This window comes from Brachypodium distachyon, chromosome 1, assembly GCF_000005505.3.
Source record: "Brachypodium distachyon strain Bd21 chromosome 1, Brachypodium_distachyon_v3.0, whole genome shotgun sequence".
Taxonomy (NCBI): Eukaryota; Viridiplantae; Streptophyta; class Magnoliopsida; order Poales; family Poaceae; genus Brachypodium; species Brachypodium distachyon.
The window spans coordinates 18,212,659-18,264,271 of record NC_016131.3 but is presented as its reverse complement, the minus strand read 5'-3'; the positions used below and the strand labels follow the sequence as shown (position 1 = coordinate 18,264,271).

Below are 51,613 nucleotides of genomic sequence, written 5' to 3'. Positions count from 1 at the left end.
CCGTGCCGTCAGTTAATTCGGAGACGGAGTGGATAGAATTTTTTGTCGAGGTTAGCCTGTATAGTCCCGCCCGTGTCATTTAATCTCTTTAGTCTTTAGTGCCATACAAAACGCTGTAGCCTACTCAAACAGAGTGACATGCTGAACTTCAGTCTCAGACATGCGAAAATTAAGCATCAGCGTACACCATACTCTGACAAGCTGTTAACTACTTCGATTAAAGAACTAATTACGCTGATATGATCATATATTGTCGACGAGATTCCATCAGCATAGTTTAATGCGAGCTACATGTATGCACTGCCACATCGATCTAGCCTTGACCCCGGAGATCTGACGCCTGTACTACTAAACTGAACTGGAGCTAATGCCTTTCTTGGGTTGGTGTTCGCGCTTGTCCTTTGCTGTTGTTGCCCTCCTTGCAGCCACTGGCAACCCCTGTCTGTCCATGGGCTAAGATCTAGCATAACTACAAGCAGATTGCAAATGAGTGAACGATATCTACGTTCAAAGCGGGGCTGATGGTGTCCTTAATATATAAAGAAAATCAGAGTGTCATGTGCACGTATTATGTTTTCTTAAAATTAAGAGAGCTCTCATGTGCTCTGCAAGTGTGGCGACCTCTTAAAAAAAAGAGCATTTTAGATAGGGAGGCGCCATTTGTCTGAAGAATGGGTTTGAACTTGCAAAAAGTGCGAAATGTCAAAAGTTCAGTTAATGGAATCATCATAAGTGAAGGGGCAAAACCAATAACCAACTTTGTAAAAGCTGTGGTCACATAACGGAATTATGGATCGCCTCATTTCGAGTACTCATTTTGCCTGCCCCTTTAGACAGGACTGAATTGGTTTCATCATGAGTCCATTTTCTTTTGAAGGGTGAGCCCATTCGCTTAATGAGTAGTTGGACCTTATACTGCATTGCACCAAGGAATTCATGTAGGGTACAGCTTTTGCTCGAAGCCACACTATTGTAAAGGACCACAGTTTAGCAAATTGGAATTATCTAGATCCATGTGGCATCTATTAATAATATCAACCTACCCATTTCAATCATTTGCGAGGAGGAAGAAATGCGAAGTAGGAAGTGCTTCACACTCGCCCCAAACGCCCCGAATACTAGGTTAAACGACCGAAGCAAAAGACCACCACACCCACATGCACTTAACTCCTTGTATGTGTTCCTTACTGGAACCCAGGTATCTTTACATGTCTTTAGGGATTGGCATCTGGCAAGCTGGGATAAGATACCAGATACCCCTTGCGACCCAGGGATAAAGAAAGTTGCCCTCTGACTTCTTGTGGTGAGCAAGATCTTTGGTTCGCTTAGATGATGAGGGAGGGGTGCCACTTGAGCATTTCGATGGAGTTGGGAGCGTGATTTACTCAAAAATAGATATATTTATTCATAAAAAATGTTCAGTGAGGTTCGGCGAGATGACGCATGGGACAGGGGTGGCCGTGGCGTTGTACAAGACAAAGGAGTCACGGTCACCTGCTCGTTTCACCTAATTCAGTTGTCCCCTTGTGGCTTGTCAGTGGAGGAGACGAGCGTAGGGCCGGCCATAGACCCATCCTGACAACGCTGTTAATAATCTCTCGGGGAGTTCACCGACGATTCCACATGATGCTACACTGCTTTGCACGGTCGAGTAACCTGCTTTGCACGGTAAACGCTTAATCTGGTGGCCGCAGCTGCGTATTTCGTTCTGCTTTGGTAAATGTTTGTCAGCACTCTTTCCAAGATATACACAACAATTAGTCCAGCAAAAACGTCAGCACCTCCATCGGGGCAGACAAAGCAACCATAAAAACCTATCACGGAAAATATGATACATCAGTTTTGCCACCTCTGTAATAGCCTAGCTCTTACACATTGCTACTCTGCATTTTCTCTTCTTTTCTCTGCTCTTGCTTTCTGACCAGGAAACAATTATTCCATTAATGGTACCCGGCGACAAATGTTTGCGGTCATATGGGGGTAAAAGATGATACATCAGCTACCAAAAATATACTACTGCACTATAAGTGCATCTACATCTCGTATTTAGTCTGCCAGGTATACATTCTTTGCTCCCGGATTGTTTCCCCACTGATTCCCTATTCCTATTCCTATTCCTATTCCTATTTGTACAATTTCGAACCTTCCTGTCCGGCTGTTTTTCAAGCCATGGCTGTACTTGCAACCGGTGTTAGAAAGACCTAGCAACATAGAACAGTAAGAAAAAGAATGAAGTTAGCTTCGCCATCAGCTCTTTACATCAGTCAAATGTTGGCACTGGACCCTTGTTGACCGAAGGGAAAAAAATAGTCGGCCATCGCCAGTGAGACCTGCGGTGTTAGAAATTACTTAGACAAACAGTCAAGCATCAATATGTTGTTTTAAAGCAGAGTTTTTTGTGCAATACCGTTGAGAGAACTGTACAGTTGCATCAATGCAGTCATACTATTTTATTTCCATTGATGACTGCATCCATTCCCACATCTTTGCCTGCCCAAAGACACAATGCAAAACCTCGGCCCCTCCCATGCATCAAGCAGGGTATATATTTGCCCGGCAAGCAGATCAAAAACACAACTGCGGAGTTTATCATCTGAGATCATCCAACATCTTTTCCTCTTCTACTTGTAGCTTTTGTTTTCTCTAACATCTGTTTTGCTTGTCGGCTTGGATTAGACGGTTTTGATTCCTATGAGCAGATTTAAAAACATAAATCAAATGAACTCTTTTAAGTCAAGTAAAACTGTGAAACAAAAAGAATCAATGATCAATACATTTTTACTTGCCAACTGCGCATTTTTAGTCTTCTCTGCTTCTGCCTCTTTCTGAGCCTTTTTCTTCTCAATCTCAGCTTGCTTGACGTTCTCCTCATGTGCTTTACGGAACATTGTTACAAATGTCAACAGGGTAGACATAACTGCAAGAGGATGATTACCATAGAGTAAAGGTGAGCTATTGTAACAACCAAACACAAATAGATGCGTTAATGCTTATATGCACGGATCAGATATGCTTCAACCAGCTGCTGCATCATCAGAAAATAATTCATATCCTCATATGTGTTGGCATGCCCAAGCACTATATACAAATGAGAGTAGAAATTAAGGAAGAGATGTATATTGAGAGGTATTCCAAAAAATATAACGAGCACAAAATCTCATTGATAAGTCACCTTGCCCATTAAAAATAATCAACAAAACTGATCTCCTTACCTTGTTCAAATGGGCAACGGACAGGGTCCTCACCAAAATATTTAATCAGTTGATCAGCCTTTTTTCCCTGCCAAAAGAAAAGGACAAAAAAATCAAACACAAGGTAACATATACATGTCCCTTCACGGAACCAAAAGCCAGAAACATACCACTTCAGAAAACAATGAAGACAATGACTGCACGTCTGCTCCAGCATTGTCAGTGAACTCTTTTAGTTTCTACACAATCCAGTAAAACCAGATTAGGACAAATGAGATTCATACGCCCTTCACAATTTTACATGATACAAAAGCAACTTTATGTTATTTAAATAAAGCGCTAGTTCAGCATATAAAGATGGATTAAATGAACAGGTATACAAAACAGAAATGAATGTGCACATTTGGTTAGTGAATTAATATTACTGAACCTTCTGGATAACTTGACATAAGCACCCTGTTATGGCATGGGGTTCACATGCCCCACTCGGTTTATCTCGAAAATACAAAACAGAAGTACTTACAGAGTCACATGTATTCTTTCTAATTTGGCTTTGGACTTGTCCATTAAAATCAATGCAAGCTATCTGAATGCCTGAGCACTCCATCTAGAGGGCCAGCAGTGAACAAGCAGATGAAAAGAAGATTGAAGTGATTCATAAAAAAAAACCGTTCTACCATATTTTTTCCAGACAACTATGAAAAGTCCTTCGTTGCATAACCATATAATTTCCTCAAGAGGGTTCCCAGTTCAGTAATTCAGTCCAAATGTCAGGTTGTAATTACTACTAAAAGGTACAGGAAAAATAATTTGTACACAACTTATAAAACTGAAAATAGAATGACACAGTGCTTTCACCTCACGAAAAACTTCTGACACTGGACCATCACTTTCTGAAGCTTTAAACTCATGCTCAACTTTTTCCAGCCCTTTACTAACTGCTTGCATTTCTTCTGCTAGCATTTTCAGTTGTATCTGCTCCAAAGCATAAATTAGAAGAAAGAAAGCATATAGATATTTGGGCAAAATAAATACTACATACTGATAGAATGTCATAAGAAAACCCAAACCTTTGATGTAGCTTCTAAACTAACAAGATCCACATAAAAGTTCAACAGCTGTGGTGACTTTGCAGCAAGCACCTGATATAAAGATTTTTTTTCTGTTAGCTCATATATGAAAGATACCAATGTAGCAAAGTGCAAATCATTTAACCCGACAATAGTTAATTAGACACAGGACTAAAATTAACTAGTTACTCCCTCCTTTCCATAATTCTTGTCGAAATATTACATGTATCTAGACACTTTTTAGGAATAGATACATCCATTTTTGGGCAAATTTGAGACAAGAATTATGGAACGGAGGGAGTAGAATACATAGCTAACACATGTGTGCAAAATAAATGCAGTTTGGATTACAGTTTACAATTACAGAAATAACCTAATGGTGAAAGGGTACTAACATACTCATGAAAACTCAACAATAATGAACAGTAATCTACCTTGCAGAGGTAGTGCATTAATGTCATCTTATTATTTGTTGCCCGGGTATCTGTAAGTTTTAGCAGACTATCCAACCGGAAACCAACTGCAGCACCTGAAAGTAAGCACAAATATGTTAACCTGCCAAGAACACTACTACTGCTAATATAGCCATTGAAAATTGTAAGTGTGCTGTGTTCTGTGTCAAAATACTGAAATACTCCCTCCGATCCATATTAATTGCCTCAAATTTGCCCAAATATGGATGTATCCATGCCTAGAAAGCATCTAGATACATGTAATATTTCGACAATTAATATGGATCGGAGGGAGTAGTAAAATGCAACTGATGGAATTAGGAACAAAAATGTGAAACTATTGCAAGAAAAACTTTAGCAACATATGCTATGCTAATCTTTTCGTTTCTGAAAAAAGAATAACCCACTTATTCTAGACCGGGCAAAATAAATGCGAATGACGCTCACAGGACTGTGAATAAAGCTTATGGGATAAACAATCTAGGGTGCAATCACTCAATCTTCAATCCTGCTTGAATAAGCACTATATAGAACTATCTGGATTGACAACACCCACATGAAAGCTATGTTATTGGATTTGTCATTGGATACACTTGGGTAATATTATAAATTTACTTGCATAAATAAAGAGTTGGAAATTAATGGTCAAAATTCTAACTGGAGATTACAAAGGTCAATAACATCGCAAAAGATAGAAGGAAACGGTGCTGTTGGACTGTTGGTCACCAGCCAAACACAAGCTATGGATAGGCAGATGGCCAAAATTTGCCATGTACTCCCACCTTTTCATAATATAATGTGGTTTATATGACATGAAATTGGTATCACTAGATTCCTCTTCAAAGTACTTACTGATAACTGTGGTTTCGTATCATACAAATGACATATCAATGGAGTAATGTTTGGTCAAAGTCTTGCCTTAACAAACCCTAATGTGCCCTATATTATCAAAAGGAGGGAGTACTTCAGGAGAAAAACAGCACATTCAGTTTTAGCTGTAAAATCAAGCCTGCTCTAATTTGCCATATATTCCCACTTTAGGTGAAAGCACTACTATAGTACTACGGCAATTTCGATTAAAAACCTGAGATGAAAATTTTCCTCCACAAGCATTTCTATCTCCTATGAATAACTAAAGTAGTGATGTCAGAGATCACCGCTAGTCATTTCAGAGGTCTCATAAAATTTCATGTGTAATCCTTCTGTAATCTAAAATTCTCATTTGGAGGAATGTATCAAGTTAGAAAAAAAATTAACACAACGATTCTTGATGACGAACAACAAATGAACTTTATGGTTTGGCATTGCATTTACTGGCTGAGGTGATATGTAAACATTTTTTGTGTGGTGCAATTCTCTTCTCATAATCTTTGCAGTTATGCTAATTTCTACTCTCAAGGGAGTTGAATAAAAAATAGAAACTTCATAGGATATAGTTCTATCAAACAAGCTAATATAGAATAGGCTTATAAAAAATCATATATTCATATATCATTCATACGATGAATAGTTATTATTACCTCTAGCAGTCCCCTGGTTCAGCGTATTTCCAAGGAGCAGGATTTTCTTCATTATTTCCTTCAACTTGAGAGAAGTTCGGATCTGATACAGTACATTTGACTTAATACACAACAAGCAAAGACTAATTGCAAATCACATTGCCAAAAATTTCACTCTCAGAGTACCTCATTACATGAAGAGTCTATGGTTTTCAAACTTTTTCCGAGATCTGCAACTTGTGAACCAAACTGGATCTTGAAGGAGAACACTCGTAATTTTGACTCCATTCTTGGGACTTTCATCAATTCAAGGAAGAACTGCGACAAGCGTGTAATTGCTTAATCGATACTGATTTACTCGACAGGAAGGCATGAAATATGAATGCTGTGTATAACTCGTAAAACATTTTTTCTTTAAATTGGGAATGGCACTCATTTCTAACTGCTCACATACATATCAAACCTAGCCACATTAAAGGCCATGTAATGCTGATCAAACAAAGGAATGGATAGGTCATCTTGTGGGTGTCTGGACTTGACTAATGTTGTTGTGCTTGTGCTTTGATGTAAGATTGTCTTAATCTTCAATTAAGATGAACCAAATATGAACCAAATATGAGGTTGCTGTGTTTTCATTTATCAAGAAATTTAGGGAACCAAAATTAAGAAAATGCAACACCAGTGAACATTCTGATACTGGTATTATAGTACTGCAAAGAGAAGAGACAGCCAAAGGTCATGGATAGTCATTACCAGTTCACATTTTCCCAGATTTTCCTTGTCTCCAGTGTAGTTCTGACAAGAAAAACAGATGGGAATGATGCTTTAAAATGAAAACAAATGCAGGCAAAGTAACATTGTTTTAATATGCACCTTAAGAGTTTCCATTTCCTCTTTCGTAGGGCAGAACTTTATAAGATTCTCCACTTGATCCACATCCAAGGTGGACTGATCCAGTGCCAGAGCCGCCCTCTGTTAAATATATTAGTGACCATATAAAAAATCTTATCATGTCATGATTAACATTATCTTTGATTTCATTGCTCAAATTCTTACCACCAACTCTGGCAGTGGCATCTTTACTTTTGTCAACATGATCTCGGTGTTGTTTGCCCTCCTCAACTCAATCTATTTCATGTAAAAAAAGGATATTAGATGAAACATGTCTTGCAAAGAGATAAAAGATGGTGGAAACTAGTACTTCTTCAAAACTATGCAATATACGGAGTAATATCTAATTATTCTACAGGGCTAAAATTGCAATGTATACCGAAGTAAAAAACACCAAACTAGCAATCATGTGAGATTAACGAAAACAAGCGAAACAGCTGGTATTTCATCAAAACCTTGCACTAGAATATCTACTTACTCTAAAGAGTTTAACATTACAATGCATCAAACTCAGTGGAAGTTTCTCAAAAAAAAAAAGTGGCAACAATCATTCCATTATGCATATTCACTTAGCCAACTAATATTGATAATAAACACACTAGTGTTAGCACTTAGCAATAGAAAATACAGTAGACCGCTGGCCTTGTCAATGCTAAAATGAATCAATTTTGGTGCAACAAACTTTATTCCAAGATGTTAGCCTGTTACTTACTAGGTGAACTTTTTCTGGCTTTGATCCAAGAGATTTTCTTCGATCAGTTTTGGAGGTGTTATCCAACTTCGGAACAGCTGCTGGAAAAAGGCTCTCCAGTTCTGATAAATCAAACTCTGAAACACTGCAGATGATAGCTTCACAACATTAAGGTACAAAATATCAAAAGGCACCAGCAATGTTGACGCTATCAGGCACAGTGTTGTACAAGGTTTTTAATAACTGCTCAGTCTAAAACTGATGCAATCTCTGTGAGTCATCATTAAAAGTTTAACACAAAAAACACTGGATTCAACCTTGTAATAATGAACAATTTTAATCAAAAGAAAAAAATTACCTCTGTGAGTCATCATTTCGCTGTAATTCTTCCCACAGACTACCTTGCATAGCCCTTGTCACTTTGACCCAATGCAGTGGCTTTAATGTTGATTTCCGTGCAGCTGCAGCCCCAAAACCTGATGCTGGAGAACGTACAACCCCACGCTCTCTACCTAAGGAGCTAGGATTGCCTCCTGGTGGTGGTGGTACGCCTGGTGCTCTAGGTGGAGCTGGTGCGCGGCCACCTGGAGGAGGAGGTGGAGGAGGCCCACCAACTCTTCCTCCAGGTGCAGGTGGTGGTGGAGGTGCTCGCCCGCCACCTCCAGGTGGAGGCGGAGGAGGTGGAGCTCCTGGTCGACCTGGAGGAGGTGGGGGGCCTGGCCGTGCACCTGGAGGGGGTGGGGGAGCTGGAGGGCCAGGACGTGCACCGGGAGGGGGTGGGGGAGGTGGAGGCCCAGGACGTGCACCAGGAGGAGGTGGGGGCGGTGGAGGTCCAGGACGTGCACCAGGAGGAGGTGGGGATGGTGGAGGTCCAGGACGTCCACCTGGAGGAGGGGGCGGGGGAGGTGGTGCTCCTGAACGGGTCATTGGTGGTGGCGGCGGAGGAGGAGGAGTAGAACATGTTCTGGGAGGTGGTGGTGGAGGTGGAGCACCAGAGCGTGTTGCTGGAAGCGGGGGAGGTGGTGGTGGAGGAGCAACAGAGCGTGCCGTTGGTGGTGGAGGTGGAGGTGGCGGTGGAAGAGGAGCACTTGGATGTCTTATGAAGGATGGGGCTGGAGGAGGTTGGGGTGGGGGTGGGGGTGGAGCACTTGAACTTGGTTTCGGAGGTGGCGGTGGAGGCGCAGGTGGAGCGATAGCACTGCCATTTAACCTTGGAGGAGGTGGTGGTGGCGGTGGAACGTTTCCACGAACACCTAACCCTAGGAACGGAGGTGGAGGAGGGGGAGGTATGTTTGACAGGCCTGCTGAAGCCGGAGGTGGTGGTGGTGGTGGTGGAGGAGGAGGAGGAGGTGGTGGCAGGTGCTTGGTACCTGAACTTGAAGAAGAGTAGAATGGAGGCGGCGGTGGTGGAGGTGGTGGAGCAGGATTTGTAGCTTGAGTTCTTGATGCAGCTTGTGCACCTGTCACTGAGAGCCGTGGAGGGAATGTAGAAGACAGTGCTGCATCTTGCGAAATGTGCTTGCCATACGGTACTCCGGGTAGTACTAGAGATGCACCTTTCACAACATTGATTTTGTTGTCTGTGGACATGGAACGGATAGCTAGTGCAGCTGGAGAGCTGTCATATCTGGATGGAGGGTGAGATGGCCTACGCACAGAGGCAGTTTCAGATTCCTTCTTGGGTGAGACCCATCTACGTATTGTTTTAGCTTTGGCTGGCTTTGATTGTTGTTCCAGTTGTTCGATGTGCCCAACGATAGCTTCCAATAACACTGGCTCAGGCGCAGTACCATCTACTGGTATTTTCTTTGGTACGGACGATGCAGCTTCAGGTGTTTGCCTTTGGACATCGCTTATCCTTGGGCTATTAGCTCTAGCTTCTATTTTACTCTGAGGAAGAGCTAGGCCGAAATCCCGTCTGCCACCACGCTCCTCTCGCTTAGTTTTTATTTCTGCTGCTATTTCATTAGCTGGTAATACGACAATACTATCCTGCAAACTGGTTTTCTTTGCAAGTATGGGATCTCCATGACCTGATTTCAATTTGCTTTCCTCCAATCTTGTGTCAGCTGTCTCAGCAATCTTGGCCATTTCTACCTTGTGATTACTGTTATCTCGTGAGTGCATATTCTCAAGACGAGTTCTATCCATTTTGGAAATAACGCTCTCTTCCTTGACAACCTTTTTCACCTCTTGCATTAGGTTTCCATTATCGACTACAGTTTTCTCTTCATAGATCAGTAGCTCATTGTCCACAGTTATTGTGTTTTCAGTAATAATCTTGATGTCACCATTTGGTTGTCCTTCATTTGGCCTGGTCCTCAAGTGTGTATCCTCATCCATACCAGATGATGTTCTAGGAGCGCCGAAAGCAGTGTAGTCCAAATCAGTGTACCTTGATATTTTTGTGCATCCATCTGGATGGCACTGAACTTCATCACTGCAACTTGGATCTGTTGCGGTTACTAACGTTTGTGCAATTACACCTTTTGTATCCTCCTGGCAGATGGATCCAAACTTGCGTCCTTCTGAATCTACAGAACAAGCAACCACCTGTATGTCGTGCACAGCATTGTCCTCTTGGTCACTTCTGTTGCCTAATTTAGACTTCTCAAGAACTTTACATGCCTGCTGTAAACCTCCTAGATTTTCCAAAATAGGGGCAGTTGCACTTGGGCCATTGTCATTCATGCTACCTGAATTTTGAGAGACAATAAGCTTCACATCCTCATCAGTCAGATGCTTCTCTAGGCTGATGTTTGCTTCACTTGCCACCCCACCATCCAATTCTGTGTTGCCAACTTCTAATGAAGTTCTACCGTCAGTTGACTGGGTTTCTGGATCTCTTCTAGCATCATGCCAATCCTCCTCTGCTTCATAAAACTCATCTCCCGTATCTACTGAAGCGACATCAGTCTCATCTCCATCATCACCTACCTCTTCTAACACAGCAGCAGGCTTGAAAGAGTCAGGGTCCGAAAAGAGTACCTGGTTCAGAAAAGGGACTCTAGTTTTAGATTTCACAATGCACAAGAGACAGATAGACAAGGGAGCAGAAGAAAGGCATGGCCGCATGGGGGTAGTTAAATTTAGCACCTCAGCTCGGAAGTCCCTTGGGAACTGATTGTTCACGTTCCACGCAGTGTCAATATCATCACGATTCAATCCAAGCACATTTGATTGAATGAAGGCAGTGTTGAACATGACCCGAAACATCGTTTCCTCATGATCTATGTTACGGCCAATGTGAATACATTCAAGAACAACATCTCCCTGAACACGGCAAAAGGCACTAATTTTTACTGGAACTTCTACCTGCATTGCAACCATCTGTTAGAGTATAATTTGAACAGTGATAAATATCACTACAACTTAGGATGAAAATCATTACCTGCCCATAACGCTGGAGGTGTTTCTTGGTCTTCGGAATCTCAAAAAGAACTTTTGCACTCTTGTTACCAGGACTCGAGTCTTGCCCATGTATACGCAAGTACGGCCTACAGCCCCCTTCAGAATCAAATCTAGGAACAGTGTGGAGAACTACTGAATCCAAGATGAGAGGACGGCTAATGGGAGGCCATTCTGAACCACTTCCATGTCTTGTTACATAGTGCAAATATCTGAGGTGCGAAGGCTGAGGATTCAACCGAAAGAATTGCTGTATAAAATCCCTGCGAGCCTGCTTGTAGACCATCTCTAGTGTCTTTTGCTCACCAGTGTATGTTTTCCGATATAGGAGCAGTCCAGCCAACATGAATGCAAGCACTGGCCATCCCCCTCTCTCACAGTGCATCAGAAGCATGTTCTGCTGACCTTCCACTGACAACCAGTTTTCACATGATTTCAAGAAATGATGGATCATCTCAAGCTGAAGGAGCGGGCATCCTTCGTACTGTTGTGGGTAATCCATGACTGTCATGTCGTACTCAGACAATATATCTGAAATCCGACTCCTCTTGTCCCCCGACCAGAAATTGGAGACCATGAATGACGCATCCGGAAAGTAGTCCTGCAATTGTGCAACGATGCCACTCAAGTAATCCCTGTACTCATCCTCACCCATGGCATCCGCGGAGAAGCAGCAGTCGAACACTGAAAACACATGCCCATTGAAATTAGTGATATCAGATGCTAACATTTGCATCATTCAACTAGCATTAGAAAAATGGCTAAGGCATCTAGTGCTGGCCGGCTAGCAGGATCCTAATTTCCCCACCGCATATGTACTTAAATTCTCATTTCCACACACAACCAAGAATTTGACTCCGGTGGTTTCAATGGATAACTAGCCATTATGACTAACTAAGTTTGGAGTAAGAAACAATTGAAAATATGGACATAATACAGGCCCTATTTGTTCCTTGCCTGTTTAAGCCAAATGCAATTAAACCCAAAGCTTGCCCAAGTGCAAGCATCCAACACTAGCAACACAGAATTCGAAAAATAGAAACAAATCAAGCGGATTTAAGTCAAATGCGGCTAAATCTAAGTCGTCCGTACATACTCCGAAGTCCAAAACCTAAAACTGGACTAAATTCAAGAGCTAACTTCGAACTTCCAAATTTACCAAATCTAGCTTACTGTGCTTCCGAAAGCACTGAAATCCAGCTCAGATAAAACCATCGAGAGCGAAACTTTATCGAAATCGGAACCCCCAAACCGCACCAAATCCCAAATTCCTCCTCGGAACAAGCAACTCCCCCGCAGATCCCACACTCCGCGGGTCCAACTCCACCCAGAGACGAGGGCATTATACCATAGACACGCTCGGAGATCTCGAGCAGCCGATCCGGCGTCTTCTTCAGGAAGAACTTGCGGAACAGCGCCATCCTTCTCCTCTGCCTCCTCTTCTCCCTCTCCCTTCCCCGCCTCCGCCTCTCCGGCTCCCGCCGCGGCCGCCGAGCTGCTCTGACGCCTCCCGCGCCCACCGATCGGCTCCGATCGAGGCGCCAAAGGCATGGGGGGCGCCGCCCCCCGCCGCCGGCGAGCTGAGGGCAGTGCGCACACCGCCGCTAGAGCCCCCCGGAGATCTCGGGATCCACGCCGCGGCCTAGGGTTCCGCCGCGCGGGGAGCGGTGGTGGGCGTAGGGTAGTACGGGGTGAGGGAGGCGGTCGAGGCACCGTGGGATTGGGACTCCTCTTCCTCTCCTACTACTGCCGGCTGGCTCTTCTCCTCTCGCTGTTTAAACTCTACTTTAATTTTTCCCCTTCCCTTTCTCCTGCTGCTCCTATAGCTTTCCCCTCTTTGCCACAGCTGCTATACTTGCTTCCGGAGTTTTTACTGCTAGGACTAGTCTTTCCTCCGTTTTATTTTTGGCTGCTCCTGCTGCGGTGAATGCCTCCGGAGAGCCGTGATGAGCCCGTGACAGCGGTGAAGGCTGCTTGGCGACGGCGGTTGCGTGGTGTTTCTCTCACCGGTCAGTGGGGTCCGCCTACCGCGGGACTAGAGTGTCAGCGAGTGGAGGTGGACTGTTCCCGCTTGGAGAAGACTAGGCCTCGTGGGCTGTGCCCAAGTACGGACGTCTCCGAATCTTCCGTCTCTTTCTATTGCAGGCGACGGGACTTTGGCCGATTCTTTACTGCGATTCTCCTAAATTTGCGGCGAGAGAAGGTGTGGCGTCGATGGAATGTTTTTGGTACCATTTGAAGCAAATTACTATTTTACGACTGAATAACATTTGGATTGTAGAGGAATTTAAGCTCTGACAGTGGGCGGCAGCCCGTATGTGGCTCTGACGAGGTCGCGTTATTTATAGGATAATTTAATTTCAAATGTATGTAATCCGGTTTGAGATGATACTTGTACTGTGAATTTGTATAGCACGGCCAACGGTTATATTTTTCAATATTGGGCATGCAGTAGTGACAACTGTCTCCAGGAGTAGTCCAGGGTCAGTCCGGCTGCTTCTGCTCTTGCCTCTTTTGAATAGCTGTGCATTAGTTAGTGGGCTGATGGGAATAACTTTTTTAATTGCGGTGCAATACCATTCTTTCTCTCACAGACGTGTATAGTATAGAAGGAATGTTGTTTCTTAAAAATAGTACTCCATCAGCGAAGGACCATCTCCAACGTGCAGTTAATACTGTGGAGACAAGGCGGCGAGGTGCATGCACTTCTTATGCTGAAAAGGATATATGCGATGCACTGATGCTTGAAAAGCGTTGGCTCATAAGACCAGCAGACCACTGTGCAAGTAGAATGTGGCCACCAACAACCAACACCACACTAGTACAAGACCCCAGCAGCAGCTGCTAGGTCCGCTAAAAAAATGCATTATTGTCGCCTCAACGCATGTTAATTATCGGTTAACTGTTTAGATAACAGCGAAATTTGACGTCTTGATGGCACCTAATCCGTTCAGGAAACAGTAACATACTCCTACCTACTGTTATCGTCGCCTCAGTCTGTTTTTCACACCGGATTATTATTTTTTCCTTTTCTCTCTCGCGAGTACTCCGTATCACACTTCCCGATAAAAAAAGACACCTGCAGTAAAACTGAATTACTTTTTTTTGCGATGGACAAGTAAACCTGAATTACTGAAGCGGCTCGCGACAAAACTTGATCCAGAAGCAAGTACCAGGGCAGCAAGGGAAATCTGCCGTGAGCCCGTGACCAATCCAACGGCCTGGATCGCCCACGACGCCAAGACACGAACGGCTCTCCCCGCACAGAGTCAGAGCGTGCCGCAAAGGGACAAGGGGGCAGTGGATACTGGATAGCCGGAAGAGAGAACACGTGCAGGCAAAGTGGAAAGGGATCGCGCGCCGAACGCGGGGAAAACCCCCGCCGTAGCGCGTCCGAGGTCAAAACGGTTCACCGAGCCCTGACGGCTGACGGGGGTGGGTGGCAGCTAGCGGCGGCAAAGCGTTGGACGGGAGCTCGTTGGATGCATCCTGGATGTTGACGCCGGCGTTCCGCAGATAGCGCCTGTGTTTTTTCCGAGACGGCGACGTGGATGGGCGAACGGAACGTGTGCTGCCGAGCGGCAAGGCATGGGATGTTATCCCCTCTTTTGCCGTCTTGCAAAGATGAATAGTCCTCCAAGATCGGATTTCCTGTGTCTCTGTTGAAAAAAAAAGTGATGAGAGCTCCACGTCGCGGGCGAGCTTCGTCGCGTGGCGCTGCGGCTGCATGCATGCAGCACAGCAGCAGCGGCCCATGCATCGCCATGGTGGCTGACTGGGAAGAGGTGTCTGGGGCCCACGTCTTGATGGCAGGAGCATGGAAACATCGATCTCACACGCGCGGGCCATCGCATCTGTAGGGCATGTGCATGCCCCATTAAACGGACAACGCAGGCCGGGTACACGTCACCGGCCGTGCCATGAATACGAGCCCAGTGCTCCAAATCGACCGCGAATTAATCACCAGAAGACGAAATATTCCGGCTGCACCTTCTTGATTTAAAGGTGTGGTTAGTTATTTGCTCATTAGCATCCGGGGCACTGGATCAGGCAATAATCACGCCATTATCGAGCATCATCAGTGCCCATTAACAATTGCTCGTGACTTGTGATAAAAAAAAAGGTGAACAGTGAGCATGTACGGTTCGATGCACGGCCCTCGAAGGCCGAAACGCCTTTTTCCTCTCTTCCCGGGGTGTTTCGGGTTCCCGAACGTAGGAGCGCACACCGTTTAGTAACGCACGAGAGTCGCGCTGAAATGTCCAACCGTACATCCGTGAGCGAGCCCGGCCGTGTGGCACGATCGAGCCTACCCATGCAACGGCTCTCGACGTACGTTGGAGTGTTGTGTACATACTGATCGAAGTAATGAATTCTGTACGAGAAAAAAGGCTAGCATGTGTAATGGAGCATGTACTCTGGATGGCAACTGGGACGAAACCCGCCGGGTAGTGCCCGTCCAAACCCGTCCTCGTGACCCTGATCGCAGCCCCGTTCCCAAATCCGTCTCCATCAACGGGTTTCATTTTTTTTCCGTCCCCGTCCTCATCGGGTTTTTCAGCCCCGTCGGGGAACCCGAACCCGTGAGAATACACAACTCATTCATGAAAAAAAAACAGCAGAATAATGACACAAAAAATGTTTTTTTTAACATCACAATGATAGTAAAACACTATAATGATAACGCGGCGGCGGGGAGGGAGTGGGCGTGCGGCGCTGTGGAGGGAGCGACTGAGTGAGAGCGAGTAGGCGCGGAGGGAGTGGGAGTATCGGGATGTTGATAGAATGGGGATAGGGGTTTGGGGGAGTGAATTAGTGTTAGAAACATGTTATATATCCAAGTTTTCTTCTAGGATGGGCTAAAATGCGCCATGTATATGAGCTATATCATAACTTTTGTGAAACCCATCGGGTTTTGGGTTCGGGGCATGTTGGACCGGGTTTGAACCTATGAAACCCGTTGTGTTTCACTTTTGACAACATGAACAAACCTGCAAGGATTAGATTTGACTCAAACCCGTCCCATAATGGGGTAAAAATCCGCGGGATAAGGGTTTCGGGGCCCATTTGTCATCGTCTTGAATACGTACGCACGTACGTACGACCTGTCCACAAAACGAACGTGCATGCGGACGGACGGACGGACGCTTGGTGTACAAACAACGGCGACAGGCTACCAGCGATCATCGAAACGACCTGACGGTGTGGGAGCCTCGCTCTGCCTTTTCTGGAGTGTGTCGGGGACAGTGACCACTGCCGTCGGACCCCATCTGCTAGCCACTGTCCGGCCGCAAACTGGATCGATCGATACACACGGCCACGGGATCGGGCCACCTCTTGATCTCGACGAGAAAGAGCCAAGACCGGCCGGGGAAAAGGATCCAAAGGATTAAGGATTAGCGTGCAGTATGCAATGCACGCACGCGCGCCGTGCCGGATCGATACCGGGCGCTTGCAGGCTCCTGCGTGGGTGCAATCATAGGAGAGGGCGCGCGGCGTCCAGCTTTTCAGGGTCGCTACTTGCTACTGCTGCCCACTGCCCAGTGAAGTGCCCACTGGTAGGTGGTGTTGGTTGCGAAGAGGGGCGCACGCAGGCACGCGGAGGGAGGAGCCAGATCACGTCGCTCGAGCCGGGCACATGCCGGTGTCCTCCGCTTTTTCGCAGTGATGCTACTGCTAGGCGGCAAGCGGAATATTGGCCAGCACACCGTAGACCGTAGAGCACATAGAGTGATAGAGCTCTCGCTCTCCGTCCGGATCTTGCCGCTGAACTGGACCAGACCGGCCGGGAGAACACATGCGTCTCCCTCTCTGCCTCTCCCTGTACTAAAATTAACGCCAGTGGGCGCAAAGTTTTTTTCTTTTTTTGTTGTAACCTTCGGGTGTGGGATTGATGTGTCGCTCCTTTTCTTCTACTCTTGCTCACTGCGATGAACGGATCAAGGACGGGTTTTGTTTCTGGTACGAGGAGGTGAATGATCTCGCTACGGTGAAGGACGGGCTTGTCACTCTCAGAAATCAGGTCATGCAGTACGACTCATCCAGGATCCGCCTCTTTTGCTATTAATCACTCGTGGTCGCGAGTGGTTACGTTCGAGAAAAATAACCATATCAAGTCCTTCGTGGATCGTCTTGTGTGTCGGTAAAGTAAAGCACATCCGGTGTTTGTTAGAGGGTCCGATCTCTCTGATGGGGAGATCGTTTCTATTTTCATCTGAAGTCGCGACATATATATCTCGCTCTCTGTTTCTCCTCGGGCTTCGCCACCTAAAAGCGACACACGTATAAAATCTCGCTTTCTGTCACTTCACGGCGGCCGGCACCCGGTCGGTAGGCACGCACGCACGCATCGTCCGTCCCCGCATTCGTACGCCACGCGAGTTGCCGGCACACGCTTCGCTCACCGGAACTGCAAATCCAACCTAGGCGTCCTGGGCTGCCGGTTCCGGCCCAGACTTGAGCCGCAGCAAATAGCCCGGCTCAGCAAACGTGGCCCTAGACCAAGATTGAACTTCCACACTTCCACCTGGGCCTGGACAAAATGACCGAAATTCCACACTCTTAATGAATGCTAGCTAACTCATTTCGTTAAGGTTTCGGTTGGTCTAAAAAAGAAAGTTAAGGGCATATCGTTAACCTTAACAATCTTAACGAGCGGGCTCGGCGAGCGCTCGTTAGCCAGCTCGTATCGTACACCACTTGTGAGTGGTTACTGAAACTGTGTTGTTATTTTCCTTTTGCTGTGTTATTTTCAATCTTTATAACCTTGTTCATCTTCTGATATATTTTGTTTGCTGCAAAATTTATCCCAAACAAACAGATCGTACCAATCTTTTTAGATCAGCATGCCATCTATTTATCTTGACGAGTTTTTAACGAGCAATCGCGAGCTCTTATCGAACCGAGCCAAACAATGGTCTCGAATCATTCACGATAATGATCCAACCTCTTGACGAATCGAGCATGCTCGTTAGCCAGCCCTAGTTCCACCCCCTCCCCCCCCCCCACACCACCACCACCCCCCCAAAAAAAAGATCAAGAAAGAAGGCTTTGTATCCTACTGGCATGTCTGCTTACCTCCACATTTCAGTGCCAGCATTTAATTTGGCGCCGAGAAGAGGTCACCGCCGTCGGCCGCGTCGGCGACCGCAAGGGGGTGCGGCACCTATTAATCTGCAGCGAGAGCAGGCGCGCTGGTGTCGCACCATTCCCAAATCGCCCCATCTCGTCCCAAAATCTAGGTCGCTCATCCCTCAATCCCCAAATAAAAAACACTTCGTTCTTCAATCCCAAACCAAAATCGTTCCGCCCTTCGATCCCCAAATCAAAATCGGCAGTACCGCGTGAGCCCTTAGTATTTTTGGGCTGCCTGAGTTCAGCTTGTCCATATTCACCCCGAGGATGGCGCCGGGCGGCCCGGGGCGGCAAGCGGCAGTGCGGCCTGTGGAGGTCGGTCATGGCTCGACCACAAACGGGCTCGGGAGAGCTCGCCGGAGCAGAGTAGAGGGGAGGCGCGAAGGAAGAAAATGAAGAAGGGGAAGAGAGTCTCGGGCAAAGGTGGAAAAGAAGAATGAGACAGGTAGGAAGAAGGCAGTGCAGGTGAGTTGCAGGAGAAAAAGAAAAATGAGAGAGGTGGAAGACGACCCTGACAGACGATGACAGACGAGCCCCAGCTGTAAGAGAGAGAAGAGAGAGCAGATCTACAACGTGACGGTTCACATTAGAAGATGCTCCTTCGCGCACCCAATCAATATGAAAGGATCATATATTAGCCGCTTAAGGTACATTAGTTCCTGAACACGCCCAAATCTAAGTTCGAGAACCAAATTGCACATGCTCTTCAAGTTAAGGCATCATGCGTGCATTTTACTCCACTAGAACACTAGCATGATGCCACCAAGAGTAGCACCTGAGGTATCAGGTTAAGTTAAAAAAAAACTTGCGGTATCTATCTGTTATAGCAGATATAACAGAGATTTGTAAATTGTAATGCCACCAAGAGTAGCACCTGTGCTATCAGGTTAAGTTAAAAAAAAACTGGGGTTATCTATCTGTTATAGCAGCTGTTCTGGATATTTGTTGCTATCTTGTCTTGTATCAAGAGGTGGTGTTTCTTTCAGGTTATTTCATTGGTTAGGAAGCACGGAGTACTACGTAAAGATGATTGAATTGGTATACTTACTCCGTCCAACAAAGAATGTCTCAACTTTAATTAAATTTGAATGTATTTATAGACTAAGTTATGTCTAGATATATCAAAATTTTGACTTTGAGGGAGTATGAAATTTTGACGGAACATAGTACTCTATGTGTAATATGTGTAACTTGTGGTATTGTTTAATCGGGACGACCTTGATGCTCAAATTAAGCTTCGACGGAGCACCAAAAGACAGCTCCTGGTAAACTATAAAATTCATTCATACATAGGAGGACATAGATCCTCAAATCTCAATATATCCTTAGTTGAGCTTGTACTAATTGAAATATAAATTGATGTGGTGATGGTTCGCTCCACAAACCTTTTCAAACTTCACTCAGCAGGCTTGCTGCAACCTACGATTAACAGAATCCTCGTATAGCAGTTCCTCTCCAGAAGCTTGGATGGTAAGCAGAAAAGGGCACGTAATGAAACCACCTCAGCGACAGCGAGCAAATTAAAAAGACACAGATGAACTCATAGACAGCTACAATTTTATTTAGTTGATTAGTTCTAGTAATGTTCGAGAAAACAAGTCAGGATCGATTAACACGACTGACGGGCAAATGCGGAGGTTTCGGAAGCATATAAACTTACTTCCGACCCGGATCGATCAGTTGGCCACCGGCTCGAAGGAGGTGAGTTCGCGGGTGTTGGTCCAGGACTGCTCGTAGACGACGGCGACGTAGGGCGCGCTCCTCCCTGCGGCGTCCTGCGCGTCGACGAAGAGGCAGTAGTTCATCCCGGCCACCACCTGCTCCTCGCCGCGGGTCACCCGGAGGAACCGCAGCCGGTCCGTCGCCAGCCTCGCGTGCTGCGCCACCGCCCAGCTGCCCAGCTCCTGGATGTGCGGCTCGCTCACGTCCCGGATCGGCTCCCACCCGCCGACAATCAGGCGGTCGAGATCGTCGTCGATGCCCGCCGCGCTGCCGCTCGCCGCGGCTATCGCGGCCAGGACGGCTAGAAGGAGGAGGGTTCTCGCCATGGTCGGATCGGGGGGTTGCAGGTGAGTCGGTGGAGGCGGAGACCGGAAGCAGAAATAAGGGATCGTTGATTTGGGAGCGTGAAGGCGGTTTTGGGGCACACGGGAATCGGGGGTTCGGGATTGAGATGTTGGTGGTTTTAAACGGTAGTTCTGGTGGAGACGCGAGGGAGAGAGAAAATCATCACACATGTCCTGTTCCGAGTCCGACCGAACTATCTTTTATCCGTATTCGTATCCGACCGGATAGACAAAATCAACACCCATATCCTATTCGACCAGATTTGGAATCGGATTCAGTCAGAAATTATCCGATCCGGTTTCACCCCTAGTAGTGTAATCCCGTGTGTCATGGGAAACGACGAACTGGTGACGGTAGGATTTAGAAAATTGATCCGATTCGGTGGCATGTGCAGATGTGCTATGTCCCGATCGAATCATGGGATCTATAAACCTTGTGCTTATAGAGCTCGTCGAAATCGAACATCCACCTCTAAATCATTGAAATTGGCACTCTAATCTTATTATGCAACAGAAGATCTCATAACTAGGAATCTGGAATGGGTCAAGAACAGCTGAAGTAAGCTCTCTTATCCTTGCCGCATTTATGCATCTATTATAAGGCAAGGCAGTGAGTTTATGCAATACAATTGGAGATAGTGGCCATAGGGACAAAAAAGCATTTCCAGAACTTCACATTGTATGCATTTCTTTAGTGATCAAATCTAATATCTAATTAAACTAGCAGAAATTCTACGGTCTAAATTCTATAAAAATTATCGTACGGTCTATATTAGTTACAAACTAATCAACCTGACAAGAGATATATGAAACCAATCAGGAAACCATTCAGCGTGGAGATACTAATCCAAAAAAACATGATACGGACTCCACGTTGGTACGCCAGATAGCAAATCAATACTTTTCCAATTTTATCTCTATAGGACCTTAATTAGTTTCGGATTAAATCCTCCTCTCGAGTCCTCCTTGCATGTGCACTAGAGATACTCCCCGACGCCGCCGGCGAGCGAGCGAGACGACGTCGGAGTCGACGATGCCGGCCGCCCCGCCGCCCGGGAACTGCTCCATGACCAACATCCTCGCCCCACGGTACTCAAACAAGAACAGCATCACGTATACCAGATTATACACTGGAGAACCACGATCTGCACCATGAGAATCCCCGCCACTGAAAAAAGCTTCAGTTCAGAGAAGAGCTTCACTTCAGAAAACTAGCAGCCCGGGCACTGAAAACTTCAGTTCAGAATTCCTTTCGGGAGCAGCCCGGCCACTCCTCGACATCTCGAGCGCGCGACAGGCCTGCCGGCTCCCCTTGGTGGCTAGTGACCCTTACTCTGGTTCTGCCATTAACTAAGCATAGACATGCCAAGGCCATGCGTACAAACGTGGCTAAACAATCAGGGGCTCAATTCTACTTCTGCTGACATTTTGTACTGCTGACACATGTTGCGCATTTAATTGCTCTTTCTACCTGATTATATTGAGATTATATCTCATTCACAATATCGATAATGGATCAACGACAGATGCCTAAAATTTATTCCCAATCTATGCAAAGAGGAAATTTTGATTTGACTAGAATGTCAACAGTATTTGCCTACATGCATGTACTTTTCTATAGTAAATTATTTGTATTTTTATGTACTTCTCTATAGTAAATTAATTGTATTTTTATGTACTTTTCTATAGTAAATTATTTGTATGTTTTTAAAATTTAAACAAAATATGTGTGGTGCAATAGCCAAAAAATGCAAAAAAAAAACATTTTCGAACACATTAGTTATCCTTTTGGGCGACGCCATTGCCATTCGGGATGAGGGCGGACACATGTGCACTTGCCTTTCAAACGGACAAAAAAAGGACATTTGGGGGCAAATTTTGAAGGATCCCATTGGACACGCTCTAACAGCCGGAGCAACAAATCATGCATGTCCGGAATAAGAGATTTTATTTGAAATAAATTAAGACATAATCAATATGTATCATGAGCATGATAAAAAAGAACAATCTATGCCAAGGAAAAAGAGAAACTATTTTTTACCAAATTCTTATTTCAAGATTAAGAAGCCATCACATTCCTCGCATAAGTTAAAATATACCTACCGTTGATTTTAGATTTTAATAGTTACGATCAGACACTAAGAATTCAATACAGATCACCTACGTAGCAGCCAGACCGATTGAATTTCATGTACGTGGTCGTACTCCACAGCGAATCGTTCATAAGCCGGACGCCATGAGGGTGCACGGATTAGCTTTAATTGCTAATTAAAATTAGTACCGGTGCCCTATATTTTTTTTGTATAAAGAAAGCAATCCCGTATGTCTCCACTGGGAGGGAAGCCATTGAAACCGGCGATCCGACAACATAAACTTGATTGAGTTGTTTCAAGACACACGACGACCCAAAAGATAAAGACACCATGGACAAGCGACTTGGAAGAATTTATTCACGACAGCTTTAGCACGCGTCATGGGAATTTAATCCACATCAGCTAGCCAGACTAACCAATACATGTATGACTCAAAACTTGAGGACACCACTGCCAAGCAACTCGCCAAAGTTTAATCCGCGTCAACTTCACACACGTCGCCATACTTCAATCCACATCAACTTCCACACACAAGCACCTGTAGCCAACAACGAGGGAGGACGGGAGGCGGGAACTAATGGGTGACGGCGAAAGCACCGGCGAGCAACAGCACGCGGTGGCACCGAAATCACGTAGGCGGAGGCGGTCGCTGGCACCACAACGCTAGGTGAGGAATGAACGAAATAACTAAATCAATCGAGCAATGTAGACGATTATTTTTGGTTTTCAAAATGGGAAGCTTGGTGGATACGACCAAAATACGTATTAGCCATAGCTAGACGTACCGTGGTATTCGGACCAACCGTATCAGACACTGATGTGCGGCTTTCGAGCTGTAGCCGCGAAACCAAATGCAAACTAAACAAACCATATATCTCATCTATGAACCAATTTTAAAAAAGCCATACATGCCAATGGATGATGGGCGTACAAAAAATAACTCAGGATAAAAAATCTAAACGAAGATAATCGATGTCTGAAATGAAACTTTTCAAATATCTAAAATACGATTTTTGCCCGCAAATTGAAACAAAACAGAGAACACATATGTTACCCATAGAAACTCAACACTTTTGTATTGCACACAATGTTAATAAAATAAAATTCTCCTGCAAAAACATGTAATGACTACCTAATCTACGATATATTATGTGATAAACATTGGTTCATCCACATAAGTTAAAATATACCTACAGTTGGATTTTAGATTTTTAATGTTTACGATTAGATACTACTCCCTCCAATCCATACTAATTGTCGAAATATTACATGCATCTAGACGCTTTTTTAGGCATAGGTACATCCATATTTGAACAAATTTGAGACAATTAATATGAATCGGAAGGAGTAGAAACTTTCGGTACAGATCATCTATACCTAGATCGATTGATTTTGAACCCATCTACACAACTATATATTTTGGTAGGTAAAAAATATAGCAAATCAAATATTTCAAAAATCATTGAACAATTCCAAATATAAGCATCTAAATTGCATACAAAATGAATATATTAGATAACATAACATAAAAATATCATTTTGTTATAAAAATCGCGCGGGTTACCCGCTAGTTCCTGAAAACATATCCAATCATCTCATCATTAACATAACTAGGGTAGAGTTGTGATTGGTACGGAGTATATCATTATAGCGAGGCATGGTGTTTCTTTCAGGTTAGTCCAGGTTACTACAGAAAGATAAATGAGTCTGTATGTGAAAATTCTCATAGAACACACTACTGATGAGTAACTTGTGGTATTATTCATATCAGTACTCGGGACGATCATGATGCCCAAATTAAGCTTCGATTGAGCCCCAAAAGACAGCTCCGGCCCGGTAAACTAGAAAATTGATACAGAGTACATACAAGTACAGTACAGGAGGACATCAAATCTGAATATATCCTTAGGTGAGCTTGTACCAATTGAAATATAATTTGATAAACTAATCTTTTGCAGGCTTGCTGCCACAATGTACACAAACCTCTAAAAGCAGCTCCTCCAGGTCCAGGGGAATCCAAATTACCTACAGTATTCTGTTCCAGAAACGAGAAGTGCACATAATAAAACCACCTCAGCCAGCAAATCAACAAGACGCGGAAGAACCCATCCACATTCTACAATTTTATTTAGTTCTAGTAACGTTCGAGACAACAAGTCAGGATCGATTAACACGACTGATGGGCAAAAGCGGACGTTTCAGAAGCATATATGGAGTAGTCTACTGCATGGGACGAGCAGATGCCGCAGCAGATCCATGGGAACATACGTTACATCCGAGACCCGGATCAGTTGGCGGCCGGGTCGAAGGAGGTGAGCTTGCGGGTGTTGGTCCAGGACTGCTCGTAGACGACGGCGACGTAGGGCGCGCTCCTCCCGGCGGCGTCCTGCGCGTCGACGAAGAGGCGGTAGTTCATCCCGGCCACCACCTGCTGCTCGCCGCGGGTGACCCGGAGGAACCGTAGCCGGTCCGTCGCCAGCCTCGCGTGCTGCGCCACCGCCCAGCCGCCCAGCTCCTGGATGCGCGGCTCGCTCACGTCCGGGATGGGCCTCCACCCGCCGAACAACGTCCCGTGTCCGCGGCGGCCGCCGCCGCCGCCGCCGATGCCCGCCGCGCTGGCGCCCGCCGCGACTGCCGCGGCAAGGACGGCTAGAAGGAGGAAGGCTCTCGCCATGGTCGGATCGGGGGCTTGGAGGTGAGTCGGTGGGGAGAGGAAACGGGAAGCACAAGGAAGGGATATCGGTGATTTTGGGAGCGTGAAGGCGGTTTTGGGGGCACACGGGATTGCGATGTTTGGTGGGGTTTTAAATGCTAGTGTAAGACCGTGGGTCGTGGGAATCGGCGAACAGGCCACGGCGGGGGGAATAAAATTGACCCGATTCGGCGACATGTGCCGTGATGGGATTTTATCGGACCGATTTTTGGTACCCCGAACTCCACGCCAAGACGTGGCGCTGTCACGTCTTTGTAGTTTCCGCCGAGAGGTCGACCGATGATGATGGGTGATGAGCGTAGCGTGGGTGCGGCTTGCACTGCAGTGCTCGCGCGTGGCGGGACCAGATCACGCCCTGGCTCCAGCCGGGCACATGGCCTCCGCATTTCGGGCATACTACTATCTCTGGTATCGGGAAAATTCTGTCTAGTGGAACGGTCAGGGATTTATGAATGACGAACCTTTTGGAAAACCTTGATACTCCCTTTGAAACGGAAGATCTCTCCTTGGACGTGTTTCAGGGGTGGAATACAGTCTGCAGTCCAGCGAAAAAAAAAACAGTCTGCAAAAGAACTGAAGAAGGAAAGACTGGCCTGGGGAAAATTGGCTGCAGTTTGTGTGGAGTCCCAAAATCGGCACCCCATTCGATGGTTCTATAAAGCATCTTTGCTTTACAGAACTTACTTTGCTCCGTAAAACTGCTACCTTTATCTGTGATCATCTTTGTTTTCTGTAAAGCAGGGCTCTAAGCCTTTTCTCAAAAGAAAAAAAGTCAGGCTTACAGTACCAGAGGAAGATAAACATTATGATGAGATATATATCCCGTCATTTTGACTGATCAGAGCGGTTCGATCGTCACCAGGTCGTGAGAGCACTGAGAGGTACATTAAATCAGTAGTCATCGATTTGAATTGCTATTTTCTTTACAGAGGCTAGCTATACAGGAATCATGGCACCATGGCCTGTGCTTGTTATTGATTCAGCTAACTACACGGACGGCTGACTGGTTCGAGTCATCGTTTCCTCCGGATTAACTACACTCGTCAGCTGTTATTCCTATTTCCTAGGTATAACGAAGGTGGAGAACTGATGAGACGACAAGATACTATGACATAGCACACGCTGGAGTTTAAGCATCTGAGACGAACATGACAGTTCCTGGTTCAGACTTCCGACAGCACGCCGGCACTCGTTGCTATGTACCTGGCGCGCCTGCTCCTCCAATGATGGAAAAATAGTCAGGCTTTTCATCTCACTTGTCTTGCTTCCTTCCTGTTACCATATGATTAGGCAGACATTAATTGCAGTTCATACAGGATTGTCACAGCAAGAAGCAGATACAATTGTAAAAACTCAGAAATAGTCAGGCTTTTCATCTCACTTGTCTTCACTGGGTTTATTTATCTATAATAAGGCTGTGAGTTTACGCGATAGAATTACATAAAAGTTCTTGCATGCATCTCTGTAGCGATCAATTTTCTGAAAACATATCACATCATTGACACAATTAGGGTAGTCCATCCATAACAGCTAGTGATTTGCATGCCACCGAGACTAAAACCTGAGGTATCAGGTTAAGAGAAAAACCCTCAAGGCATCTGTTACAGACAGCAGCCGTTCAGGATATTTCTTGCTATCTCGTACATCAATAGGTGGTATTTCTTCCAGGTTAATTCAGTGGCTATAGGAAGACTGCTACAGTGAGATAAATTAATTGGTATATGAAATTTTGATAGAACGGGCTACTTGTGTAACTAGTGTCATATAATCTATTGACAATTTCAATAAATATCAGATCCACAAGATCTCCACTATGAGCATAAATAAAAAAGAAAGGAAATGTAGTGCATGTTAGGTTCCGACAAAATCATGCAAAGCAAATAAGTCTGTATTTAATTTTGAAACAAAATTACCTCTCCTGAACCATGATTTTCGGACTACTTGCCGGATGTGACGCTCATGTTTCTCTAACAATTGATCAACCTTGTGGGACTGAGACAATAAAGGGCCTGAATATTCAACCCTCTCCCCATGATTGTGGTCATCCTGAAGTTTCAAACACAATATTTACAGCTTTCTTAATACGAAAGAAACATAAATTATCAAATAAATAAAGCAATGCCTCACCTTCATGCTATTTTTTGACGAGAGGGCATCCCCAAGATATATTGCATTCGAAAAGTTCTGAGAGTGGTAAGTGTCACAAGAATCAAATGAATCTGGACGCTCTAACTGTGACCACTTCTTCAGAACTGCACGCTTTGCTACCTCGTGAGGCTCTCGGGATTTGGAGTTCGCACGTGCTATTTGTGTATCTCTGTTGTGTTGTTCCTTGAAGCCAATGCTCTCTTTAGCTTGTAGCTTCTTGTCCTGGTCTAACTCAACCGTAAATTGCTCTCTTGAACTCGATCTGTTCCTTGAACCACCAAAAGAATGCCCCTCTTGTTTTTTGGCCCATGCAAAGCCACTGGATGAAGAAACAATCAAGGGCCCGGAGAAAGGGATGTCTTCCTGTGAATCGTTCTTAAGATGACGAGCTCTTTCTTTAACTTGGGCCGTTGACACTGGTTGTATGTCTGTGAGTATCTTAGAATCACCATTTACGTTCACACGATCCAGTGTTGCACCATCCTTGGTAACATTTGCTTTAGTTTTGGATTCCTGAAGGAAGAAAGAAGAACATGAGTTATTTTATGCATAGTTTTATCATCAACTTAGAAATCTCAATACAGTTTGCCGAATTAATCTGCTGTTGACATTTAGTGTCCTGTAATAATAAACAATGGAATACCTCCGTCTTATCAGATTGCTTATTGACTGCACTTTGTTCTCTTGCTGCCCTGCTTAGCCTTGATGACTTCCTTGATGCTTCTGGCCCATGCCCTCTGCTACTGGCCTTTCTTCTGAAAAGAAACAAAAAGGAAATAAGGTTGTTATAGGCTGGCAATGTTCGAACATACACCGTATTTTTGTTGAACTAAAAGAAACTAAGTTTCCAACTTCATTTTGTAGCAACAAAACAGTTTCTGACTTCTTTTCTATTAAATAAAGAAATAAGTCCATTTTACCCCACTGAACTTATCGCGAAGTCCAAAAAACACCCTGAACTCTAAAACCGGGCATTTTAGCCCCCTGAACTTCCAAAACCGGTCACCCAAGCCCCCTCTGCCATGTATCTGGCTGTTTTGCTGTGTTGAAGGTGGGTTTGACCCGTCGACTGCCACGCTGTCAAGTCGTCCATGTATCCCCTCCCCGAGCCTGACTCCTCTCTTGCTCTTAGCACGCGGGCGGCGCCGGCACCGGCGGCCAGCGGAGATGCCGTCGTCCAAGCTGACCATGTGCTCCCTTCCTCTGGCGGCTGCTTCCAGGACTTCCCCTCCCTTTTCGCAGACCGGACCTCGCTCCTCCTCCACCACACGCCTGCCTCCTCCTCCCACGGCGCCGTCTTCTCCTCCTCGCTCTACATCCCTGCAGCTCCGCGCAGGCGGAGGAGCAGGTGCCAACCCTGCTCGCGTCCGCGGCCATCAGGGCCTGCGCGGGCGCCACGGCGAGGGCCTTCACCTACACGGGCTGTTCCTGATTGATGTCGTCAAGACCCGCCTCCAGGCCGGTGCCGCCTCCAGCGGCTCGTGGCAGATCTTCCTCGAGAGGGCGAGCGAGAGGGAGGAGCAGAGGGGGCTGCGCGAAAGGCAGTAGCTATGGCGGCGCCAGAGGAGGAGCAGAGCGGCACGCGAGAGGGAGGCGCAGAGGGGGGCGCGCGTGAGAGAAGGGGAGGGTGGCTCAGGAGAGATAAGAGGAAGGAGAGGAAGAAGATGCTGGGTCAAATGGATCAAAACCACCTTCAACACAGCAAAACAGTCTCAAACAGGCAGAGGAGGGTCGGGTGCATGGTTTTGAAAGTTCAGGGGGGTTAAATACCCGGTTTCAGAGTTCAGAGTGTTTTTTGGACTTTGCGATAATTTCAGGGGGGTAAAATGGACTTATTTCTTAAATAAATGATTCCACATTAAACCAGCCCACCTGTGTGACTCTTCTCGCAATTTTGCATCCATCTCCTTGTTGGGTGCATACTGAGGCAAGCTTGAAGGTTCGCATGCATAAGGTCTCGTCTTGAAAAACTGTTCGGGTAAAAGAAAAATAAATAAATAAATAAGATATTTTGTAGTAGTTTGATTCAATGAGCCAGTCTTACAATTTTAGAATAGAGATAAATAAGATTAACTTGCAACAAGGACGCTAGAAAGTAAGTGCTTCATCATTCACAAGTTATCTGGAAGAAAATGCCTTGTCAATAAAAGATTGGCAGCATGACAGAATGGAAGGAAGTTAACTGGAACAGGATGGCAATGGACAAATATCCACCCCCTTCCAGCATTGGGTATCTGCAGTCAGCAAACCCTGGGTGCATGGACACCAGCGCTACATAAGGGTAATATAAATGATGACAAAGAATACTACTATGCTCACACTAAAACTAAGGACTTCCTGGCCATATGATAACGCCATGCACACCAATGGAAGATGCAAGCTAAATTTTAGTGACACTAATAACAGTAGTCAGCATTGTTGCATGAAAGTTCGGCATCTGAGATAACAGTTTGGCATTCACATTAATCTAATAATACTGTAATAGCTTGAACATCTGTAAAACACTAGCGCTACTATTTGTTAACTGTAGGAGTACATGAACAATACTCCATACTGATGCATAGTAAAAGGAAGGAACCAAGGTAGGATAGAATTAGTCTAAACTTCAACAAGAGTTGCAATCTATACCAGTTTTCTTTTCAATCTTTTGTCATTATACATACAATATGATAGGATTATAGGATATTACATGATGCAATCTTACCTCAGATGTAAGAGCACACGATGCAGTACCACGCTTGTATGGCTCCACCGACAAAAGAGTTTCTAGTAAACTCAGTGCATTCTCCGGTACCTCTTTAAAAACATCTCGAAGAGTACTTAGATAAGGACAGTGCGGTTTAAATATTGTTGCATGAGGCAATTTTGACTTCTTCCAGTACTCATCAGCAGGGGAGCCACATAACTTAAAAATCTTATGCAATTGCTCCACCTGAAACATGAGAGAGATTGTTACGCCACATTGACATATAGTATGCAATCTGAGCGTTTAGAACTCTCGGCAAGCTAAAAAAGACAGTTCATCAAAAAGGTGCAAAATATACAATGTATGGTATCTCAGTATTTACTAGTATTCAGTACTGGGATTTGACAGAGCCCCAAAAGACATCAGACGGTTACATACAAAGGAATAAGTAAGCTCTGCCTCACAAGGATATGTGGCATTTTCAAGTTACAAACTAAGGAATAAATACCAAGCTCTGCCAGTTAGCTCTCAGTTAATTACCTCAGTTCTTCCCTGCAAGATCGGTTTCCCACGGAGAATCTCAGCAAATACACATCCAACGCTCCACAAATCAACGGCCGAATCATAGTGAGTTGAACCTAGTAACAGTTCAGGTGGTCGGTACCATAGTGTAACAACCCGGCTGGTCAGAGGATGGTTTTTACTTGGATCGAAGTAATTAGCAAGACCAAAATCAGCTATTTTTAGAACTCCTTCATTATTCACAAGGAGATTAGCACCCTTGATGTCACGGTGAACAACGCGACGAGAATGGCAATGCTCCAGTCCTGACAGTAACTGGTTCATGTAACACTTAACCTACAGTAGATGAGGATCAAGAAAATGCCAGGTCAACACAATGTAATGTCAAAGTTGTATGGAAGGAAATAAACACACTTTATTCAAAATGAACATACTTGTGCTTCACTGAACTTGATGTCAGGGGAGGAAGAAAGTCCAGCAAGATCATGCTCCATGTATTCAAATACTAGATAAAGGCTACAAGATAACCGTGAAGTAATCAAGCCTTCCAGTTTCATGACATTTGGATGGTCAAGCCTTCTCAATATTTGTATCTCCCTTGCCATGAATCTAACACTCTCAGGCTCAAAATTGTCGAACCTCACCTTCTTCAGTGCAACAATCTTTCCAGTATCAAGATCACGTGCCCTAAATACACTGCTGTATGTGCCTTGCCCAACCTGAAAACACAGTGCAATAAGGAAACACTGTCAGACCCATAAGAGGCACCACAAAAACATACAAGTTCACAAAGTGGGCATGACAAAAGATCACACCACAAAAGTTGAATATGTATGCCACATTTCCATTGCACTATTTATCTTTTGACGATAGTGATTGCATAGAAGAAATGGTGGAAAGAGGTAAGCATTTACTATCGGCAAAGTATAAAAATAGAGACAGGTAAACAAGTGATACATCAGAGAAGGACTAACCAAATCCCCATGCTGTATTCCTTTTTTCTCCTTCTCATATCACCAGCCTAGTACTAGTTCATTCTTTATGTCTAATCCATCACCCAACAAAGTACTGGAGTACTAACTAACACATAATATAAGATGTTATAAAGATGCCTATCAATCCGGACAAATAGCAAATCCAACAACTACCTTCATCCTAAAAATTCGAAGCCATGCAAAAGAAATCTCAATGGAAAATGACCCACGAGCTATTAAATTGCCTAAATTGAATCAGCCAGCAGACCTGAAGAGAAAGCACCGCAATACCTTCTCAAGCTTCTCGAAGGCGTCGGCTTTGAGGGGGATCCACCCCTGGATGGCCTCCCCGGCAACGGCGCTGAGCCATGACGGCCACCCAGCCGCCACCTGCTCCCCCTCCAGGCTCTTACGGAGGCTCCGCAGCCGGAAGCTTCGGGACGCGGCCGCCACGGCGACGACAGCCTTGCCCTGCTCCTCCGCGTCGTCCTTCTTCTCCAACAACCCCGCCGCCGCCGCCGAGCCGCGCAGGGAGGAGGCGGAGACGGAGACCGCCGCCGCAGCTGGCTCCGGCTCCGGCGCGCGCGGCAGCCTCCTGTCCCGGAGCGCGCCGGATGAGTCGACCGCCGGCGTGACCGAGACGGTGTTCTTGGACGCAACGCAGCCCATGCCGGCGGCGCAGCGCAGCACTAGCACTAAACACCACCTTTTACCATACGCCGAGCTCACCGGGCGGATCAAGTTAAGCTCCCCACTCCCGCATTGGAGGAACGAACAGAGGGGGAACAAAAAGAATCGACAGAAAATCGACTGAGCCCTTCACCTAAAAACCTAAAGGCGCCGTCTCGTCGCTCACGGGCCGAGCACGGCACAGGTCAAGATCAACTCGGGATTGACCTGAAGACCATTAAATGGCACGATTTAGACGCGAGCCATGACACCCAAAAGACACAGACACATAAAAGAAGGAAGGAGAGGACCGACCTCGACGGCACCACCACCAACTCCCACCGACTTCCACAGATCAAGACAGAGAGAGATATTTCCAGCCGGCCGCTGAACCGTGATCGCCAGGAAGGGGTTTAGCTAGGAGGGTCAGCACGAGACAACCGTTGCCGCAAGGGGGGCGAAAAGGCTAGCTTTTTCTGCGAATTCAGCGAGCGACAGATCAGGACAGCCGCCGGAGCAAACAAATTCAGAGCAAAACACCGCACGGCAGCCAGAAACGCGAAAACTGCCCGCCCGCGGCCTCGCCGGAAGAAGGGACGAAGAAAACGCCACCAAATTCGGCCGGTGGAAACAGAAACAGAGAACACTAGGACGGGGCACAGCGTAGCGTAGGTGGGGAGAGCAGAGGAAAAGCTTTATTAAGCTCGATCAGGGCAGCGGAGGACGGAGGAGTTGTGCTTGTGGGGCGGATTCGCAGGTGGGAACGGGGCTTTAAATGGTCCAAGGGAGTAGTAGACTGACGGAGTGATGAGATTTTCGCACGCTTTTTCTCCTTTTCGGGCGCTCTTTGGCCTTTGCCTTTCCTCTGCTCCGCCCCCGCGGCCGCGGCGGGGCTCCATTTGCTCCTGCTCTTCTTCTTACAGCGGGATTACCGGGGCGGTAGGGCCCAGGGAACAGATGGTCGTTTTGCACCTTGAACCTCGACTTATGACGATATTCGGTCTATACGACGTTTGGGTTTGTAACTTCCGTGAGAGTAGTTGCGTTTGGTTTGGTGGTGACTGTCCGTGACTGACTGACCGGCCGTGTCTGGTCCCTTTGTTTTTGAGAGAGACGGAGAGAATACCTGTTGCACTCACCGTACGCACACATCCTGCTTTGTGGGGTTCTACCAATTTGTAGGCTCCGGGAAAAAAAAGGTCAAAAGGTCCTTAGCAAATCCAATTCTTGAGATCTGCTAGGGCGAAAAATTCTTTGAGTTCAAGGTTTAATTCTTGGCTTTTTGAACGAATGTCCCGGTTCAACCCGATTTTGGAGGAGCAACATAGGAGGAATGTCTGAAAAAGATCGAGGATGAGTAGAAAAGGGGGAGAGCGGTGGCATCAGACGGATAACACACCACCATCCACCCTAGGCTTTAGAGGATAGCCAAAGGCAAAAAAAATCGTGACAACATCTGTAGATAGGATTCAGAAGGCACAACAAACGACAGTTAGCGTACACAAACATAGTGATGGTCTGTAAGGATGGATGAATCGACAACGAGCAAACATGAGGATGCAATGAAAAGTGGAAGCATGATAAAAAAAAAAGGGTTATGTATGTAGAGCTAGGGGCAACGGACTCCGAATTGTACTTTCAGTTACATAGATAGTAACATTAGAAATATCGAAACCCTACTTTCCCTGCATGAATCTGCTTACAATTTACATTTGTGTTTTGGGGGTGAAGCCATAGCCACAGCATGTGCCCTGCATGCCACCGCCGCATATCCTAAAATCTCTCCAACTCTATCCTTGTTCTTACTCGGCATGGGACCCATCCAGTCTCTTGGTTGTCATAGTTCTCTAGAGATTACGGTTTGTCATCTTGTTTTTTAAGGTTCGTCTTCGATTGTTGTTCTTTTTCATAAAGAGGACAACGGTGGAGGGCACAACGATCATGATCCTAGCAAAATTGTTGAGGTCTGTTGTCTCCTCGTGACGGTGAGACCAGGTTTCACTCAGTTGAATCGGCAAGGCAACGACCCAATTTCCGGCTTTTGCGTCGATCTTGTCCCTACGACTCTTCCTCCGATGCCGACATGAACCCTGGAGATCTTATTATGTACGTACGAGGCGGATGTGGCCGGTGCATTCTGTTCCTTGGAGAAGTGGCTTCGGACATGGTTCGAGGGCTTCATGCTGCCTTGGAGGTGATTTCCTTCCTGGGACCTTAATCTTGGTGACTTTATGTTTGGAGACAATAATGCGACTAGGACGGCGTGTCATGAATTCATTTATTTGGATGAAAAAAAGAGCGGGAGTTCTCCAATAACCTGGTTATTCTTCTTTCCTTTTTGCTTGGGATTCTTCACAACACTGAAGTTTTTTAATGCAGATCTTTACTCAAAAAGAATTAGTCCTATAACCTTGGAACATGTATACTTTGACAGTTTGACTTACCATTACAGTCACTGACGGGTGGGCCTGGATAAATAACACACGTCAGTGACTGCAGTGTTAAGTAGGGATCCCTCTCCGTCTCAGTCCGACCGACCGAGCCGATTGGCGTCTGATACACTCATCGGTCTAGCAGGCCCAGGCACGTTTGGTCTGGTGCTCGTGCCGGCCGTGTGAAAGGGACACGAGCCCAGCGACCCCACGCACGGCTCGTGCCAGACACGGGTCCATGGATGTACGTAAACGACAACCGGTTTCATTCAGTCCTCAGTCAAACCGTGCGTGCTCGCGAAGTTGCCATCCAGCGGACGGTTTCAGACGACGGCTCGGTCGAGGAATTTTCTATACTCCTCTTCCTAAGCGCGGCCAGACTTTTGCGGCCCCGGCCGCGGATGCGTTTGACTCTGGTTTCTGCACATTTCTTGTCCTGTGCGACCGGTCCCCATGCATGTGATATGGCTCCCTTTCTTTCTTTTTCAGGGCAGACATGCTGGCTCGTGGTTTGGACCTAAGTTTGCAGGTTGGTCGGATACAGATTTGCAGTGCCAGTAGTACAGTAACCTGTTCGGAGCCCGGGGTCAATTGCTTCGATTTCTTTTTGGAATGAGCTTGCATTGGCAATTACGGTACTTCTATTTGCTTGTTTGATTGTTTCTATACAATATAGCCGGATGCCCGGATCCTTTCACCAACAAAGTGATGTGCGTTTTGCCCTTTTCCGATGAGATGTAAGAACAGGTCTGTTTGGTTTTATCCAGCCTACCTCATCAAATATTTGGGAGCCAACATTTTGGTTGTACTTTTGTTCGTCCAAGATTGATCAAAGTTGGAATATACCATTGTCTGGTCAAAAATTTGACAAGTTGAGTGTGATGATGAACCAACACATGTTTTGTTTAGCAATTGCTTGGTCTGGTACTACTGTTCTTAATTTCCCATCCTCTTTCCCGTGACCACCATGCACTGCAGAAAACCGAGCCAGGCAACGAGTGCAACTCACGCCACCTTGCAGCCATGCCTCGCGCGTAGCTAGTTGTATCATTTTATTTTGTTTTCCAGTCCAGACTTCCAGTCATCTGCACGTTATGGCACTTGAAAATGAGCCTACCGATGCTAATACTGCTATATATTTTTTCCCAACTGCCCCGTCCAAACTTCGTACTCCTGCTACTTGTATATATCAGTAATAAATCCAATATGACATCGTCGCGTGTGTGTTGCATATGGAACTGTCCCACAGCTCGCATGGAAATTTCTATATATCCACGTTCGGTCAACACAAGAAGATACGGACGAGATGCTAGCAGTACTTTGTGTGAGACTTTGTCAACTGATTAATCAAGATTAGGTTGGGGACTACAGCACTGGACAGTGGACACACTCAAAAGGCCAAAACTATAATTTAAACCTAGCTGTTCTTAATCAACTAGTAGATGCTCGATCGGCTGTAGCCCAATCGCTTTTTTACCGGAGCCCCTTTTTCAAATCAAAATTTTGAAAGAAAAAAATTCTCACGGAATCTATTGACTTTTTGTACTCCCTCCTTTTTAGTTTACAAGACACGTATTTGTATTTTGCGAACCCGTATTTGGAGATTGAACTTTAACCATAAATCTGGACAATAAAATCGGGGTTGTTGGCAACAAATTAATGTTATATGACTTATATCATTAAAGCCATCGAGAGAAGTATTCACGGGTATAATTTGAATGACAAATAACATAGGTATTACTTATTTGGTTGATATCAAAGTTAAATCTCATAATACAAAAACGTCGTATATATACAAAGGAGTGAATGTGGTCCAAAATCTCCATCGACCGTTGGTCTCTCTCTCTCTCTCTCGAGTCTCCAGGAGAGGCATAGCCAACAAAAGTTGGTGTATACTTTTGTCGGTATGTTCTCTCTTTTGTTCTTTGGATTTATATATGTAAAGTCAAATTTGTTCGGTTCAAAAATGAAGAAGACGGAACTCAAATTAGGCCACACATGTGGCCATCTGAACTGTCATTAGCTGCTGGCAATATCTACAGTCGAGCTTGCGATTAGCACGAGCAACCTTGCAGGAATTTTGTAATCGAGTGGGTTTTGGCCTGTCAAATTAACAGTCCATGGCTAATTAAGTATTTTTTAAAGAAAATATACTCAATATTTTTCTTTGTAGTTTAATTAAGGAGTAGCTTTCCTCGCAAATTAAATAAAATTAACGAGTAGCTTAGCTTAGCCACTAGACAGCTCGACTCTGCATCCTATGTAGCTAGAGAATCCACCGGGGAGATCTCACCTCTCTTGATTGGCGATGTAATTTCTAATACTCCCTCCGATCCATAACAAGTGTCTCACATTTATTACAACTTTGTATTAAATTTAATTTGAGATAGTTATTATAGATCGGGGAGTATATGATAGTAACATTGCTGCATAATAAAGAGGTGTTCTTATGTCAAAAGGATAAAATAATATGAGTGATCATGTGATCCATATGGACCGGCACAGTGTTGAATGGTGTTACTTGGCACATGATATTTTGGGCAATCTATGGAGTGCACTCTGTGCATGCAAAGGAATAGTCCATATATCCTTATCGGTTTTGCTATCGAGAGGTCGCCGTTTTTAGTTAGAGATCGGTCAACGTGTTTGGCCATCGGATTTAATACACCGGCAGTATGTGAGAAAAAAGAAAATGACGATGGCACTCAGATCTTAATCCAACGGGTTTTGATGCGTCAACTGAAATTCTAGTCTTTTGCTTAAAAGTGAGGCACCTGAGATATATCCACACCCTTAAAACAATATTCATGTACAAATTGTACACTATCTACCTTCGGTTTTGGCCTATCATTAGAATTACAAAACGCAAGGGTTAGTTGATTCATCCGGGGTCCAGGAACCATGTTCCTCGCCAGAATAAAGTACTTATTATTTCTTTAATCAGAAAAGGCTAATTGGAAATGGCGCATCTTTTACGAGAAAATAAACCATGTCTCATCTCCTTTAGATAGGCTACTACTGTACATGATGATGATGCTCCACTTCATTAGCGTGAGCATACTTTTCGCCAACACAAGAATACACGCGACCACTTTTCTTTCAGCAAGTCGTTTTTCGTTTTCTTTTAAGTAATTAAGCCTCTATATAGTGTTAAAACTTAAGAGACAGGGAAATAGCCTTTTGTTTGGTAAAGAATATGTACTGGAGAATACAAGACACGTAGCCGTTTTAGATTCTTCAATTTTGACTTTTTGAGGTATGCTTTTTTACGGAGAATCATGTGGAATGTTTAGTTTAGTTTTCAAAAGGAAAATCTAGGGGACTGATTAAGCAACATTAGGATGGGGACTGGACCGCAACCTGACAGTGACCTTTTCTTTCTTCGTTAGACTCATACGCGAAGAAGTCAAATTGGTTCAGTAAAAACAAGATGAAGAGAGAAGTCAACAATTAGGTCGTGCACACAGACGGCCATCTGAATTCCCAGTAATTAATTATTTCTCTGCTGTGCAGTGCATCTGCTAGCAAACGCTGCATGAATTTTCTAAGCGAGTGGGGTTGGAGTATTTTGGTAGGAGTGGGCATGTGATGGGCAGACACAACGTTGATCCATTCCGTGTTACTGCTTGACACGGAATAGTTTGCCATGCAATCTACTGAGTGCACGATTAATCTAAGCATGAGTATATTTTTTCCCTCCACACTATATTATATAATATCTTCTTTTTTCGCGTATCATTAGGCATGCAAAAGGCAAGGGCAAAGGAACGGCATGATTTGATTGAAATCGTGGTTGATAGTATTATATTATACCAGGCCGGGATCTAGAACCATGTTCCCCGCAGTGCTCATTTATTATGACTGCATTATTTAGATATCCACAAGATACTTCCCTTTGGGGTACACGGTTCTTTTTTTGCAAGGAATACCAGAACCATCTTAAAAGTAAAGTAAAATTGCACGAAAGTCTTTGTGGGTAAACATGCATCTCCGTCTTCCTCCGCACTTACCATAGTGAGATGCAAAAAATCGAACGATGCGTGAGAAAGAAGCCAAATGGTACACTAGTATATTCTTGTTCATGCATGGGGAATGCATGTAATTTCCAAAAGGGAAATCTAGGGCGCCGATCGCTGAATACTGTATCGTGGTTTTAGATCGACTCTGAGAGGAAGGACTAGCTAGCGGAAAGGGTGGTGGCATCCGCAGGGTCTGAAACGAATGCCAGAGTCAGTGCGCCTGTGCACGGCAATTCCGTGTTTTGTATGGACAGACAGACAGTTGGACACTGACTCTACGCTTACACACGCGCGCCTGGTGTCGTCGTTCTCACGTACGTACGCGTGCGAGAAAAGAACCAGCCAGCTACTAGTCCACTTAAACCCTGTGCTTCTTCCCCTGCTAGACATGCATTGCTCTTCTTTTTCCCCTTCATTTTCTCTGACCCGAGCCGGTCTATCTCGAGCTGAATAGAGTTTTGAATGCAGTAATGGTGGGTTCCAGTCTTCCAGAAGGGCCTTGGGTTTGATATATCACGACAACACTCTGGACCATTTGTACGTAATCCAGTACTACTAGGAGCAAAGCTCTGTTTTCCCTCAGAAAAAGGAAACAAGAAAGCTGCCTTTTGTCGCCTAATTTCGCGTTGGCCAAGACACCTCCCTTCGGCAGAATAAACCAGCAGGCACAATTTCGCTGTTAATTGATCCAGCTACCATCGCCACTGATAAGCAAATGTAACAAGATAGCTTAAGCAGGAGTGTCTAGTAAATAACGTGACAGGACAGGACAACCCCGGCCCGTGTCATCACTCCCCCGTCCCCTCGATCCATCTCTCAACAGGACAACAACAACACGCATGCATGATCATATCCCCGCTAGCTGCAAAGAAATTGCTTGGAGAGCACTCTTTTGAGTTGCTGTTCGGATGTTCGATCTAGCAGCTGGTAGCTAGAGATAACCCATGAAGTATCGCTACTTCAGGCTAGCTAGTTCAGCACGCGAAAGAACTTAATCACAGCAGACAAATTCGAGTCAGTACAGCTAGCTCAATAGGACAGCAGGTTCAGGCGTCCACATTTTAGCTTCTGCCCCCTCTCGTACGTACAGCTCATATATAGGAGCAGTTAATGAGTTAAGTACGCGCGCGTACGTAGGTAGGTGCCCAAACCAATTGACAACAGATTACACATGTGATCGTATTAATTGTTTCAAATTTGTTCAAATATGAATGTATCTATGTTAAAAAACGTCTACACACATATAATATTTCGACAATTAATATGTATCGAAGGGAGTACTCCGGTACGTTTTTGTGCATGTACACCCTGGTGGCCTGGTACGCCATTTTACCATTTCCGTTTGGGTCCTTGCCGCTCCAAATTAAGTGAACATAAACAAACTCTTGCAGCCGAATGATGCATGTACTCCAAGGTGCATCCAAATTAAGTACGGCCTCCGTTACATAATTTTTTTAAAATATTACACGATTTTTAAATAGATACATTCATATTTGAAAATAGATACATTCATATTTGGATAAACAAATTTGCGGCAATAATTATGCTACACAAGGAGTAGATGAGAGGACGTACATGTCCTGGTCCTCCTGCCTATAAGTCTAGACTCCTCCTAACAGACTCGATCGATCGGTTCAGACCGTTCGCCAAAAGAAGACAAGTACTACGTCCGGACAAAGAACAACGACAAAGCATATGTACGTACGATTTCTTTCTTGCGCCTGCCGGCTGCCGCCAACCTTCTTGAGAATCTCGTACCAAAAGGCCGCCATGCGTGCGACTGATGCGAACTCTCTCCCCCTCTTTTCTTGTTCATGGTCACTCGCGTTTCAGAATCGACTGGACTCGATCGATGCTGCGTGTCTCCCAAAGCGCGAGCAGCCGCACGTACAGTAGCACCTGCATAATTTATGTTCTTTCAGTCGTACCCGAAATGAGCGTAGGAGAAAGGGGAAATGTGGTGGATCATTGCTTCACTGGAAGAGATCAAGTGAAGATGGGAGACACAAGATTTTCCATGGCCCATGGGCTTTGAACTTATGAAGGCGTCCACAGGGCAGGATGCCTTTGTTCATGACATGCCCCTGTGTCGTCCGAGAACAGAACAACGTGAGTTGAGAGATAAAACGGGGAAAAAGAAAAAAACATGAACTAAATATAGATGGCAATGGACCAACGATATGCTAAAGAGTACTCCAACTGTTGTTTTTATTAGATATCATCAGTCGCAGTTATATCCTAACAAACAAATTAACTGGAATGCCCAGACGCCCAGTTACAGACTTACAGTTATGTCTTAACAAACAATCATTGCCTCTGCTCTTTTGACAGAAACAGCCATCATATGAGTTTAACAGGGATGGTATGTGCACCTAAAGGAAGTCATTTGATCAATTGGAAGGACCAAAATCCTGTTCAGCAGTTACAGCTTCCGCACATCCTACTGAAATAGCACTTGCAGCAAACAATTTCAAGTGTCACAATCGGAGTGGCTAATATACAACAGTTGTAGGACATAACAAGAGCGACGGTGGTGCGTGGAGGGGCATGCTGAAGGTCTCGGAGGGCATAGAACGATATGATACTTGCAGCAAATAGAACACGAGAGGTCTTGCAGGACACAGAACATGGTAACCAACCAGATCTAACCAGTGGCAGAGAAACAACAGCAGAGCCGGTCGAATTGTGTTTCCTTCACTTGTGTGCCACTGCAGGTGTTGACGAAGCAGGCCCAGGGTAAACTGAGCTAGAAAGCAACATGTTTTAGGCTGACTGCACTGTATTTTCCTTTTTCAGACCTACTGCAGAAGCTAGCAGATGATTGCTCCGAATAAGTCTGTTCTGTGCAATAGGGTTGACCTGCAGCATGGCTTCTGTTCCTAGACCCAGGAACGTCATGAACATGCTTCCCTTCGTATGTAGTTATCACAGCATGTGGTTCCTGGGAAGATCTCTCAATATGCTTCTTTACATCACAGCCTTGGTAAGTGCATTTGTAATAGCTCCTACATGGTGCACACAGCATGGGATCAGGTCCATGAATTTTCCAGATTCAAGACACACTGTGGGATATGATTTTTGGAGTAAATTAATTATCCATAACAGGTGACGTTTTATGAAAATAACAGAAGACACGTCGCCATCAAATGGACAATTCGTAAGCATGCTAATTGTTCATGATATCATGGTGACAGTTCTCTCTCATCACCAAACTTTCAGATGAAAGAAATAGCGGTTTTTTTTTGTTTAGCTAACTATAGAGGCAACAGTCAATTGTGTACTCTTTCAGACAAATCGGAGCAGATAACCATTCTTCTTAGATGATCAGTCAGATAGTATTATTCACAGAAATCAAGGATCGTTGGACTAACAAGGCATGGACTCTTTGCCAAATGATTCCACAACTATGTAGGATAGATATTGGCTTTTGTTAACAATCAGTATCAGCCTATCATGCTTGTTAAGCTTGTCTGGTGTATTTTTCTCATAAATGTAAATGTTTTTTTTCTCGAACATGCCGAGCAGCGTGTCATTTTCATTAAGAAGAAGAAGCGCAAGAAACATGAGTACAGGCAACAAAGCAAAGGCAAAAGCCTAAAACAATGTCAAAAGAAGAAAGAAAAAGAAAGAAAGCAAAAAAGTGAGGCTATACAGGGGTAAGAATGTAAACATGTTTTTGGGATTGCTGCAAGACAAGTATCACACACATGCGCAAGTGAAAGTGAGCTATGTGCAGCAATCGCCGATATCAAGTTGATGCCAATGAACTTCCCAGGCTCCAACAATAACTAACTAGAGCTCAAGGCAGTTATGATATATACAATTTTAAATATGATATATCCTACTAAGATAAAATGCTAAACAAACAAGTTGAAATACTAAACGATAATATGGTAAATGATTATGGCCTACCTTGGGTGAGGATTTCCTCTCACCACTTTCTGTCCGTACTTGCGCCACCTATAGCCATCGTCCAAAAGGTCAACATCACTTGTTGTACTCACGATAATCTTTTGACCTGGTGCATTCCTGCCCGATGAAAACAAGAGTATAAGGTTAAACACGCTAATTAGGAAGTGTGAATGAACTTGGAACTTACAAAGTTCCAGGTGAGGAAGTTATGTTTGGCTGTAGAAAATACCTTTCATTCGCATCGGTGTCACCAACAGCTTCATCAGCAGTTCGTGTTTCGTCATCACCCTCTCCCCGGTAATCACTTGTACCAGACACTTTCTCATCTCCCCCTTCCCTCATTGGTAATGAATAGTCCGCCATGGTGCCAATTGATGTTACAGGTTTTCCGTCATAACCGAGACAGTCTAATTGTGATTTAGTTGAAGCATCCTCAGTGTCATTGAAATCATCTGACTCCTTTAATAAAATACCACAATCTTTATACCTCTTTGAGGGACGTTCATGACTGTGCTGACCTCTATAAATTATTTTAATTATTTTTCCATCTTCAGAGTGCTCCACATTTTTCCTGACCGGACAGTTCAGGGTACATTTGTAATAGCTCCTTGGATACCTCCCACCTTTCACAGCCTTCTGCCCATACTTGCGCCAATTGTAGCCATCATCAGCCGGTCTATCAAGAGTGATGGATGCACCTTGGAGTACTTGTGAAACCCTATTCGATTCGGTCTTGATACATTCTGTATGTGATGGCAAAGTCGGTATGCACCACATGGATGGCGCGATTACAGAAGAACTGACATGTTGAGATGTCTGTGCTGAAGTTGCCGACGAGAAAGAGGAGTTATGTGCCTGATCGAGTATACTGTACTTAGTATAGGCTATTTGAGGTGTAATCTTTGGATTTAGTTCTCCACTGTGTGTTTCCTCCAACTCTGCCTTTTGAGCCACTTGTGCTGCTAGCTGTGCTAGGTCCTGTGCATGGAACATATCGAAATTGTCCTGCAGAAAAAATGATACCCGCACCAAATTCAACCAAATATAGTGCAGTTGTATGAAAAGTGGACACTGACAGGGACACAGGGTATATGTTGAATATATTTTTTATGTAAAGAAATCAAGGGCAAGCAGCCGAGCACCATAAACCTGAACCTGATTTCTAGTACGTTCTAGTATTATTAAAGGAAACAATCAGCTCCTTTAACACTTTCGAAGGACAAGGTACCATTGCAGAGGTTGAGCGGTAACGCTCACATTGTCCTACTGATGCCTCAAGCTCAGATGCTCTAACTAAAATATTAAAATCGATCCCCAAACCAACTCCACCAATTCAAGAACACAACACAAGGTTCTTGCAAATATGGCACAGTACAACCGTATTTCTCCAATGTCGCCTAATCTTGTGCATGAAAAATGGGGATACCCAACACAGCGAAACGCAGCTGTCGGCGAAAGCAAAAGGGCTTGCGCGTCGACATACAGTTACCTATTAACCACCCGTGCACGGACCCCCGATTAATTTTGTGGAACGTGGAACGCAGGCCATTCGTCGCGGGGCAAGCTGGTCCCCCCTCTGTTGTGGTCCAAGGCCATAATTATCCAAATATCCAATGAGAAACGAAGCTCCAGCTACAGCCTCAGCTGGTCCCGGAAACAAGAATTCCGCGACCTAGAATGGCAAACACAGGAAGGAGCTGGACAGGCAAAAATATATGTATCCATCTGCGCACAGGAATTCAGAATCTGAAGCACGCGGGGCTACAAGGGCGGGCACCGAATCAAACAGTGAGCGCATGCGATTGCTAGCGTGTGTGCAGGTGGGGGGTCGAGATCGATCGGTACCTGGGGGTACCCGAGGAGCGCGGCGGCGCACAGCGGCGGAAGGGAATGGAGCTGCGCCTGCAAGCCCCAGGCGCCGAAGATTCCCAGGACCGCCGCGGCCGGCGCCGGCTCGTCGGGGAAGAGGCTCTCCATGGCGGCAGAGGGCGGCGCCCAGAGCCCGCCGCCGCCGCCTGACCACTGCTCGGCCGCCATGAGATGCGGGAGCGCGCGCGCCGAGGAGCGCACGGGACCGGAGGCTAGATTTCCCGCTGCGAGAGGTAGCGCGGGACGCCAGGCGCTCGAGGGATGCGACTGTACTTATTGCAGCTCGGAGCGCGCGCGATGGGGGGAGAGAGACAGAGCGGAGACGGAAATGGATGATTGGTGGCTCGGAAGCTGGGAGTGAGATATTTCCAGTTGGACCTCTCGTTCCGTTGCTGGAGATGGAAGTCTTTCCTTTTTCTTTTTCTTTTTGTAAACTGGAGATGGAATTCCAACGAACCCGGAGGCCTGAGAGATACCCCGTGCAAGCTAAATTCGGATATGTGCCGCTCGGTTAAGCGATAGCCTTGCAGAGCTTACCTACTTTGATCATTTTTGAAAAAGAAGAAGCTTACATACTCTGATTACGTACCGCCAATGCCGTAAGAGTCTCCGGAGCCTGACCTCACACATCAGTGACTCTCACGGCACCGGCCGTAGGTCACCAAAGCTGTGCCCGGTGAGTATAACTGCTGAGTCAAATTGGGTCACCCGTTCTAACCGGTGTTACGTAATTTGCTAAAAAAAATGATGTTTTCCATTGAAACTGTATGCATGCAAAGATATCTAAAATATCCGGCTCACACACATACACTCTAAGAATATCTTCAGGCCAAAAAAATAAATTAAGATGCATAAATTTTAAAACCTTTTAGAGTTTGACTAAACTTACTAAAAAATATCTATAACTACGAGATCAAATCAAGATCAGTAGATCCACTATCTTCTTTCCTGCGGAATGAAATATGTTTTCGTAGTGTATTTATCTAGTTATTGATGTTAATATTTTTTTGGTATACGTTTGATCAAACTTTTGAAAATTTGACGGTTACCAAAATTTATACTCCCTCCGTCCAACAAAGGATGTCTCAAGTTTGTCAAAATTTGAATGTATCTAGACATGACTTAGTGTATAGATGCATTCAAATTTAGTCAAAGTTGAGACATCCTTTGTTGGACGGAGGGAGTATGTCTTATATTTTGAAACGGAGTGACTACACCAACCGTCTGCGTATTTTGAGATTTAACTTTGACCATCGAAGATATCTCTAACAATACATGGCAACTGGTACTAAGTGCATGGTACTTTTTTTTATGATGCAGAGAAAAAAGAAGAAGAAAAGTGAATGTAACTGTTGCTCCGGCAAGAAAATGTCTAGAGTCTTGTTTGTACAAAGACATGTAACAACAAAATACTTGTTGGAGAGACAATTGTTACTATTGTGGGTTCCATCTTCTCACATGAATATTTAGTTTTTCTGAAAGCCCCCAACTCAGATTAGGGGTCAGTTCTTTCCGAATTCCGCTTCTCCGAGAAGCTGCCCTCGGGCAGCTTTCTGGAGAAGCCGTAACCTAAAATTGATTAGGCTACCAAATTAGTTTGGCATAAACTACTTTAAAAACCTAGCTAAATTTGAGATGCGGTTTCTCCAAAAAGTTAGGCTAGAGCAGTTATTAGAAGAAACCGGTATTAAAGCCGAAAAGAAGGCAGGCTAATAGTACCACAGGGAGAAGTGCACCCAAATGTCTCCTTGTACTCTTTCGATTGTCTCACCTATTTATTGTTGGGGATGCTATAGAATGTGGCTTACACATGCCATAAGAATTATAAGTTAGTACCACAATGTCAGTTTAATTATGTTGTACTCCATTCGTCTTATCATTACTGTTGCAACACTTCTAAGCTAACCTTTTTTTTCAGACGAAGGGCGAAGATAAAAGTGTTAACTGGTGCTATCTCCGCCATACAGCGAGCTCCACAGTTGGCCTCTTTGAGCAAAACCCTGGCCACGCAAAGCAAAGCAGGATTGAAACGCCTCGGGCCGTTTAGGTGCTCTCTGCTTGCCTCAATGCAGCCTAACAGACAACGGCTTTCTCCCGATCGAGCTCCCGGACAAACTCAGAGCTTGGAGACAGTCGGCGATCCTCCTTGCTTGGGGAATAGAGCAGCTGTCGAAACGGAAAAGAGGCCAGATTCTGCAGGCGCCCACCAGCGGCCTACTGTAATATTGTTCCCTTTTCGAGCACGGGGGCTGGAGCACAACGCGACGCTCGGAAGCACTGATCCTGACACTGGAGACTTGTTACAGAGGAAGCACACACATGAAATCCACAATAGTAATTTCTCATTTTGTCTGGCATACAGTTTCCACCGTCGTCTCCAAATCAATCAATTATTGATATTACCAAGCACATAATAAAACCACAGGAAAATCAGACATGCTATACCCAGCAATCACTGCACTCGTCTCAGGCTTAGGTGAATGTCTCGACAGCATTCCTTGTTGATACATATAATGGATCCCTCCCCCATGGCCGACATGAGGAAGTTACCTGGGGCCGACGTCCTTTAGCGCACAGATCTGCTCCTCCCCCATGGCCGACATGACGGTCAGCACAAGATCCTTACCCTCCGCAAATCCTTCATTAATCTGGTTCAGAGTTATGAAAAATAATCTCATAAGTAATGGCTGAGGAATTTATGGGATCAACGGGATCAACAATGCATAAGTGAGGAAGCAAAACCAAACATGGCCACACCATAGAGGTGGAAAGGAAACTTCGACGGGAACAGATAGATAACAATCGATGGAGATGCAGAAATGATGAAACCAAAGTAAACATGCAAGCATGACAGAGGTGGAAAGACAGGAACCCCTCCAATGAGGAATTGAGGAGGTACTATTCATGTATACACCTCAAAATAGACAATTCAAAGAGCGAGAGAATGCAGCAATCACTACACCAATACAGAGAAGCAAAAAGGCAGCCTTAATTAGATCATCAAGCTCACATACACAATCAGTCACATTAACTAGATTCTAGTGTGGCAACTATGTATACGACAAACATGTAGGATCATGGTGAAGAATGAACGAAATCTCGACTTCGCTCTTCGCACAACCAAAAGAAAGAGAAAAGATGGATGCAGAGCATAAAAGGAGGGACACGGAGAGTAAATATCTAGACTGACTTCAGTACATATGCTGTTTCAAATCATGCGATACAAGTTTGTACTACCCATACACATCAAATCAAGAAAATTTGTGGAAAAAGTGACACAGGTAAACTAAAATATGCAATCATAGATATAGCCTTATTACTGTGCACAGAAATAAAGTCCAAATAAAATTGATAACTAAGATCAGAAATATCCACACCATCTGATATTTCAGGTGTAGATAGAACTAGTAGAACGTTGGAATGATTCCTATCGAGCCAATAGACCGCATAAGAATAAAACCAATGGTAAAATGCAGCCATATCATGCTTATACACAGGTAAACAGAAGAAAGATGCTCGAAAGAATTGTCAAACTAACCTGACGCAGGATATTCTCATCAGTTGGGAGTTTAAGATCATCCTTAGTGTTACCATTGTCAGTAAGAAGGCTCACCTGAAAGAAATAACATAATAAGTATTGAGTCTAACAACTATACACAAAATGAAATATTTTAACTGATTTGCAGAACATACATATCCATCCTCTGATATGTCAATCAGCTGATACTCAGTGCGGTCCACATGTGGAACCTGAAAAATAAAATCAACAATGAGTGAACGATGAACTGAACCAAAGCACAGTTCTTAAGTGCACAGTTTGAAATCAAAACTTACATCACAGTTATGGGATGATGGAACAATATCCTCAAGCTTTTTACCATTGAAGATATCTATGGCAACAAAGTGACACTTAGCATGACCGTGCTTACCAGTCTTCGAGGTAGAAACCTCAACCACCTGCAGCATATTTTAATCAGTACAATGAGATCTGGTAAAAGAATGCAACTTATTTTAGGGCAATAATTGTATTACTGCTCACCACAAAATCCATCAGAGCCTACAAAAACATAATCCCGAGCACAGGAAAAGAAATATGTATATAAAGAGGTTGAGAACTACTGCCACCTTATGACAGGCTCACAGTGACATGCCTATCTTACAAGATTAAGGCTTTCCTAAAAAAAGTTGAAATTATTTGTTTTGTCCAACCATCCAGCGCATCTACATTCTTACATGTATGAAGCTTACAATTTTGAAATCCCCACCCTATTCAATCCAAATATGTTCAGTCCCTCCACACTCCCAACTACAATCTCAAGTCTCAGAAGTTGGATGACAAAAATCCTCTGTCACCACGCTATCTTCTCCTAGCTCGACAATCCTAGAAAATATTGTCTTGAGTTAGGCGAAGGATTTTCCTTGCCCCCTCTTAGCCAAGCTTGTCTACAAAAAACGATGGGACACTTTCTGGGCAAGGTTAATTCTACATGTTAACAACTAACAACACATATTTTTTTTAGGCATAATTTTTTTTGAGGCAACTAACAACACATATTATACCTTTTTGTAGTAAATATTAACATGTTCAAATAAGGAACAACTATTTCTTGCGATGTTACAGGCACAACCTTCTTGATAATCATAAAGGCAGCTAGTGGTTCTCCCTATTTGTAAAATAAGCCAACTAGCAAGTTGTCCCTAGAATATTGTAACAGTACTTTCCCCTCTACATAAAAAAAGGCACCCCTTTTGCTATGGATTCATGTACCACTCCTGAGCCGGTCCACACCTTGCACTGACTAGTCCACAAAACTCTGAAGGGCAGATCGAGCTTACGAATAGTCCCTAGGAATTTACCATCTACCTCCGCAAAACCATATCTGACACTTGCAAACCATGCACACATAACACTAGCAGCATCGGGCGACCGAATCGCAGATAAACAATAGGACAAACAATATCAGTATTCCATCACAGTTCCACACACGTACGTACGCGATCGCACGCCATCATCCAATCCAGGATTACTCGGGAGTCGGAATCGAGGTAAAAATACCTTGCAGGGGCGGTTCTTGATGACAATGTGGCCGTTCTTGCGGATGGCACCGGCCTGCATCGGGTAGGTCTTGGACGCGCCCGCATCGGCCTTGGACTCGAATTGGTGTTCCTCGGAGTCCGACATGGCGACCTTCGCTTCAAGCACCCCCGCTGCTGAACAAATCAAATCCAAAGCAGCGGGATTAAACACCTTCTTCAGCCTTGGGGTTTCAGCGTCAAGATCAATAAGCAATATCCGCTAGAACAACTGAACTGCAAAATCAGGAACTAAATTCCCCAAATTTTACCTGGTTTGGATGGATCGCGACACAAGGGTAGGGGGGGCAGGAGGAGAGGGAGGGGCTCTGATGATAAGCGATAAGCTCGCGGCGAATCTGCTAGCACTAGGGCTCAAGTACATTTATATAACCACGTGTTCTCTTTGCACTTCTACTCTGAAGTCTGAATAGAATATCTTTAGGATGACGGTGGGGCCTGATGAACACTTGGGCCCACGAGTCGGTGCTAGAGAATTTAGGTGAGCTTGTTAAGGGATGGGGGCCGTCGATTGGGTCGGCGGATCGAGACACGTGTACGGCTGGGGAGGCCGCGCATCTCCTCGCGTTCGAACCACGCCATGGGGGGTGGGGGCGGCTTTGGAGCATCTTCTTTCTTTTGCGTTGCTTTTGTCCTCTGTTTTGTTTATGCCTGCTTTTCGCTGATCGGTGATCAGAAAACTTAAGTCAAACGGAAAATAGTTTCTGATTCCGATCAGATAAGGATTCTTGGGGCCTGAGGCCTCGTAGCATAGGACTATAGGAGTACTTTCAACTTTCTTCTTGTTGCGCAACCTGGTTGGTTGGGCGTGCTGTGGAGTAATTTTTTGCCAGCCAAATTGAAATCCATATTACGTGTTTTAAATTTGTCCCAATATGGATGTATCTATGTTGAAAAATCGTCTAGATACATGTAATATTTCGATAAGTAATTCCGGCCGCAGGGAGATCTCAACATTATAGTTGGGATCTGGGTATGAAGGCATGTAAGGTTAGACACATGTATCGATGAAAAATAGGAAAGCTAATTATGAAGCCATGTATTAGGTTGGACACACGTATTCATTTGCACATTTGTGGCTACCGAGTTGCACATCTTTAACGGAGAGGAAGAGTGCAAATGGCAGTCTTATGAGCATCCCAACCCATTCGCAAGCTATACCATCTTCCACACGAAAAACCCTAGAGAAAAATCGAAGCAACTGGACGGTAAATTCTAATTGATCATGATTCATATATACTCTTTGATGAAGAAATCTAAGCTTGCGGGTGGACAGATGCGCTCAAAACAATAAGTTTTTCTTTTCTTTTGCGGAAACTCAAAATAACAAGTTGACGTCCGTTGACGACTTTGTGAAAAAATTGTCTCTTCAATCTCTCTCTCTCTTTTCTCTCTACCCCGTTTAAAAAATCACTCAAATATAGAGAAACAAAACACAATATGGGATACTAGCAAGGTACATAAAGTTACTAAAACTAAAGTAAAAGGGTCCGACAACGACAAGTCAGTTGAGAAATAGCAATTTCTCAGTCATGATCCAACACACAAACAAAAACACACAACCATTGAATGAATCTCAAAGACAATAGGACATTGAGTGAGAAATTCTTATTTCTCAAGGAACCGAGCCATAACAAAACTGAAAGAAATAAAATCGAAAAAAATAGGAAAGAGGCATGGTATTTATTTTCTTGGGATGGACCACGTTCTCTAGGCCAACAAAAGGAATTCTTCTCAAAGCACACACTTAGGAAAAGTCTGGAAAAAAAGAAACAAAATACTCCCTCCGTCGCATATTAAGTGACTCAAATTTGCTCAAATATGAATGTATCTGTGCTTAGAAAATGTCTAAATACATGTAATAGAAATTCACTTAATATGGGACGTGTTGGAAAATTAAGCAATTTCGAGAATAACAATTTAATGATTAATTCCATAATATAGATCATGACGACAGTAGCAACTAGCACATGCATCTCAAATATACTAGAGGTATTCAACATCACAATCAACAATAGTATAATCTCACAGATCATAGCTAAACAGTAGATCGAATCACGGTGTACGTACTGTTGCGGTG

The 51,613-nt window shown here is 44.7% G+C and overlaps 6 protein-coding genes across 9 annotated transcripts; all 6 read right to left on the bottom strand.

Moving 5' to 3' along the window:
- Positions 1-1,768: 1,768 nt before the first annotated feature.
- LOC100834057 (formin-like protein 5) lies at positions 1,769-12,993 on the bottom strand. 2 transcript variants are annotated; one of them, XM_024456520.1, is made up of 18 exons: positions 12,551-12,993; positions 11,186-11,886; positions 10,891-11,124; positions 8,153-10,782; positions 7,816-7,939; positions 7,269-7,340; positions 7,086-7,184; positions 6,966-7,007; positions 6,399-6,530; positions 6,234-6,315; positions 4,696-4,790; positions 4,262-4,333; positions 4,050-4,166; positions 3,362-3,430; positions 3,213-3,279; positions 2,775-2,917; positions 2,408-2,689; positions 1,769-2,330 (listed from the first exon to the last, which is right to left on the bottom strand). In XM_024456520.1, exons 1-17 carry the CDS (start codon positions 12,621-12,623, stop codon positions 2,600-2,602), a joined length of 4,842 nt encoding a protein of 1,613 aa, XP_024312288.1. In that variant the 5' UTR covers positions 12,624-12,993; the 3' UTR covers positions 1,769-2,330; positions 2,408-2,599. The 2 variants fall into 2 exon arrangements, with proteins under 2 accessions (XP_024312288.1, XP_014752556.1); XM_014897070.2 differs by having other exon boundaries at positions 10,891-11,109; positions 12,551-12,991.
- Positions 12,994-19,579: 6,586 nt separating this feature from the next.
- On the bottom strand, positions 19,580-20,521 carry LOC100823439 (cysteine proteinase inhibitor 8). Its single transcript, XM_003562720.4, has 2 exons — positions 19,997-20,521; positions 19,580-19,798 (listed from the first exon to the last, which is right to left on the bottom strand). Exon 1 carries the CDS (start codon positions 20,382-20,384, stop codon positions 20,013-20,015), a length of 372 nt encoding a protein of 123 aa, XP_003562768.1. The 5' UTR covers positions 20,385-20,521; the 3' UTR covers positions 19,580-19,798; positions 19,997-20,012.
- A 3,763-nt stretch (positions 20,522-24,284) lies between these two features.
- Positions 24,285-25,327, bottom strand: LOC100823134 (cysteine proteinase inhibitor 8). Its single transcript, XM_003562719.4, has one exon. The coding sequence runs from the start codon at positions 25,167-25,169 to the stop codon at positions 24,783-24,785; it is 387 nt and encodes a 128-aa protein (XP_003562767.1). The 5' UTR covers positions 25,170-25,327; the 3' UTR covers positions 24,285-24,782.
- A 684-nt stretch (positions 25,328-26,011) lies between these two features.
- LOC100822826 (protein IMPAIRED IN BABA-INDUCED STERILITY 1) lies at positions 26,012-33,082 on the bottom strand. Its single transcript, XM_003562718.4, has 10 exons — positions 32,523-33,082; positions 31,830-32,435; positions 30,999-31,283; positions 30,583-30,900; positions 30,061-30,288; positions 29,229-29,326; positions 28,000-28,111; positions 27,336-27,869; positions 27,122-27,254; positions 26,012-26,480 (listed from the first exon to the last, which is right to left on the bottom strand). Exons 2-10 carry the CDS (start codon positions 32,205-32,207, stop codon positions 26,461-26,463), a joined length of 2,106 nt encoding a protein of 701 aa, XP_003562766.1. The 5' UTR covers positions 32,208-32,435; positions 32,523-33,082; the 3' UTR covers positions 26,012-26,460.
- A 7,757-nt stretch (positions 33,083-40,839) lies between these two features.
- On the bottom strand, positions 40,840-46,595 carry LOC100822514 (probable WRKY transcription factor 3). Of its 2 annotated transcripts, none has more exons than XM_010237738.3 (4): positions 46,346-46,595; positions 42,800-43,575; positions 42,571-42,687; positions 40,840-41,663 (listed from the first exon to the last, which is right to left on the bottom strand). In XM_010237738.3, exons 1-4 carry the CDS (start codon positions 46,400-46,402, stop codon positions 41,405-41,407), a joined length of 1,209 nt encoding a protein of 402 aa, XP_010236040.1. In that variant the 5' UTR covers positions 46,403-46,595; the 3' UTR covers positions 40,840-41,404. The 2 variants fall into 2 exon arrangements, with proteins under 2 accessions (XP_010236040.1, XP_003562765.1); XM_003562717.4 differs by lacking the exon at positions 46,346-46,595 and adding an exon at positions 44,416-44,898.
- A 149-nt stretch (positions 46,596-46,744) lies between these two features.
- LOC100822202 (eukaryotic translation initiation factor 5A-2) lies at positions 46,745-49,943 on the bottom strand. Of its 2 annotated transcripts, none has more exons than XM_010237730.3 (6): positions 49,785-49,943; positions 49,496-49,650; positions 48,274-48,396; positions 48,133-48,189; positions 47,978-48,052; positions 46,745-47,087 (listed from the first exon to the last, which is right to left on the bottom strand). In XM_010237730.3, exons 2-6 carry the CDS (start codon positions 49,619-49,621, stop codon positions 46,986-46,988), a joined length of 483 nt encoding a protein of 160 aa, XP_010236032.1. In that variant the 5' UTR covers positions 49,622-49,650; positions 49,785-49,943; the 3' UTR covers positions 46,745-46,985. The 2 variants fall into 2 exon arrangements, with proteins under 2 accessions (XP_010236032.1, XP_010236034.1); XM_010237732.3 differs by having other exon boundaries at positions 49,496-49,647; positions 49,785-49,936.
- Positions 49,944-51,613: the final 1,670 nt, after the last annotated feature.

What these genes read in the sequence shown, in the direction of transcription:
- LOC100834057 (XM_024456520.1), bottom strand. Translation starts at nt 12,623, where the DNA reads ATGGCGCTGTTCCGCAAGTTCTTCCTGAAGAAGACGCCGGATCGGCTG. An exon ending in ACCTCCAGCGTTATGGGCAG is followed by an intron (nt 11,125 to 11,185) that starts GTAATGATTTTC and finishes ATACTCTAACAG; the next exon opens with ATGGTTGCAATGCAGGTAGA. An exon ending in CAAGGGACTTCCGAGCTGAG is followed by an intron (nt 10,783 to 10,890) that starts GTGCTAAATTTA and finishes TTTCTGAACCAG; the next exon opens with GTACTCTTTTCGGACCCTGA.
- LOC100823439 (XM_003562720.4), bottom strand. Translation starts at nt 20,384, where the DNA reads ATGGCGAGAACCCTCCTCCTTCTAGCCGTCCTGGCCGCGATAGCCGCG.
- LOC100823134 (XM_003562719.4), bottom strand. Translation starts at nt 25,169, where the DNA reads ATGGCGAGAGCCTTCCTCCTTCTAGCCGTCCTTGCCGCGGCAGTCGCG.
- LOC100822826 (XM_003562718.4), bottom strand. Translation starts at nt 32,207, where the DNA reads ATGGGCTGCGTTGCGTCCAAGAACACCGTCTCGGTCACGCCGGCGGTC. An exon ending in AGCAATCTGATAAGACGGAG is followed by an intron (nt 27,870 to 27,999) that starts GTATTCCATTGT and finishes TTCTTCCTTCAG; the next exon opens with GAATCCAAAACTAAAGCAAA. An exon ending in CGTCAAAAAATAGCATGAAG is followed by an intron (nt 27,255 to 27,335) that starts GTGAGGCATTGC and finishes TTGAAACTTCAG; the next exon opens with GATGACCACAATCATGGGGA.
- LOC100822514 (XM_003562717.4), bottom strand. Translation starts at nt 44,607, where the DNA reads ATGGCGGCCGAGCAGTGGTCAGGCGGCGGCGGCGGGCTCTGGGCGCCG. An exon ending in CGCTCCTCGGGTACCCCCAG is followed by an intron (nt 43,576 to 44,415) that starts GTACCGATCGAT and finishes TTTTTTCTGCAG; the next exon opens with GACAATTTCGATATGTTCCA. An exon ending in AGAGGAAATCCTCACCCAAG is followed by an intron (nt 41,664 to 42,570) that starts GTAGGCCATAAT and finishes TGCACCATGTAG; the next exon opens with GAGCTATTACAAATGCACTT.
- LOC100822202 (XM_010237730.3), bottom strand. Translation starts at nt 49,621, where the DNA reads ATGTCGGACTCCGAGGAACACCAATTCGAGTCCAAGGCCGATGCGGGC. An exon ending in TCAAGAACCGCCCCTGCAAG is followed by an intron (nt 48,397 to 49,495) that starts GTATTTTTACCT and finishes AATATGCTGCAG; the next exon opens with GTGGTTGAGGTTTCTACCTC. An exon ending in ATGAGAATATCCTGCGTCAG is followed by an intron (nt 47,088 to 47,977) that starts GTTAGTTTGACA and finishes ACTCTGAACCAG; the next exon opens with ATTAATGAAGGATTTGCGGA.